Source organism: Lepidochelys kempii, chromosome 10 (genome assembly GCF_965140265.1).
Source record: "Lepidochelys kempii isolate rLepKem1 chromosome 10, rLepKem1.hap2, whole genome shotgun sequence".
NCBI lineage: Eukaryota > Metazoa > Chordata > Testudines > Cheloniidae > Lepidochelys > Lepidochelys kempii.
The window spans coordinates 63,043,628-63,115,716 of record NC_133265.1 but is presented as its reverse complement, the minus strand read 5'-3'; the positions used below and the strand labels follow the sequence as shown (position 1 = coordinate 63,115,716).

General features: G+C 41.1%; 2 protein-coding genes and 1 long non-coding RNA gene across 7 annotated transcripts in view; 2 read left to right on the top strand and 1 right to left on the bottom strand.

The window, feature by feature from the left end:
- Positions 1 to 20,788, bottom strand: part of AP4E1 (adaptor related protein complex 4 subunit epsilon 1) — a 33,437-nt gene extending 12,649 nt beyond the window's left edge. The window contains exons 1-14 of one of the 3 annotated variants that reach the window (XM_073303871.1): positions 20,575 to 20,788; positions 17,550 to 17,621; positions 16,230 to 16,353; positions 9,128 to 9,201; positions 8,598 to 8,719; positions 7,570 to 7,729; positions 6,828 to 6,994; positions 6,047 to 6,120; positions 3,164 to 3,286; positions 2,960 to 3,069; positions 2,404 to 2,543; positions 1,477 to 1,589; positions 1,210 to 1,328; positions 1 to 195 (exon numbers count right to left, since the gene is read on the bottom strand). The exon at positions 1 to 195 is cut by the window's left edge and continues 108 nt beyond it. In XM_073303871.1, coding sequence (XP_073159972.1) covers positions 1 to 195; positions 1,210 to 1,328; positions 1,477 to 1,589; positions 2,404 to 2,543; positions 2,960 to 3,069; positions 3,164 to 3,286; positions 6,047 to 6,120; positions 6,828 to 6,994; positions 7,570 to 7,729; positions 8,598 to 8,719; positions 9,128 to 9,201; positions 16,230 to 16,353; positions 17,550 to 17,621; positions 20,575 to 20,730 — 1,749 coding nt within the window. In that variant the 5' untranslated portion in view covers positions 20,731 to 20,788. The remainder of the gene's footprint in view (positions 196 to 1,209; positions 1,329 to 1,476; positions 1,590 to 2,403; positions 2,544 to 2,959; positions 3,070 to 3,163; positions 3,287 to 6,046; positions 6,121 to 6,827; positions 6,995 to 7,569; positions 7,730 to 8,597; positions 8,720 to 9,127; positions 9,202 to 16,229; positions 16,354 to 17,549; positions 17,622 to 20,574) is intronic. The other 2 variants (XM_073303874.1, XM_073303873.1) reach the window with 2 other exon arrangements.
- A 54-nt stretch (positions 20,789 to 20,842) lies between these two features.
- On the top strand, positions 20,843 to 22,222 carry LOC140894938 (uncharacterized). Its single transcript, XR_012153999.1, has 2 exons — positions 20,843 to 21,719; positions 22,021 to 22,222. It is a non-coding gene; the product is annotated as an uncharacterized lncRNA (long non-coding RNA).
- A 9,629-nt stretch (positions 22,223 to 31,851) lies between these two features.
- SCG3 (secretogranin III) lies at positions 31,852 to 70,954 on the top strand. 3 transcript variants are annotated; one of them, XM_073303868.1, is made up of 12 exons: positions 31,852 to 32,750; positions 33,419 to 33,471; positions 34,083 to 34,128; positions 34,221 to 34,430; positions 35,696 to 35,838; positions 36,906 to 37,067; positions 37,405 to 37,591; positions 43,447 to 43,560; positions 59,141 to 59,224; positions 59,955 to 60,083; positions 64,140 to 64,220; positions 70,346 to 70,954. In XM_073303868.1, exons 1-12 carry the CDS (start codon positions 32,663 to 32,665, stop codon positions 70,462 to 70,464), a joined length of 1,416 nt encoding a protein of 471 aa, XP_073159969.1. In that variant the 5' UTR covers positions 31,852 to 32,662; the 3' UTR covers positions 70,465 to 70,954. The 3 variants fall into 3 exon arrangements, with proteins under 3 accessions (XP_073159969.1, XP_073159970.1, XP_073159971.1); XM_073303869.1 differs by having other exon boundaries at positions 32,133 to 32,750; positions 37,414 to 37,591; XM_073303870.1 differs by lacking the exon at positions 59,955 to 60,083 and having other exon boundaries at positions 32,133 to 32,750.
- The last annotated feature ends 1,135 nt before the right edge of the window (positions 70,955 to 72,089 follow it).

The window sequence follows — 72,089 nt, the reverse complement described above, 5'->3', positions numbered from 1 at the left end:
AGAAGTGCTGAATTCCTGGATTAGTTTATCAACTGTTTTAGAACAAGGCATACGGGATGATATTTTAGTGATTGCAGTCATAATCCAGGCTTTAGTTTCAGAAGTAACAAAGGTCTGCTTCAGCAACCTGTGCAGTTTTGTTATAATGACTTCTGGATCACCATCATTTACAAGGTAGGAATACTCCCCCAAAACCTATGAGCAAGACACAGATATAACAGACATTCAGTTACACAGGAATCAGTGCTTTTATCTTGGAAATTAATATGTAATGGTAATACTCTAACATAAAATCTACCTCACATTGAACAAACCATTATAAGATAAGGAAATCCTTTAAATTCTGGACTTTTAAAAAATTCCTTCTAATTATATATCCACCTAAAATAAAAACAAGGAATATACTGTGGAAAGAGCCATAGTGTCTGCTGGTTTTCGAGTATTGCTGGCCGGTCCTCAGTTTAAGATCATCTCACTGTAGTTCTACCTACTCTACAAAACTGACCACCACTCAGAACAGTGGTCAGCAACCAATCCTCTCTAACCCTGAAAACAATTCAATTACTAGTGCAGAGCAGATCAAATTAATTTATTTAAAAAAATCAATCTCAACTTAAGGTTTCTGTTTGCAAATCAACAGTGTTTTCTATAACGATGCCTGTCATGTCTACCCTAGCAATTAAACTGTTTTCAGCACTGGTTCGAGGGGACCCAGTTGTGACAATCAGAGTCAGCAAAGTGCAGATTTTCTAGTGCAGATAGGGTTTTCCAAGCTATATTTCAATTTTAAATGGAAAATGTCTGAGATTACATTTTACTGTGTTTGTGAAAATGCAAGTGAAATACATCAGTGGGATGCCAATTTTTGATTCATTAAATCAAGCAGCTGCCTAGTCCAATACCTATACAAGCACAGTTAACCATCGGCTCAGTTTCCAGTTCAAGTGGAATCTGCTTGTTTTCACAGGTGCACAGAATACAAGTTCAGCAGCTGGGCAGGTCATCATAAGGTTACGAATGCTTTTCACAAACACATACAGCCTTACTATGGAAAAGACAGAATCTCACAGCCACTGAAACAGGTGCTTATAGAATAAGTTTCAGTGTAATAAGTTTTTGTTTTTTAAAGAGAATATAAAGTTTAAAAAGCCATCACTTATGACAGGCAGTTTTCACAGCTATCATATTTTCATACTGCATCAACCTTACCCAACTCATAACTTGAAGAAATTTCTGTGGATAAAAAGTATCTTCCTCCTCCAGCAAAGAAAGATAAGACTGGACAGCATAAAGCCGTAGCTGCTCATCTTCCTTTTCATCATCAAATCCTAAAAAGAAAATTACACCTTATTAAATCTTTGCTTAAAAACTTATGCTACATGTGTCATGGAATTCAAGACAGATTTAGAAAAATAAAACCAAGACATTAGCTAACAAAGCATGGCTTCTCTTTACAGAATTCAGTAAGTTACCCACCTTCAGCCAGCAGCCTCAAGAAGTTGTTTGGGATGTCAGAGTGCATTACATCTCCTCCTACCGAAAATACTGCATTCATAGTCTGGATGAACCACTCATTGTCAGGGGCATATGTATCCAGAACATTAAGGAAAGATAAACATAATACACTAGTGTATATTTTATCTATTTTTACTTACAATCTGGAAGAAAAAAAAAAAAGGAAAGAAAGAAAGACGTAAAAAGTTTTGAGGGCACATACACATATGGAATATCTGGACAGACAAGTGTTTGCTATTTAAATGTTTTCCAAGCTAAGGAAGGAGAAAAAGGACGAATAGGGCAGTTTTCCCAGAGCCTGTGGTTCCAAAAGTGTTACCATATGGAACTGTGAATCTTTTTTCTTCTAAGTGTTTTGCAATCCCAAAGCATGCACCATTGCTGTCCTGCAATGTTCTCATTTAATGAGGATGCTTTTCGGACTACTGGGGATTTATTTATTTATTTTAAACAAAGCCATATCGTGCTCCACAACTACCTATTTCACTGGAAGAGCTGCACTCTACTAGGAAAACCACACTCACAATTAGGAAGTGCTGAAGTCTAATTCAATAAGGCAATAAACTCCTTCTCTCCTTTAGATTACAGTGCATGTTTTCTAAAGTTTTCTTTTAAGAGAAGGTTATTAATATTGACTTAAAAGGTGAACTCCAAAGCAAAGCCCAAATGCTTCAGTGCCCTTTACTTTGTGATGAAATTTAAAAAAATACTGAGATCATTATTTCTTCTGTTTATTTTTTTAAATTTGAAATAAAGAATTATAGTATCCTGGCTTCCCTCTTTTTCCTGGAAGACCACAAAATGATCTTTGGAGGGTGTGATTAGTGATGTCACATGAAACTGTAACAGAAGCTTTGGCTCTAAATCTTCAATAAAAGAAAAGGATATTTCTCAGCTAATTCTGCTATTTTGCCAGTTAAGTTGATGATGGTATATTCTTCCTTGCTTTGTCTTAAGTAGTCCAGCATCTTTTGAACTATGACGGTTACATTCTGCCCATTGGTAATTCTGTAGAGAAGCTCCAATGTCTGAAGGGGAAAACAAAAGAAACAACATTTAAGTAACTCTAATCACACAACACAGGAGTGACACACAGACAGGAACTTAGTACATAGTGCCAAATTGGACAAAAATCTTAAACACAATATATTGTTTTATTCTCCAATCATACTGGCATTTATCTTCTTAAGAAATGTTTTTAGACTGTTTTTAGAATGAAATATAAGATTTGTAGAAAAGGAAAGGAGAAAACAAAGAGTATAAAGAGGACCAAATTTTCTATAGAATTCTTTTCACATAGTTACGAGAGCCGAACAATATAAACATGCCTTTGTTTGATGACACCACTATTGTAATATTAAGGGCATTTACTCTAAAATGACATTAATATAGCATGGACCTTAAACATTAAGCCCTCTTTGTGCGTGTTCAAAAATCAACTTACCTCCCTTTTGATGATAGGATCAGGATGGTCCAGACACTCAATTATTGTCATTTGGTGCTGAAGTGCCAGATTTGGATCCTGCTGGATAACATAGGTCAGAGCCTTTAATCCTAGAAAATAAATTATTGCACAGAGATATGACAAGAGATCACATACACATGATCAGATTAAAATCTTCTTGCTGAGATGATCAGGTATCCTTACCTAAATACTTCAAATTAATTTTAGGTGATAGAACAAATTTCCCAATGCATTTGGCAGCCTTCTCAAGCAGATCAGATTTGGGGCAAATGGTATAAATTGTTTGTACACATTCAAATAAGATAGCTGGTGGGAAAACAACAAATGGTAAACGGCAGTAATTTAAGAATATACATTTCTATAACAATGCATTTTCATCAAAAAGCTAGCACATACAAGTAAAAAATCTTCATGTCAAATGACGACTTTCTCTGGAAAGGGGTTGGGCTTAATATTTTAAAGCAATCTGATATGTGTGCTGCATGTAGATTTCTGGGATCTAAAATATTATCCCATGAAATATTTTAAAACAAGTGTTACTGTTTAGATGTGAATAAATTTCCTTCTTTCAGGCAAGCAATAGCCCTATTGCATCTCCCATGAATGTGATTCACCCAACTAGAGGAGATATCAAGATTGTCCTGTTTAGAAGAGGCCAAATAATGTAGCTGGACAATGGCTAGGTTGGGTACATAGCCACCATTGCAGAGTGGGATTTCAATTACTTTGCACAAGTGACTGGAAGTATTTTCTCTGTTTTATCATCCACATACCAGGAAGATGACATCAGAGGAAGATGATGTTTGCGTCTTAATGTAGAAAAATTTAACAAGCAGCTATTGTTAGTAACATGAAAGCGAACAGAGGGCATCTGGTAGGGAGCCTAATACAGTTTATGTAGTAGGATGGTTAGATGAACTGCAGAAAGGGTGGGCAGAAGCTCAGTAGTTTAACTTAAAAAAACACAACACCACAAAAATATACTTCTCTGTCAACAACAGACAGGACTTTGGGGTCCAACAATGGATTATTAAGTCTTTAGGGAGAGAAATTTATCTAAAACTAGTTTGCCATTTACGTTTAGTGTATGGAAAAGTTTGAATTGATTTTGTTGAACAGAAGTTTCCACCATCCTGTATTCTGACTGACTTTCAGGAAAGGCACATTCATATGGACTTGGGGACTATCACAGCAGCAATTACAAAGTCATTACAAACAACCAAGATCAACAAACCTTATGACATAGACAAAAGGGACAAGAGCTCAGAGGCATAATTCCTCTTGAGGGAAAAAAAATATTTCTGCTGGGAAAAGCTAAATGGGAAAACTAGTGAAGTGAAGGAAAGGAGATACAAATCAATCTTTTAGGGCACCAATAAAGGTGAGTCAATAGCAAAATTCAATATCCAAGTTAGATTGCCAATTGGTATTTAGGACCATAACAGCAATTCACATGTTTTTTCCACATCTCATATTAGGTTAGCAACCAGATGAAAAGACCAGAATCCATCAATTGTTAGCAATTAAACTAAATATGAGAAAGGTATGTGCACTAACTGTGCAGCTACATGCAACAAGCTAGGAATGTCTTCAAGGTACGGCTTTTAATATTAGAGAATTGGCTATATTGCAACAAAGAAATCAGAGATTTTAACATTTTCACATTGGCTTGGATCATAGATTTTTTAGCACTTTATCAACAATTAACATATGGTGAGCAAAGGAACGCACATGTAAATTCTGTTCTCTGTGTACATTTCACTTGATAAGTGCCAAAATAAGGCTTTTCACATATGGTTGTCTACTCTGATCCCTAAAGTATTTAACACTCAGTCTTGGGAATCCAATTTCCTCTCACTGTGCAGAGAATTTATGCACATTAACTCTCTTGAGAGTTGCATGTTTAAATCCATCATACACTAACAAACCCCTCAATGTCGATGTTGCTGTTTGTGCATAAAAGCACACCTCTGATATACAAGCAAAGCGAAACACAGTGAATGGATGGTTGTAAGATTTGACAGATGTTTCATCAGCGTATCATTTGCCAAAAAAATAAAATAAAGAGGGGGGGTATTCAGCATTTCACGTGCACCTCACTTTCATTAATGCTTAGTCAAGAAAATAGACTCCTAGAGCTTTGGGGCATATGTTCCACTGTTATTCAGCCACTTACAACACCACATCTTAATTGTCCATCGATCGCTGGCAACATTTATGGCTTCGTTTTAAAACCATGAACTACTACATTTTTTAAGGGTAAAAGAACAGTTGTTAATTTCGTGTTCTAGAACCTTAGATATTTGTTCTTGAAAGATAGCAAAAAGCCAACCTACCCACACATCCTTAAAACTCTCCATAGTTTGCAAAATGCCCCTATGAGTTGGAAAGTATTATTTCTTGTTGATTCTGCTCTATTGTCAAATATTTTTAGAGAGTAAATTAATATGGCCGTTTGCAATAATTATAAGATTAACGGTAGTGCCTTATGTCAAAACACACTTTCATAGGCATCAGTGTCAATGAGCTCTGGAACTAATTTTAACAGGAGGTTCTAGAGTGCAACTCAAGAGCTCACAAATGTGTTTGTGAAAGGAAGGATAGCGTACGCGCGTGCGCACACACACACTTACTTTTTGTTAAGTTTCTTAACTACTAATCATGTGGAGGATTATTATTATTTTTTTTTTTTAAAGAAACCTGAAGTCCAGTCCTTCCTTCTGACACACAAGGCAGTATCACTTTTTTTTTTTTTAAAGTTAGCTACTAACTATAAATTTGGATCTACAAATATTTAGCTGTTTCCCATTAAATAAATATTCTTCACTTCAAAAACATTTCAAAACTACATTATACAGGAATATGTAATTTCTGTTCATGTGTTAACATTACTAACATTATGTTTCCTTGCTTTATAATTCACCAGTCACAATACCCAAATTCATGACCTCACCAGATTACTAAACAAAAGAATACATAGTTACTCATGTCAACAGCACAATAACTAAACACTTACATTTTCATTCTTTGCAAATATTTGTACTTATACAATATATTCTCACCCACCATATGTAATATTATGATTTATTTCTGCTCTTCTTAAAGACTCATCCAGAACATCATACATTAATTCACTTGTCCTGTTACAAAATAAAAATTGTAAAAAAGTTCTCACTTTATTTGAAGCCCAGTAAATTAATCGAAAAAAACAAACAAAACCCCCCCACTTGTATATACCTGTTTAGTAAAAAAACAACATCCTAATCCTACAAGCTGCTCCACATGATTTCAATGAGACTATTCATATTAATTAATTCTCATTAGCGCGAGTAAGGGCTCTACAATCTGGCTCTAAATGGCATCTCACAAGATGTTTGCTACTTTCAAATAAGCCATCTATTGCATCAAAATAGACTAAAAATACATTCCTTGCTGATCAGTAAATAAGACAGACTTTTTGGTTAAGAGGAATAAAGAACACAAACAACTAAACCCTTACAAAGGACAGCATTCTTTTTACACGGTCTTGTCTTGGATTTTCACTGTGATCATATTATCAACCAAATTAATGGAAATTCTGATCTCAAGTCCACAAGCGTCTCTCACCACATATCCCATAATCAGCTGCCTGACCCACATAGGAGCTGAGAAACAAGTCAAGTATAACAACTTTCAATAAATCACTTTTTACAGTATTTGTTAATGAAGAGCAAATAGGATGTATTAATCCTTTATTTTCCTTTGTGTTGCGAAAGCACAGTAAAAGTTATGCATTACCACAAAATAATGACTCACTGTGTATTCTTTCTATTTGCAAAGAATTTATTACATAGAAGAAACTGGTTACCTTGGATCATCTCTTCCTAACAGCCCCAGTATTCTTAAGAGCTGAATTTGTAGCCATGGTGCTGGCACGCTGTGGTAATTGAAGTCTATAGGAAGCTTTCCTCCCACTACCTGCTTTAGAATGGTTACAAAGCTCTCTGTCAAGTCCTTGTATCCAGATGCATTTTTCTAGACAAGGAAAAGAGAAATACAATTCAAATATTTTAAGTACAGTGCCTCAGAAATACACCATAAAGCCATGACAGGAATATAGTCTTATTAGCTATTATTCAATTAATAATTTCCTATCCTATTCCATTTCCTAATCCATCACTTCTTCCTCTCAAACCCCAACATCAACTCTTTTTTGCTTTAAGCTTTAAGCGTTTTCTCTGTATTTTTAACAAGACAGTGAATATGACTGAAAGCATTTCCCTTGCAATGGTACACTGAATTCACAGGCAATCCTCAGCATAATCTATAACACACTGAAAAAAAACCTAAACTTTGGACTTAAAAACAGAGCCATTATGCCAAAGGTGCTGATCACCAGGGTCAGACTCCAAAATGGTCAGCTGGGGCTTTTGTCAAGGGTTGGAATGCTAATGAATATAGTACAGTTATGAAGGTGAATCGTGGTAATCTGAAGACAAGTTGACAGACTATCTTTCCAGAGTGATTTTCCTACAGAACAATTTTACAGTTGTTTGTACATTTTAAAAAACAGCCTATATGTTCAATTAGACTTCTAATTCTCAGCCTACCTTAATCATTTGAAGGTAAATGTGTAAAGAAGCAGCCATGACTCCAACATCCCTGTCACACAGGGCTTTCCGGAACTTGTCATGGATGTGCTGGACTTGGTTGGGAGCAATGAGATAGAATTTATACAACGCCTGAACTGCTTTTCTTCGGATAATTTCCCTAAAGAGAAACATTTTTCTTTAAAAGATCAAGCAACTTGACCCTAAATAGAAGCTTTACTTAACCTAAATTGTTTCTCTATATTATGAAATAGAGACTTTATTTTTAAGAAAACTACTGACTTTGTAACATTTCCCACTTTTATAGCTAGTTAGTTAAAATATAAACTAATCATCACATCAGGATGCCTCTGAAATAGTTAAATATTATCATTCAAGTTTTACAAATGAGGATACCGAGACAAGAGAGAGGATAAGTAATCTGGCAAAGGTCACATGATGAGTCAGTGGCACAGAAAGCGTAGCGTTTAGTAGTTCCTGGAGTTAGATCATGCTTCTGCTACCTTTTAGTTTAGCATGTACACTGTGCTAGCTCTGTATGTAATGTTATTAACTACAAGGCCTGACAATCAAAGGGCTGAGCACCTGCACCTCACCAGTCTTCAGTGGGGTTTACGCATGCTCAACTTCTCCAAAAATCAGGCATAGATCTTTCTGTGATGTATTGAATTCCAAGGGTACAATTTGTTACTCCATTTATACTACAAACACTTCTTAACCCACATACACTGTATAACAGTATCTCCACATGTATAAAGTTACATGACATTTATCCATCAACAATGCTTAAGCAAAACAAAAGACATTCATTATGCAATCAAGAATGCACAAACTAAAGCGGGTAGGGCAGGGAGAGACAAAAAAGGAAAATTTGGAAAGGAACACAAAGTTGTGAATAATGACTAAGGAAGGATTCAGAGCAAAAACAGTATTTAAGAGAAATATTTATGTACTGAAATAAAATATCTAAATTTTAGGACATCCCAAGTTCATAACAATGCTTGAAATCCTTCTTAGTGAATACGTACTTAGAATGCTGAAGTTTGTCTTCTATGAGGGGAAGTACAGCTGGAATCATTTCCCGTGGAAAGATCTGGCTGACAACAGTAAGTGCCATACACACCTCAACCAGGTTAGTGCTCTGCAAGTCCTGTCAGTCATTAAGACAACAAAATGGTCATTTCTAATTTAAACTATGGGAAACTTTTCATTTCTAAGGCCAAATGTGGGAAAGCTTCCACTTTTTATGCTATACTGTGAAGCACTGCTCTCTAATGCTCTGCTAATTAAGGGATTGTTCAATTTTTCTATGACATTTTCATTATATTTGTTTAATACTGCTACAGAACTTGAAACTATAACCACAGCAAAAGGATACATTAGAATCCCATAAGAAACTCGGGTGAATAGTCATTTTTCTTATTTCAGTGTTAACTGATAAACAAGTAGATTTTATTAATGAATACACAGTTTAGAATTAATTGGCATTATACTTGGAAAAGCACTGGCCTAAAAAGTTAGTGTAATGTTTTTCTCCAAACCTCCCATAAAGCTGTACCTTCACAACTGTGTTCACAAGCAGAAGCAACAGTTCATGATTTTCATGGAGGAATAAAGAAACAGCCAAGTAACCTACAAAAGAAAAAAAAAACAAAAAACCTCCATCAGCTTTTCCAGTTATAAACTGTTTCCAAATGTTAACAGGAAAACGAAAGACATCCAGAGCACAAGAGTTGACGGCTCAAATCATCGGTGAAAATACCGGCAGATTATAGGATCTCTGTGGGTAAGTCGAGAAAAGGGGGGAAAACCCTGCAGCAGTGGGTTTCAGAGCCCAAGTAACTGACTCAGATTCGCTGCTGTGCGGGATGGGCGGTTTGCTGTGTAGATGCACCCTATTTTTTTAACGTCAGAGTTTTAAATTAACTGGTTTTTTATCATCTGGTTGCTTGGAGATATTTAGCTGGTCGTACTGTTCAGTAAGGATGGACTTGAAACCCACAAGCTGTGTCCAAAATTAAGAAGCCTCTGTAACGCTGTCAGATCTAAAGCGCTGAGGATGACATCATACAAGAGACAATTCATTAGAAAATGAATGCTTTTTTCCCCACACTAAAAAAATTATATTCTCCGTAGACCAGACAACTACCCATAAGCAGCCTGCACTTCATTTTTAAGGACGGAGACACCATATAGCAAATATTAGTTTTAAGTGAATTATTGTGTCCCAGTTTATTTACTACATTAAATAATTCAACACTATATATTTTCCAGTGTTACTCAATTAAGTTATTCTTCTATTTATTTGGATTGGTAATTATAAAACAGACCTATTCAAAGGAGCTCTAGGTACTGTGACATCATTAAAATAACACAATCAAACACAAAAAATTGGTTAAAACTGGTCATTCCAATCAAATAGCACAAATCAACCCACATAATTATAGCAGAGCAAACAAATCCTCTATCACAGCTCAAACCCCATTCATGCCCACACCCTCCTCAGATACCCAGGAAATCAGATGGGGCTTGGGGCATGGCCTGAAGGTCACAGACTTCAACCATGTGGAACTAAGGAGGGAACTAAATTCCAGAATCAAGGACCCTGATGGAATAAGCACCTCTTCTGATCCCATGTGATTATCCAGAAAAGGTGGAACTGTTTGTGGGTCTCAGACAGGCAGGGCTCAGGCCTTTTAAGGTTTTACTATTTAGATTCCACAAAGGAACCAATAGATAGGTCTTGAGCCACTGGTGAAATGTCTTCTGGCATGATAAACCTCTAAACAATCAGATCACTGCATTCTGGATTACCTTCAGTGTCTGAATTAATTTCAGGTGTAGCCTACAATGAATACATGGCAGTAGTCTAGTATCAGTAAGTGATAAAGACATGGACTATGGTAGCAAATTCCATATTGCAAAGAAGAAACCACAGCTTTCTGGCCAGACATTGATTTTTAAAAAGCAGTCTTCATGGTAACTAACAGGTGCTACCTTATTGTCCAACAGCAGTTGTTTTCTAACTGAACTCTCAAGTGGCAAACTTCAACGAAATAGGAGGTTACAATGTGATGGGCACAACCCTGCAGTCAAGAAAGCCGATATAATCCCTGCCAGCCACTTCAGAGGTTTTTCCCAACCTACCAACATTGCCTGTGTCATATCTGGACTTGGCCTCAACTAATTTGTTCTCATTTGTGCCTAGATTGCCACCTAACATTCAACCACAATGGCAAGATCAACTGAGAGGAGATGAACGTACTGAAGACATGAGAGCCCATGCCATCTCACTAACTCTCCTAGAAGCCTCAAATATATATCCCAGGGGGTTGCATTATGGAATTGTTCATCTGCCTCTCTTCTGGTTCAGGGTATGTGTGTGTGTGTATATGTATATGAATAAGAACATACGAATGGCCCTACTGGCTCAGACCAAAGGTCCATCTAGCCCAGTATCCTGTCTTTCAACAGTGACCAGTGCCAGGTGCCCCAGAGGGAATGAAAGGAACAGGTAATCATCAAGTGATCCATCCCCTGTTGCTCATTCCCAGCTTCTGGCAAACAGAGGCTATGGACAACATTGCTGCCCATCCTGGCTAATAACCATTAATGGACCTATCCTCCATGAATTTATCTAGGTCTTTTTTGAACCCTGTTATGGTCTTGGTCTTCACAACATCCACCGGCAAGGAGTTCCACAGGTTGACTGTGCACGGTGTGAAGAAATACTTTCTTTTATTTGTTTTAAACCTGCTGCCTATTAATTTCATTTGGTGACCCCTAGTTCTTGTGTTCTGAGAAGTGGTAAACACTTCCTTATCTACTTTCTCTATACCAGTCATGATTTTATAGACATCAATCATATCCCTCATTAGCCATCTCTTTTCCAAACTGAAAAATCCCAGTCTTATTACTCTCTCCTCATACGGAAGCCATTCCATACCCCTAATAATTTTTGTTGCTCTTTTCTGAACCTTTTCCAATTCCAATATATCTTTTTTGAGATGGGGCAACCACATCTGCATGCAGTATTCGAAATGTGGGAGTACCATGGATTTATGTAGAGGCAACATGATATTTTCTGTCCTATTATCTATCCCTTTCTTAATTATTCCCAGCATTCTGTTCACTTTTTTGACTGCCACTGCACATTGAGTGGATGTTTTCAGAGAACTATCCACAATGACTCCAAGATCTCTTTCTTGAGCGGTAACAGCTAATTTAGACCCCATGATTTTATACGTATAGTTGGGATTATGCTTTTCAATGTGCATCACTTTGCATTTATCGTCAAATTTCATCTGCCATTTTGTTGCCCAGTCAGCCAGTTCTGAGATCCTTTTGTAGCTCTTTGCAGTCTGCCTGGGTCTTAACTATCTTTAGTCATTTTGGATCATCTGCAAATTTTGCCACCTCACTGTTTACCCCTTTTTCCAGATCATTTATGAATATGTTGAATAGGACTAGTCCCAGAACAGACCTCTGGGGGACACCACTATTTACCTCTCTCCATTCTGAAAACTGACCATTTATTCTTACCCTTTGTTTCCTATCTTTTAACCAGTTACCAATCCATGAGAGCACCTTCCTTCTTATCCTGTGGCAGCTTACTTTGCAAAAGAGCCTTTGGTGAGGGACCTTGTCAAAGGCTTTCTGAAAATCTAAGTATACTATATCCACTGGACCCTGTTGGTCCACATGCTTGTTGACCCCTTCAAAGATTTCTAGTAGATTGATGAGGCATGATTTCCCTTTACTAAAACCATGTTGACTCTTCCTCAACAAATTATGTTCATCTATACGTCTGACAATATTGTTCTTTATTATAGTTTCAACCAGTTTGCCCAGTACTGAAGTCAGGCTTAAAAACCTGTAACTGCCGGGATCACTTCTGGAGCCCTTTTTAAAAACTGTCATCACATTAGCTATCCTCCAGTCATCTGGTACAGAAGCGGATTTAAATGATAGGTTACAGACTATAGTTAGTAGTTCTGCAATTTCACATTTGAGTTCCTTCAGAACTCTTGGGTGAATACCATCTGGTCCTGGTGACTTACAACTGTTTATCAATTTGTTCCAAAACCTCCTCTAATGATATCTCAATTTGGGACAGTTCCTCAGATCTGTCACCTAAAAAGAATGGCTGTTTGGGAATCTCCCTCACATCCTCAGCCTGGAAGACTGATACAAAGAATTCATTTAGTTTTTCCACCCTATCGTCCTTGAGTGCTCCTTTAGCACCTTGATCGTCCAGGGGCCTCACTGGCTGTTTAGCAGGCTTCCTGCTTCTGAAGTACTTAAAAAAAAATTGCTATTACTTTTTGAGTCTTTGGCTAACTGTTCCTCAAATTCTTTTTTGGGTTTCCTAATTGTATTTTTACATTTCATTTGCCAGCGTTTATGCTCCTTTCTATTTTCCTCACTAGGATTTAACTTCCACTTTTTAAAGGATGCCTTTTTGCCTCTCATTGCTTCTTTTACTTTGTTGTTTAGCCACGGTGGCTCTTTTTTGGTTCTCTTACTATGTTTTTTAATTTGGGGTATACATTTAAGTTGAGCCTCTATTATGGTGTCTTTTAAAAGTTTCATGCAGCTTGCAGAGATTTCACTTTTGGCACTGTACCCTTTAATTTCTGTTTAACTAACCTCCTCATTTTTGTGTAGTTCCCCTTTCTGAAATTAAATGCTACAGTGTTGGGCCGCTGTGGTGTTTTTCCTGCCACAGGGATATGAAATTCAATTATATTATGGTCACTATTACCAAGCAGCCCAGCTATATTCACCTCTTGGACCAGATCCTGTGCTCAACTTAGGACTAAATCACTACACAATCAATACACACACACACACCCCAAACAAAGGGAGTGACAAGATGGAGGATGACTCCACAAGAGAACCCTTGAGGCAGATGAACAATTCCCTAATGCAACCCCCTGGGACCGCTCACCCAGGAAAGAATGGAGACACTCAAGATCCCTGTCCACCATTGCATACAACAGTATGTAGAGTCAGCAGTACCAAAGACAACTGAACAACTTTAAAATATCAACATAGACACCTACTCATTCTCCATTACTAGTAGATCCTCAAACCAAAGCAACAAGTGCTGTTTTTTTGTCCAGGATATCTGAGGCATCTAGATACTAAAAGATTGGTCTCACACAACCTTCTCAATAATATTACCTACAAGGGAAGATATGAAACTGGTTGACAGTTAGCCAGTTTGTCAATGTCAAGAAATAATCTCTTGATCAGAGACCATATACAAGTAGTCTTCAAAAGAGATTGCACCCTGCCTTCCACAAGGTGTTAACAATTCCTACGAACATCACACTGAGCACCTTTTCACTGGTGTTCAATAGTGAGGAAGGACATGGGTCTAAAATTACAGTTTCTGATACAAGGTTTATCCAACTCCAGTGCTTGTGAATTATACCAGCTGAAATTCAAACACAGAAAACCTAACAGTTATTTTACCCAATATATTGCCTTGCTATTGTGGATGCAGATAATTTGGCCCACATCTGAACTATTTTCTCTGCAACACAAGAAATGTCTTCACTAAAAAAAATGGGTCCTTGTGGCACCTTAGAAACTAACAAATTTATCTGGGCATAAGCTTTTGTGGGGTAAAACCAACTTCATCAGATGCATGGAGTGGAAAATACAGAGGCAGGTATAAATACACACCACATGAAAAGATGGGAGTTGCCTTACCAAGTGGGGGATCAGTGCTAACGAGCCAATTCAATTGAGGTGGAAGTGGGCTATTTTCAACAGTTGACAAGAAGGGGTGAATACCAACGGAGGAAAAATCACAATAGCCCACTTCCACCTTAATTGAATTGGCTCGTTAGCACTAACCCCCCATTTGGTAAGGCAACTCCCATCTTTTCATGTGGTATGTATTTATACCTGCCTCTGTATTTTCCACTCCATGCATCTGATGAAGGGGGTTTTAGCCCACAAAAGCTTATGCCCAAATAAATTTGTTAGTCTCCAAGGGCTTGGCTACACTTGCAGATGTAGAGCACTGGGAGTTAAACCATCCTTCGGAGAACGCAGCAGAGAAAATGCTGCTATGTGTTTACACTATCAGCTGCAAGCACACAGGCATGGCCATATTAGCAGCTCTTGCAATGCCACAAAGAGCAGTGAATTGTGGTAGCTATGCCAGTGTGCAAGTGGCTGCAATGTGCTTTTCAAATGGGGATGGGGGGAGAGAGTGTGACAGGGAGTGTGTTGTGTGTATGTGGGGGGAGAGACAGTGTATTTTGGGGGGCTGAAAGCGTGTCAGCATGCTGTCTCGTAAATTCAGATAGCAGCAGACCCACACCCTCTCACACACGCTCACAACAGCAGCATTCCATACTAATTGTTTGCTTTGTTCCAGAGCAGATAAGCATGCTGGCGGTCAGAAACGGAGCTTTGAAAGGGGATAGCCACATGCCTGCAGCCAATTTCAAAACAACGAGAAGAGTGGCCACTTGACTTCAGGGGATTATGGGACGTTTCCGGAGGCCAATCACAGCGCAGTAATGCAACACTTCGCCCACACTGACGCCTGGGCGTTTCAGCCAGGGCGCAGCAAGCTTTAGGCTTCTCGTGGAGGTGGATTATCAGGAGCACTCCAGCTGCAGAGTCCAGGTGCTCTACATGCCTTGCCAGTGTGGACACCTCAGGAGTTAGGGCGCCAGGGGTTGCTTTAATGCGCTCTAACTTGCAAGTGTAGCCGAGCCCTAAGGTGCCACAAGGACTCTTCATCGTTTTTGCTGATACAGACTAACACTGCTACCACTCTGAAACCTGTCTTCACTAAGACACTTGAATCAGCAACCTCTTGGAGATACCCCAGATTAATCAGAATGTCAACTCCTTGAAACAAATCTACTGATAAGACTTTGTAGATAAAGAAGAGTTTCATATCTCTGTTTTGTTACCCATACAATATGTGGTGTAAAATTTCAAAAATTCTTTTACACCATCAGTCAGATTTCTCCATAGACTTCTGCACTGGCGCTCTCGTTATCTTCCCTCTCGCCTCATTTGTCACAAGCCACCTCTAAGCCGCGGTGACCGATGTGTACAAAGACAGGGAATAATATGCTTAAAGGGAACTGCACTAATATTGAAAAGAAAAGATTATAAAACCCTATAAAAACATAAATACAGTTGAATGTTGGAGAACCAGCACTCTTACTCCACTAAATATTGTCTCTTTAATATTCCACTTACATTATTTTAAGAGGTTATTTATGACAACTATATATAAAGTTTCCACATGGAAATTGACCTTCAAGCCAATGTGTCTCTTTGAAATATCCTTTAAATGAAAATGCTTATATGTGTCTCCTGTTTACTAGAGCGGATATTTAAAATTATTAAATAATACAAAGGTGGTGGGTTGTTGTTTTTTTTATGGTTTCCCCTCTGCACCCATTTTTCAACCAGGTACTTAAAACTCCTTAAAACTAAAATAATCTTGTATTTTCAAATTTTGAAATATTAAGTTGAATTTTTTTCCCCCAAAAAGAAAACATATTGAAAATAAACTTTCAACCAGTTCTTGTATTTACTATGACTTCCAACCCAATTTCAGGGGACATTTGTGGCAATTTCGAGCACAATATTAAGATATACCAGTCTTATACACATACCAACTCTTTTTTCTAAAAGGTTTCCCTGTTGTGCTAGCTTAATAGCATGGATGTATCCGAAGGAGGACTCATATCCCAGCATTTCACAATAGATTAGTCTCACCATACATTCTTTCATCAGTCTCTGAAATACCAAGAATGAAATATTACGAAATTTAGAATAGTTATAAGTGCTCTGTTCCTTTTTACAGCTCTAACATATTGAGGTTTGAGACTTTGACAAGTATATATTATAAACAAAAAGCACTACTTTTTCTAAACACAGAATTTAACATTTCTAAAATGAAAGTTTATCAATATTTGATGTGATACTAATCTTTCAAAACAAATTTAAGTTAAACTACAACTGAACTTCATCAAATTCCATGCATAAATATGTTATCTGGTTATGAGTGGCATCCTTACAATCAAAACAAAATTATGACCATCATGGGTATTAAAATGAATAGTCACAAGGCACTGTACTACCGTACGTACAATACCACAAATTACTCCACATCCCACTGTTGTTGTATCACCAATGGGAGGAAAGTGGTCAGTGCAGTCACAAATGGAAGAGGAATGGTTCCACTAAATACTTTCTCTATTAAAAAACATTTTTGTAGTGCGGACCACAACTTTATAAAGCCAATAATGATTGACAGATTAAACATGATCTTGCGGTGTGACAATGTCGCAAAAAGACAGATATCATACTAAGGGTCTGTATACACATCGAATTATTCGGGAATAATTATTCCTGAATAACGTCATGTGTGGACAGACCTATTCCGGAATAAGAGCATCCACACATGGAGTTATTCTGGAACCACTTTTACTCTCTAAATTCACATGCTACCTTAATCCAAATTAATTTTCAAGTACAGCTAATCCCTAGATTGCATATACAATGGAACTGCATGCTAGGTTAGAAAGGTAATTGTTATGAACACAGAAGCATGCTTGTCTGAAATCTGTAATGATTGGTCTCCATTAGAGAATTCCTTGACTAATCTCAAGCAACCAGTGGGTGGTAACTTGACAGATGGTAGAACCAGTGTTCTGAGACAGCACAAACAGATGGGCAGGAGAACTCTAAGGGTACGTCTTCACTACCCGCTGGATCGGTGGGTAGTGATCGATCAATCGGGGATAGATTTATCGCGTTTCGTCTAGATGCGACAAATCGATCCCTGAATCGATGCCTGTACTCCACCTCGGCAGGAGGAGTAAGCGGAGTCGACAGGGGAACCACTGCGGTCAACTCACCACCGTGAGGACAGCCAGGTACTAAGATACTTCAACTTCAGCTATGCAAATAGCGTAGTAACTAAAACTTACAACTGTTGTAGTGGGAGCAGAAACTGTTGCTTTCAAATTAGTTTGTTCCTGTTGTATTAATTTTTCTTCCTCCTATAAAAGAATAATTTAAACATTTTTAAGATCTTGCATAATTTTGGAGGGGTTAAAAAAAAGAAACAGATGATGGCAAGGAAAGCATGAACTATTAGAATTCTATCAAAAATAATTTATATAATCTTACGTTCTTCATTTGTTTTTTGTATAAATAATATTACAAAGCTATTACACTTCCAATTTCACTAGATTTACAGCTTCAAAGGGTTTCACTAGATTTCCATATACTGTTTTTTTTAAAGTACAAAAAATGGTACTTTCCATATCTACACTTTCATCTGCTCACTCTTCCATTGGCCTGTATTACAGTATACATAAGTTTATTGATTTAAAAGGGTCTAACAGTACTTCATTTATATTCTTGGACTTGGAAAATATTTTAAAGTGCACAGTTTTAATACATGCCATTCAAAACAAAAACTGCATTCTGCAGCCATTTTGCAAGCTCAGCAAACTTGGCCCTAGTTAGGACTTAGGCCTGGTCTACACTAGCGGGGTGGGATCAATCTAAGTTACGCAATTTCAGCTCCATGAATAGCATAGCTGAAGTTGACGTACTTAGATCTATTTAGCGCGATGTCTTCACTGCAGTAAGTCGACTGCTGACGCTCCCCCGTCGACTCCACCTGCATCCCTTGCCCTGGTGGAGTACCGGAGTAGACGGGAGAGCACTCGGCGGTCAACTTATCACGTCTTCACTAATGCGATAAATTGACCGCTGCTGGATCAATCGCTCTGGAGGTAAGCGTAGACATGCCCTTTGATGAGACCTCTAGTGCCTAGACAATTACACTGGTAATTCAGCCAGTAACACCCTTTCTTCTAAATCAGTATTTGAAATAATACACAGCATGGTGTCAGGGAATGATACAATGCATTATTTTGGACGACAGATAACACTAAGGTCCTGCCCACTTGTACAGCACGCACTCTTAGAAATATAAAGGGATTTATCTCTGTATCCTGGCCAAGTTACATCATCTTATTTACACCTACTCTAACAAAAACTGATCACTGTGTATTGCATTCATATTTACTCCCTGTACTAAACTGGAAAGATGGTCCAATGGGTAGGGCTCTAAACTCTGGCTTTGAGATCCTGCTCTGTCACTGCCTTCCTGTGTGACTATGGACAAACCATTTAACCTCTTGGTGCCTCAGCTCCCAGTCTGTAAAATAGGGATTTACAGCACTTTTCTACCAGAGGTGAAGTAAGCATACTAAGTATAAATATATTAAAGGTAGGGTCACTAATTTTGGTTGGACGTATTCCTGGACATTTCATCACATGACAATCTTTAATTCCAAAATCTTTAATTCCTAGAGATTCCAGGACAATCCTGAAGGGTTGGCACTCTAATTAAAGCCTATGAGGCACCCAGATTCTATTGTAACTGGGGCCATATCAATAGGCAGGGTGGGTAGAAAGAAAAGTATGTTACTGAGCAGGGCTGAACAGGTGTGTTTCACCCCAGAGGCAGCTGCCAACACCTGCTGACCTTCCACATTCAGGCTTTTCTACCCCACCCACGGCAGGGGCGGGCGGAGCTGCTTGGCCGAAAACCCGTCTGCTCTAATACCTGGCGACAAGGACCCCCGTGGCTTCACGCCTGTCCAGAACATGAGACACACGCGGCACGGGAAGCCAGGGACATGGGTGAGAAGGGAAACCGCGGACCCAGCCTCCCCGCTCGCTTTCAGCCTGGGGTGGGGGGTGCAAGGCCATGACTACAATCAGTGTTGAGATGGAGCCGGTTCGCACCGGTTCGCTAGAACGGGTTGTTAAATTTAGAAGCCCTTTTAGAACCGGTTGTTCCAGGAGGGCAACCAGTTCTAAAAGGGCTTCTAAATTTAACTGGCCAAAAGTGGCGCCTTAGGCTCCAACTCCATGGGTGCTCCAGCCCTAGAGCACCCAAGGGGAAAATTTGGTGGGTGCAGTGCACCCACCGGCAGCTCCCCGCCCCACCCCCGGCCCCAACTCACCTCCGCTCTGTCTCCGCCTCCTCCCCTGAACGTGCCACCCCGCTCTGCTTCTCCGTCCCCCCCCAGGCTTCCAGTGAATCAGCTGTTCGCGAAGGAAGCCGGGGCAGGCTGAGAAGCAGACAGCGGCTTTGCACTCAGGCCCAGGGAGGCGGAGGTACAGGGGGGCAGGGAGGCGCGAGAAGGGCCGGCCGTGCTGCAGCAGGTAACCTGGGGGAGGCCCGCAGGAGAACCACTCCCCACCCCAGCTCACCTCTGCCACCCTTGACCTGAGCAAAAAGCTGCCGCCTGCTTCTCAGCCCTCCCAGGCTTCCCACCAAAAAGCTGATTTGCGGGAAGCCGGGGGGGGGAAGAGAAGCAGAGCGGGTCAGCGCGTTCAGCAGAGAAGGCGTAGTGGAGGCGAAGTGAGCTGGGGCCGGGCGCGGGGCAGGGAGCTGCCGGTGGGTGCTCTCCACTCACCAAATTTTCCCTGTGGGTGCTCCAGCCCTGGAGCACCCAGAGAGTCCGTGCCTAAAGCAAAACTTTTGATGTGATCAGTAGGGGAATGGCCACTCCCCCTGCTCCCCCCCAAGCTACGCTCCCCCACCCCTAGGAGCCAGAAGGACCTGCCAGATGCTTCCTGGGAGCAGCCCCAGATAAGCACCTCTGGGACTCCCCACCTCGCCCCCCAGCAGGTGCCTCTGGCTCTTAGGGGTGGGCACCCACTACAATGGCCCATGAGACCCTCCTGCCCGGTTCTGGGGGCAGTCAGGGGACAGGGGTGGATGGCATAGAGGTCCTGGGGGGGGGGGGTTGGATGGGGCAGGAGTGCCAGGGGGTGGGGGTGGACAACGACCCCCTCGTGGGCTAAGGAGGGAACCTGCTGTTAAGATTTTGGCAGCTCATCACTGGCTACAATTGACAGGGGAGAAGGTCCGGCCGGCCAGGGCCCAGCCCCGCTGAGCCACCCCGCTCCCCCACCAGCCCGTACATGTTTGGAGGAGAGCGCAGTGATGCTCCGGATCAAGCCGCCCAGCCGCGAGGTGGCCGAGAACCGACCCGGGCCCCCGCCAGGCCCGGCCCCCGGGTCGTGCTGCCCCAGCAGGCCGGGCAGCGCGCTCAGCGTCCGCTCCACCACGTCGCTCATACCCGGCCCAGCCCCGCCGCCGGCGGCGGCCCCCCACTCGCAGGCTGCCGCCTCCCGGAAGGGCAGGGCCTGCTCCCGCCCCCGCCGCCCCGCACTTCCGGTTTCCCGGACTGAAAAAACTTTATTGAGGCGCCTGGCGCGGCCAGCGGACACTGGGGCGCTGCTGGCGCGGGGAGAGAGGCGCCTAGAGCCGCGGGCTCCTGGCCTCCAGGCAGCCCGAGTCCCCGCCAGGTGATGTGGGACCTCAGGGAGCCCTGGGGAAAGCAGCGACCCCCGCCTGAGCACCAGGCCTGGTCCCGCAGACCTGAAGGGCTGGGGCCCGAGGCGCTGCCTAGGAGCCCCTGCGGGCGGCAGCTTATACAGTTCTCCCGCACAGGCCGTATGGATCCACCCCAGCGGGCTGAGCATGTGGGCCGAGGCCCCGGCCCAGAGTAGGAGTCCGCCCCTTTAGCACTGTGGGCTGCTCTTGTCAACTCTGGTTTTCCCCCTAGGACCCTTGTCTGGGCTTGGGGGGCATGGAGACTTGGCATTCCCTCCGGCACGGAGAGGGGAGAGTGCCCTGCTCATCAGCTTCACCTCGGCACAGCAAGTGGGCTGCATATGGACACGGCTCAGTTGTGTGAGGGAGCAGAGCTGGCCATCTGCTGTGCGGCTCCCTGCTTTCGCCACTGATCACCATTGGTGAGTGGCAACGCCCAATTCTTTGAGAGGTTTCCTGGCCTCCCTTAACTCCCAACACCCTGCCACACACAGCTTGCTAAACCTAAAGGTGGAGCTGAAACACCGCTTTCTAAACTGGAGCGCACAGCTAGGGGATTCAGTCTTTACAGAAGGATCCTGGAATCAGACAGGACTGCTCGCACAAGGTTTTGAAACTTGGCAAGATTTGCTTTAGGTAACCTCTCTTCATAAGTCCTTTCACAAAATCTCAAAACCCTAGGATGGTCACTCATCCTGCCAACCCGAGAGGGACGCAGTGGTTGGGATAGGTTAGTAAAATACTTATTTTGATGTGCAAAAGCTGTGACAAATCAGTTACATGCTTTTAGGTCTTTATTCATCTGTGAAAGTCTGAAAAGAATGAGTTTAAAGTTAAGTAGCAGAATTAACTGAATTTTCAGATCCTTTATTCCAATGGAAAATATCAATAAGAGATTTTTCTCTTTTTCTTCAGTAGCAAAAACAACAAAATAAACCCCAAAGAAATAAATTAAAATGCCCCAGGGGGCTAATTTGTTAAAGTTTTTCTCAGTAGTTTTTCATTTAGAGATGAAAAATTTGTTTTTACAGCATCCGCTCTTGAAAGTGAAGAAATGTGTGTATACCGTGGGACATGAGCTTGATCTTTCAACAATGAAGTCAGTGGGAGTTTTGTGATTGTCTTCAATGGGAACAGCATGGATAAGGCTGAAAAACAAAATGTACAATCACACGCTGATTCAGATTTCATAATTAAATTGAGAGATCGTAGCAATGGACGATCATTTTCTCAGTTGTGATTGTTTTCTTTTGTACTGTGAAATTATTCTCTCCAGACACATTACACATAATATTCAGTAAGCATCTACTTTGTAAATAACGATTAATTTAAGAAGAGTTTCTTTTTGTTGTATATTAAGGTTGTTCTTTTCCTCCATCTTGTTTTAAATTCTGATTGACAGTTTTCTGTCAGTGTAAATGCAGACCGAGTAAGTAAGGAGTGAAACATCCTACCCAATACCTGATCTTTTTTGTTTTTAAGAAGCCCCTTTTAACCTTTAAATTATTAAATCTGAATCAGTTTCTGTTAAAGTTCAGTTTCTGTTTTGTAACCTGAAGAGTGTAATTATCAAAAGCTAAAGCTTGCTTCTTTTTTTTTTTTTTTTTTTAAACTTGGTTCAGCAATAAACATTGGGCTGGATCCTATGGTATAGTGTCATAGAATCATAGAAATGTAGGATTGTAAGGGACCTCGATAGTTCAACTAGTCCAGTCCCCTGCAGTGAGGCAGAGCTAAGTATTTTCTAGACTGTCCCTGACAAGTGTTTGTCTAACCTGTTCTTAAAAACCTCCAATTTTGGAGATTCCACAACCTCCTTAGGTAACTTGTTCTAGTGGTGTGATGCAGCTGCTGTACCAAACAGCTAATGGAATGTGGTTGGAGAGACCATATAGTCAGCCCTGGTACAATCACATCAATGTAAAATGGATTATCCAGTGGCATGAAGCTCCCGAAAGGCTTAGCCACCTCCATTCTGCTGGCATAGCGGGTGTGGCTGGAAGAAAGCATGTGCCAATCTCTGGTTGTGGTTTTAGCTCCTTAGAACAACTGGCATCAGTGAAAGCAGCCCTCAGCCTGCTCTAGCTCTTATGCTGGGCAATTGGGCCTGTTCACAGTGGCCCTAGGATCACAGGAGCGGAAAGGTGCCACCACAGCACCACACCGTCCCTACATGCATTCTGTACACTTCAGACAGACCCAGGATCTGACACAATGTTATGGCTTGCTTGTTTGTTTCAGTACTGTCTCTTTAACTAGCATGTGGTTTTGATACTGCAAACACTAACATTATTATTATTTATATTACCGTAGGAGCCCTGTTTATGCACTAGCACCCCATTATGCTAGTTGCTGTACAAATACAGAACAAAAAGACAGTCCCTACCCCAAAGAGCTTACGATCTAAGTATGGGACAAGAACAACAGCTGAATACAGGTATCTGGGGGAGTATAAGGAAACAAAGAGACCGCATTGGCCAGCATGACAGGCTGTGGGTCTCAGTATACCAGCAGCTTAATCATTTTCAGGTAGTTGGAGGCATCATGGCAAAGAAGAGCCTTGAGGAGGATTAATGAGGTAGTTTTGTTGATGTTTGTGGGGAGCTCCTTCCAAGCATGAAGGGCAGCATGAAAGAAAACACGAAGGTGCTTGATTGAAATTTTAACAAGTGGGTGATGGAAGTTGTCTTCATAGGCTGGTCAGAGGCAGGATTTGACATCTAAATAGTGAATCAGACAGAATAGGTATGGTGGTGATAGGCCATGAAAGGCCTTGAAAATGAAGACAAGTAGCTTATGTTTGTTGTGATAGAGAAGGGGGAGCCAGTGGAGGGATACAAAGAGAGGGGTGACCTCATCAAAGCGACTGGCTAGGAATATGATCTTTACAGCAGCATTCTGAATGGATCTGAGCAGGGCAAGATTGTGTTTGTCAAGCCCAGAGAGAAGGGTGGTACAGTAATCACTATGCAAGACGATGAGAAGAACCTTGATGAGAATTTTGGTGGGTGGATAGGAAAGACCATATCTTAGAAAAGTTATGCGGAAAGAATTAGCAAGATTTATAGAGCCCAAATCCACAGGTATCTACAGACCATTTTTGCGGATCGCAGTGTGGATGCTGATACAAATTCTGTATCCACACAGGGCTATACAGCATACGCTGACCTGAACAGAATTGCTGGCGCCCAGCCTGTAGGCTCCAGTTCAGCTCTCTGAATCACACAGCAGTGTGCTGGGCATTCTGGGAGTTGTAGTCCCCTGATTACTTGGAGGGAGGAGGTAAACTACAACTCCCAGAAGGGACTGAGCCAAGCACCATAAGGTGGGGTTGCTCTTTAAATAAGCAGGCGGTAAACTGCATGCATTAGAGACCCTGCAACTGGGTTGGGGTGTCCAAGCTCCCCACAGGGAGGGCGGCATTGCATAGAAGGACCCAGAATTATAGCCTCCCTGCCTGAAGCGGGGAAGGAGGTACGGCAGGGTCAGAGCAGGTGGCAGGGCAGGAGGTCTCTGGGGGGAAGTGGGGCTGGGAATTGGGTGCTTGACACAGCCCTGTGTCACTACTGCGCAGTGACCTGTGGAGCTGTTTAGAGCCCTGCAAATATGCAGATATCCACAGACTATTTTTGTGGATCGCAGCTCCAATGCTGATACACTTTTTGTATCTGCGCAGGGGTCTAAAGATTTAGGGATAGCCTGGATGTGAGAACGTAGAGAGAAGTCCAAGTCCAGGATGATGCCCAGGAGTTGGTCTGATTCATATGATTTTGTTGCTCTCAATAGTAGTACTCATACAAGCAAGAGCCTTAGTAAGTAAGCCTTCACATCAGTAAGGGTTTGCAGAATGCAGCCCTTGAGTGTCACTTATGATTTTTGTTCCACTTTTAAACTAAACCTAAGATTTCTTAGCTGTGAAAAATAATATTTGTGGTGAGAAAGTGAAAACCTTGAAAGTCATGAGTCTGACTGTCTTCAGATACCATTTTTTTCCCCCATGCAATACTCCATCTTTTCCAAATAGGATTCATTTTATATGATCGCATTTAGGTCTAGTTTCACAGATATTATATTACAACAGGTTCTAAAGGCAAAAGTCTTGTTGTCCTCAGCAGTTTGACACTGAAGGAGCTTAATCCTCATTTCAGTGGCCCCTATCTCTTGCTTTCTTTGTCAGTCACATACCTCAGGCTTTGGCCATGACTCAGAACTGCCCTGAAACACAACAGTGTAACTTCCCATGCTTCTATATGGAAGGAGAATCTCACAGATGATGCTAAGAGTGGAACAGAACACGCATCAAGACAGCAATGGCATAAATATGTGGAGGAGGGGACCACTGTGGCTAACTTACAACCTCAGTCTAGATTTCAACCCCTAAAGGCAAATGCACTGTTTGTCTATTCATTTCTCTCTGATCTCTGAGATCAGGCATTTCTAGGCCTGGTATACTGGGATTTTCCACCAGTTGCTACAAGCTATGCTCACATAATCGTTGATATATTTTTGAATACAGGTGTGAAAGCTTTTTTCCATTGCTGAATAGTAAATAGGGGAAAATCCTAGTCCCACTGAAATCAGTGAGAGTCAGTCAGCTTGCTCATGATAGCAGAATAGCAGGCTCTCCATTTTGCTAAGGTTGAATGCTCACTTCCATTTAAAATACAGACATGCACCTTTTTTTTTTTAGTTTTGCATGATTTTCTCAAATTCTTTTTGGATTGAAATATCCCATATTTAATTTCAACCCAAGGATTAATTGTTTTAGAGAGTGAGCAAACTGTGTCAACCATTTTTAAGTTATATGATTGCAAGGGAAAAAAATTTTTCCTTATATGTCTGATCATAACATTTGACTTGAAGATAAAAGCTTTAAATTGGTTGGCTTGTTTTTGTACCTCTCTGATATTAACAAAACAACTAGGAGGAAATTCAGGTCTATAGTTTAGAAAATTAAAATATTTAAAGTTGGCAATTTCATGAAGATGTATTAAAAGCTTTCTGTTTGTGTTCTTAGATATTTTTAAGGACTAAATTTGTTAAGGACAACACAGTTTAGAATATCCCTTTTGAAGACATCCTACTGTGTGACTGAAGCTGGCAAAACTGAGCTTTGCACACTGCATGTCTTCAGTTAAATGAAGATAATTATTCTCTTAGTGAAGATGATAGAATTTGCATAAGCTCTGGAGGATGATTAGCTCAATTTTATTATTTATTATTTTTATTGTGGTAGCACCTAGAGGTCCTAGCCCCATTATAAAAATAGAACAAAGACAATCACTGCCATGAAGAATATGTAATCTAAGGCCTCAATTCTGCAAAGAGTTACATACTTGACTAATTTGATGTGCAGTGAGTAGTTCCAACAGGACTACTTGCCATGCATAAAGTTATCCACATATATAAGTATTTGTAGTACCAGGGGCCAAGTCGCATGTTATGTGACTTACAAGCACTGTTAAGGATGACCAGTTTTGGGTATTTCTATTATGGATGATTCAGGTTGGCTAATAACTCTTTTCCTAACAATTTCTTTCTTTCCCTTTAAATAACAAGGATGCTTAATGTGGAGATTTAGCATTAATGCAACATTAAGGTAGAGAAATAAAGAACACAAAATAAAACTGCTCCCTTCGCGTAAGGATGCAATGTTGCATTCCTGTAATATATTCAATTCCTGCTTTTCTTGTTAATCATAACCTGAAGAGTGGTTATATCCCAAAATGTGACTGTAAAATAATGTTGATGGGATCAAAATTTATTCCCAGTGTCTGCATGTCAAATGTACTCAATTTACCAATAAAGAGTTTGGATTTTTTAGTTGCTATTCCTTTAAATTCGTCCTGGCATTTGACTGTCCAATTGTCTGCTTTCTGGCTCATGCGTCATCACCAGTAACAAACAATTCTACAATAGGAGCTTATTTGATAGTGCATGAGCCAAAATAGAATACCACACGTGCTTTTTGCCGTCTGTGTCTGCAGTATGAAGAGAAGTAGGAAAGAGTAAAAACTTATTTTTGTCTGTAAAAAAAAAAAAAAAAAAGTAGATGATTCCAAATAAAGCCACAGATTTATTGAGAAAAAAGGTGGATATTTTTTACCAAGTTACTTTTCTGACAGTGATATTCCTTCAGTATAGTGTGATGATTAAAGGAGAATGTGAAAGGAAGATATTGATATAATAGGCATCACAGAAACCTGGTGGAGTGAGGACAATCAGTGGAACACAGTCCTTCCAGGGTACAAAATTGGAAGGACAGAACAGGTCGTGCGGGGTGGGGAGTGGTACTATATGTTAAAGAAAATGTAGAATCAAATGAAATAAAAATTTTAAATGAATCCACATGTTCCATAGAATCTCTATGGATAGTAATTCCATGCTCTAATAAGATTATAACAGTAGGGATCTATTATTGACCACCTGACCAGGACGGTGATAGTGATGATGAAATGCTAAGGGAGATTAGAGAGGCTATCAAAATAAAAAGCTTAATAATAGTGGGGGACTTCAATTATCCCCATATTGACTGGGTACATGTCACCTCAGGATGAAATGCAGAGACAAAATTTCTCAATACTTTAAATGACTGCTTCTTGGAGCAGCTGCTACAGGAACCCACAAGGGGAGAGGCAACTCTCAATCTAGTCCTGAGTGGAGCGCATGATCTGGTCCAAGAGGTATCTATAACAGGACCGCTTGGAAATAGTGACCATAATATAATAACATTTAACATTCCTGTGGTGGGAAGAACAGCTCAACAGCCCAACACTGTGGCATTTAATTTCAGAAAGGGAAACTATGCAAAAATGAGGAGGTTAGTTAAACAGAAATTAAAAGGTACAGTGACAAGTGAAATCCCTGCAAGCTGCATGGACACTTTTCAAAAACACCATAATAGAGGCTCAACTTAAATGTATATCCCAAATTAAAAAACACAGTAAAAGAACTAAAAAAGAGCCACCGTGGCTTAACAACCATATAAAAGAAACAGTGAGAGATAAAAAGGCATCTTTTAAAAAGTGGAAGTCAAATCCTAGTGAGGTAAATAGAAAGGAGCGTAAACACTGCCAAAGTAAATGTAAAAATGTAATAAGAAAAGCCAAAAAGGAGTTTGAAGAACAGCTAGCCAAAAACTCAAAAGGTAATAAAATGTTTTTTAAGTACATCAGAAGCAGGAAGCCTGCTAAACAACCAGTGGGGACCCTGGACGATCGAGATACAAAAGGAGCACTTAAAGACGATAAAGTCATCACAGAGAAACTAAATTCATTCTTTGCTTCAGCCTTCACAGCTGAGGATGTTAGGGAGATTCCCAAACCTGAGCCGTCTTTTGTAGGTGACAAATATGAGGAATTGTCACAGATTGAAGTGACACTAGAGGAGGTTTTGGAATTAATTGAGAAACTTAACAGTGACAAATCACTGGGACCAGATGGCATTCACCCAAGAGTTCTGAAAGAACTCAAATGTGAAATTACGGAACTATTAACTATGGTTTGTAACCTGTCCTTTAAATCAGCTACTGTATCCAATGACTGGAAGATAGCTAATGTAACGCCAATATTTAAAAAGGGCTCTAGAGGTGATCCTGGCAATTACAGACCAGTAAGTCTAATGTCAGTACCCGGAAAATTAGTTGAAACAATAGTAAAGAATAAAATTGTCAGACACATAGAAGAACATAAATTGTTGCGCAAAAGTCAACATGGTTTCTGTAAAGCGAGATCATGTCTTTCTAATCTATTAGAGGGGGTCAACAAACATGTGGACAAGGGGGATCCAGTGGACATAGTGTACTTAAATTTCCAGAAAGCCTTTGACAAGGTCCATTACCAAAGGCTCTTACGTAAATTAAGTTGTCATGGGATAAGAGGGAAGATCCTTTCATGGATTGAGAACTGGTTAAAAGACAGGGAACAGAGGGTAGGAATAAATGGTAGATTTTCAGAATGGAGAGGGGTAACTAGTGGTGTTCCTCAAGGGTCAGTCCTAGGATCAATCCTATTCAACCTATTCATAAATGATTTGGAGAAAGGGGTAAACAGTGAGGTGGCAAAGTTTGCAGATGACACTAAACTGCTCAAGATTGTTAAGACCAAAGCAGACTGTGAAGAACTTCAAAAAGCTTTCACAAAACTAAGTGATTGGGCAACAAAATGGCAAATGAAATTTAATGTGGATAAATATAAAGTAATGCACATTGGAAAAAATAACCCCAACTATACATACAATATGATGGGGGCTAATTTAGCTACATCTAATCAAGAGAAAGATCTTGGAGTCATCGTGGATAGTTCTCTGAAGATGTCCATGCAGTGTGCAGCGGCAGTCAAAAAAGCAAACGGGATGTTAGGAATCATTAAAAAAGGAATAGAGAATAAGACGGAGAATCTCTTATTGCCCTTACATAAATCCATGATACGCCCACATCTTGAATACTGCGCACAAATGTGGTCCCCTCATCTCAAAAAAGATATACTGGCATTAGAAAAGGTTCAGAAAAGGGCAACTAAAATGATTAGGGGTTTGGAACAGGTCCCATATGAGGAGAGATTAAAGAGGCTAGGACTTTTCAGCTTGGAAAAGAGGGGATATGAGAGAGGTATATAAAATCATGAGTGGTGTGGAGAAAGTGAATAAGGAAAAGTTATTTACTTGTTCCCATAATATAAGAACTAGGAGCACCAAATGAAATTAATGGGAAATTAATAGAAGGTTTAAAATAAATAAAAGGAAGTTCTTCTTCACTCAGCACACAGTCAACCTGTGAAAGTCCTTGCCTGAAGAGGTTGTGAAGGCTAGGACTATAATAGGGTTTAAAAGAGAACTGGATAAATTAATGGAGGTTAAGTTCATTAATGGCTATTAGCCAGGATGGGTAAGGAATGGTGTCCCTAGCCTCTGTTTGTCAGAGGGTGGAGATGGATGGCAGGAGAGAGATCACTAGATCATTACCTGTTAGGTTCACTCCCTCTGGGGCACCTGGCATTGGCCACTGTCAGTAGACGGGATGCTGGGCTGGATGGAGCTTTGGTCTGCAGCATGGCCATTCTTATGTTCTTATGATTATTAGTGGATATTGTGGTGTTATATGTTGTAGTGCAGGGGTTCTGAAACTGTGGTCGGGACCCCAAAGTGGGTCGGGACCCTGTTTTAATGGGGTCGCTAGACCTGGCTTAGACTTGCTAGGGTCTGGGCCTAAAGCCGAAGCCTGAGCCCCACCGCCTGGGACTGAAGCCTAAGCCCTGGGTATCAGGGCTCAGGTTGTAGGCCCCCTGCCTGGGGCTGAAGCCTTTGGGCTTCGGCTTTGCCCCCCACTCCCACCAGAGGAGGTGAGGCTTGGGCTTTGGCTTTGCCCCCCCTACCCCACCCCGGGTGGCAGGGCTTGGGTGGGCTCAGACTTCGGTCCCCCCTCCTGGGGTCATGTAGTAATTTTTGTTGTCAGAAGGGGGTCACGGTGCCATGAAGCTTGAGAACCCCTGTTGTCGTTCATGCCTGTAATTAGTGTATTATAATGCATACTTGCCAAATGTTCAAAACCCGTCTGTAGCGTCGTGGGTGTACTTTGTACTTGCAAGTAAAAACTGGTTCAATTATATGTGCCCAAACTGCACCCAGTTAGAAATCTGATTTCTGATTGCAGTTGTAAATTAAATGGAAAGAAATGCTGTATATTTTCTTTTGGAAACTACCAGCGATAGTCAATTGCTTATCCCATGTGGTCTTAAATTGCGGGGCAGCTTCTGTTTAACGTAACTATGTTTTCCTGCATCATTGCTAACCCTAATGCAGCTCCAACAGTGGTAGTAACAGTGAGAGCCATAATGCAGATAGGTCTCCTGTGATTGCCATTGTGTTTAACTGAATGTCATTTGACTTGCTCTGAGCAGGGTGCAGGGAATCTTATGTACATAAGAGCTTCCATCATTGCTACCACTATTCTATTAAAAACTGTATGGAGGAAGGATGACAATCCATTGTGGCTTTTATACAAATATAGATAGATTGATATATGGCTAAATGGACAGATAGGAAACTGAGACATTACTATAACTTATGGCATTATTTGCATTTCTGTGGTTCTACACATTTTCCCAAGTATTTCTATAATAATAGGTGTAAGGAACTAGCTGGAGTTTGAACCACTCCACTGCAGTCTCTGTTCTCAGATTTCAGAGTCGCAGAACCATGCTCCAGGTTGGTAAATTTACCTCCAGTGCTTTTCTAAATTGGGGTTCTTTAGACAGAAATTCTGTCAGCTATTGCCACTCTAACTATTGAGATGCAATCAGTTAGTTAATACTGAAATTTTTCAATTACACTTTCAGTTTTTCCATCCACAGTTAACTGTGGGTGCAAAATTAGAAGACTTTTTTGAAAATGTGACCATAATTAATCTCCCATTTTTCAAGCAGGCCAATAGTCTTATTTAAGATTCCCACTAGCCCTGAAATAGAACTGCTGCAGACACTGGCCATGACCCTTTTTCCTAACATAAAACTGAGATGAGGAAATATATTCCTCAGATTGCAGGGGAATCACAAGAGGGTATTTGCTGTGGTTACATTTTAATTTACATATATAATCACGTGTCTGGTTATTCATAATTAAGCCTCTAGATCTATTTTCTCTTTTCAGTTGTTCTCCTGTTCCTTTATTCTTTATTCATAGGCAAGATGTGCTGCGGCTAAACTTTTGATGGTGCCCTGCCCATGAAATAAAAAGAATAATTTATGAATATGCCTGGACGGTGAAATTAAGTCGTGCATGGGCTGGCCTGCTGCAGAGGGGCGAATTTCACCTTTAAAGAGTATAAAGCTGGTAACATGCTGCTTTTCTGTGTTGACTCCAAACCAAATCTTTCTGTGCTACCGGGCTTTGAATAGCATGATCTGATTCTCCCTTGGGCTTTCTCCGGAAGATTGCCTTACAATTAAACCGTGCTATTCAGTCCCATCTCAATGCAATTAGGAAAGAAAGCTGGCCCACGCTGCCCATGAATCATATGTCATGTGCATCAGTTTGATGGATATCATAAAAACGCCTCAGTCAGATTTGACCTTCTCCTGTGGGGTGGGGACGCTGACATTGGCGCCTCCCCGGAAACGAGCTAGGCGGTGATCTTGTTTTCCTGCAGATCAGAAGGGGAATGGGAAGCCTCTGTCTTTGCATTGGAAAGGGAGCTCATTAGTGCGGCGGCGGCAGCGCCGCCCCAGCCCTGGCCCGGAGAGCTCCAGCCAGCGGGGTTAGCCAGTGCGGTGGAGCCAGGTGGTGCACGCATGCTCCTCCATCTGCAATCCCCCCTCCTGCCGCCTCGTCTCCTCCCACTCCTGTCCCGAGCCATCAAGAGGGACCGGCTCATCCATTTCTGCCAGGGAAGGGAACAAGGGGCTGAACAATACGGCACCACGCCCTAGCCCTCAATCCAGCCGGCGGCTTCTAGCCGCGGCAGCTCCTGGGCCTTCAGCACCACGAGGCTCGGACAGCTCCCTGTGCCTCCGCCGCAGGCTGGTGCGGGGCTCGGCGCTGCGGGTTGGCGCTCAGGTTACACACAAAGCCGGCTTGTGCAAAGCAGGGCGCCTCCTCATTCCTCAGTCCAGCGAGCCCACCTCCCTGCGAGCTCTGCAGCCAGCCTCGCCTCTAGCAGCTACCCCGAAGGCCACAAGGATGGTTTTCAACTGGGCGACGCTGGTTCAGGTCCTGGCTCTGATCGTGAGCCAGGTTCACGGCTTCCCTAAGCCCGAGAGCAGCAGAGGTAAGTCATGACCTCATTATCCCTTTGCACCGAGATGGGGAAACTTTTCCATGGAATCAATGAGGAAGAGTTACAACTTTGCTCTCCCTTGGCTAAACACGAGTAGATCCCAAGGAATCAACACACTGAACTGGAGGGGTGGGAGGGAGCATTTTAAACTGAAAATAGATTTTAAAAAATAGGTAGAGGAGTGGGGATCTGTTCTTAATTCACATTTTGTTCTTTTCCAAGGGCTGTTTTCTCTGTCCTGCAGTAGCTTTCAAGTCTTTGTCTCTTTCTCTGGTGGTGTTCTGGATGTCATAGATCTTTTAATCTCTTGATTATGCCAATCCCATTATGCTATTACTATTTTAGTCAAGCTCTTACACAAGTTTTTTTAATGTGTTTATTATTTTTATGATCAGAGAGCATAAGGTTAGTCCAGTATGTAGAGCCTTCTCTTATAGGAGGAAGAAACAACAATTTCTTTTTTCCCCTAATTTAAATGTTTGGCGTATTCCCCCTTATTTCCAGATGTATTGATTTTATTTCACAAGGATTTATATTTGACATCAATTTTCAATGCATGTGTTCTTAGGAAAAAAACTACAATTCATTTTTTAAATATTATGCTGCCTCTGTGTGCATAACACATACCATAACTGAATATATGTATTTATTTATTCTAGATAAAGGTATATACAACAGAGAATTAAGTGAAGAGAGACCACTGGAGGAACAGGTAGGTAAAATGAAAAATTATCCGAATGCTCTTTGACATTTTAACTGTAGCAAATATAAGTTTGTGAGCTTTCAGTTGTGAGACTGATGAGACTCTCAACAGCTGAACAGAAACTCTAAGAGTAAAATTAACATTGGAAGCCTTTGGTGAAATGTCTTAGAGTTGCAGTAATTCATAAGTATTAATAATGAGCTAAAAGAAAGTTTTACTGGCCTAGATGCTAAAGCTGTGCCATTAGCTCCAACAGCACAACAAATCCTTTTGCTCCCAAACTCTCACTGAAGTCAATGGGAGCTTGGGGTGAACAAGGAAAGCAGGATCAGCATCCATCTACGAATCTGCAGTATATTACAAGTTTCCACCAAGAGGCTCTTTAACCCAAAGATACAGTGTTACAAAAAACAAAAACCGCCACAACCCACCAACAACCCTAAGAGCTTGATCATACTTAGGCAAACTTCCTAACTCCTGAATAAAGAGTGCAGGTCAGGCCCTATGGCTTTTCCAGAATAAAGTCTGATAAAATAAATTGTATTGTGTATAACTGAATAAAGAATGTATGATTACAATGTACTCATTGTTCCCATCTCGGATTTGTTCTCACACACCAGATTGCTGAAGCTGGGGCAGGCAAGATCAGGAAAACACTCCCTACAGGTAAAACATGTCCCCTATTAATTATATTAATCTACATATTAAAATATTGTGAGGGTTAGACTATATGACATGTGTGTTCATAAATTTTCCAGAAAATAAGCCAGAGTTCAGAAATTATTCCTTTACTGATGACTTGAACCTGCTAAAGTCAGTAACAGGAAAAGAGAGGAATGAAAAGGAGAGGGAATCAATCCTACATGATCGTCAACAACCAGCCCCTGATGATGCAGACTCCACCAAGAACCGCAGGCTGGTAGATGACTATGACTCCACTAAAAGTGGACTGGATTATAAATTTCAAGGTATTTCATAATCTTTTCAGTAACATCTAGCTTTGATTTTTCATGCAAGTTACTGCAGTTATGGATCATACAAAATTACCTACCTAAAAATGCACAATACTCATCAGTGACCTATAAATTTAAGTTATTGTCAATTTTTTTAGAAACCTACCGCTTGACACAAAAGCACAAAGAATTTCACAATTATTGGCAAAAAAGAAAAGGAAGGACTTGTGGCACCTTAGAGACTAACAAATTTATTTGAGCATAAGCTTCTGTGAGCTATGGCTTAAATTTGTTAGTCTCTAAGGTGCCACAAGTCATCCTTTTCTTTTTGCAGATACAGACTAACAGGGCTGCTACTCTGAAACCTACAATTATTGGCAATTTTCACAGACAACTTGCATAGATTTGCTCCAAATGTGTAATCTGCATAGTTTTAGAGCTTTCATATTCAGTGGCAGGGGTATCCTGATGGTGTTATACCTCAAAACCACTTTAAAAATAAAAACATAAATTTAAATTAGTAAAAAGAAAGTATGTATTAATGATATAGAACTACCTACTTTGCATACCTGTTTATTTCAGATTTTAAGTCTATTGTTTAGCACATTAGTTATTTTTCACACAGTGGAGAAGGAAAAATGATTTAGGACCAGATTATGCCTGCTTTACTTGAAGGAGTAAATTGACTTCAGTGAGTTAAGTAAGTCCTATGAGTAAGGTAAGCAGTATTTGGCTCAAGGTGATTTATATTTATACCAAAACCGACTGGTCATGGGTCAAAGCCTGCTCATCATATTCACTGTCGCATTGGCTTAGAATGGCATTATTTGCATAAGTAAGGATTGCAGGATTGAACCTTTGATTTACTGAAATCCCAACAGGAAAAAACAACATGACCTGTTTTGTTGTACAAAGCCATATGATTAAAATAAAATACCAACAACGCAAGCATATACGGGAGCAATGGTATATCATTTTAAAGTACTTTTCTACAAACATCAATTGAATATATTTCCCTGTGCTTATTAGAAAGCTTCAGCCAGAGAAAGGCATTTTTCAGAAGAGGGTAAGCACTTGTGTGTTAAGATCATTGTATTGTTATTGATATAATGCTTTACAAAACACTGTGGCAAAGCATAACTGTAACCCTACTTCAACATTTGGAGAAAAGTGGATGTTTGTGTTGAAAGGAGAAAGCAACATACAGATATTTTTTAAATGATATCTAAATCAAATGAAAAAGAGATGTTCAGTAAATAGTTAAATTGTAATTCTTTTAGATGATCCAGATGGTCTTCATCAGTTAGATGGCACTCCCTTAACTGCTGAAGACATTGTCCAGAAGATTGCCACGAGAATTTATGAGGAAAATGATAGAGGAGTATTTGACAAAATTGTCTCAAAGCTTCTAAATCTGGGTCTAGTAAGTTTCCTGTTGTCATTTCATCTAGCTATTTTGTCAGTTTATTTTCCCTTACTTCTTTTTTTAATAGTTGGGCTGAATGCGGTGTCTGTGCAACTGAAAAGTTAATGACACTGGCTTGAATCAGGAAGCGTGTGAGTCAGGCTATAAGCAAGCTTCTCAATTCAATTGTGCCATTGCACATCAATCTTATCCTGCAATAACCCTGCTATTCCAGTCCTGAGCTTTGCTATGAAAGATGCCAAGTTGTAAAATGGTTTTATGGTGTGTAAATAAAAGTCCACTGAGGACAAGAAGGAAAGCAGCATATTCATTTTTACTTCCATTTCACTTTTTGTTTTCACTGAATTCTTTTGTATTGTCAAGTGCCTTGTGATTTTTGTAAACGATGCTCCAAATGGTGTAAATCAGCATAGCTCCATTGACTTCAGTGACACTACAGTGATTTACACCAGCTGAGAATCTGGCGCAATAAGTACTGCTGGTTATTGTTGATTTATGGCATAAAATGGATTTGATTCTAGATCTCCAGAGATGACGGGCTGGTGTTTTAACCTACTGCTCTACCCAGTCCTTATGTTTTAATCTAATAGTACTATTATCTGTCCTATTAAACCTCCAGTTGCTGCATACTGAACTCCCACCAATTTGAATGGGAGATCTGTGTGGAACAGTTGCAGGACTGAGTCCAGGCTCAAAAAATAGTTGTTAAGAAGTAACATAAAAGAGCAAATGCATTTTAGTGGAGCTGTGGACAATTGACTTTATTTTCCATCTTTATGTAACTGTACTCTATCAAATATGTATGCTTTCTTAGTAGCATCTACATGCTACAATCAGCTCAGTGACCCATTGTGCTTGGCACTGTACTGATATATAGCAAAAGCCAGTCCTCTATTTCATGAGGGAAAATGTCTGTGTAGGTTTTTAACTTAATTTGGCTACATTCAGTCTTGAAGCAAGCTAGCTAAGTAACTAACTAACATAAGATCAGTTTATAAAGTTCAATTCTCAAATTACATATTAAATTTAAGAAAAAACAAATCCTATTATTAAATTATTAACAGATCACAGAGAGCCAGGCCTATACATTAGAGGATGAAGTGGCTGAGGTTTTACAGCAGTTAATTGCTAATGAAGCGAAAGATCGTGAGAAGGAGTCAGAAGATCTTGATTACCCTCCAAGCAGAACAGACAGTGATACAAAAGAAAAGCAGGAGGAAAAAATGGTAATTATTGTTAGCTAATTGTTTTGACTCACTTACCAAATAGTCTGAGAAGACCAATGCACTGTTCTGTGCTTCAGGGAATAATTAGTTCAATTTGGAAACGATAGAAAGATTTTTAAAGAAATGCCAGCAACTAGAAAATATGAGCAATGCATTACATAAAAGTTTATAACAAGATCCAAAATTGGAATAACCGAGTAACTCATTGACCTCCTTCTAATTACAGAAATGCTGGCTCTACTTGAGACCCAGCATAAGAAAATTATGCTGTTTGTTGGTCTTCTAATGACATCATCCATATCCATGTACTTATATATTTTTTTATTTTTCAATGTTGTTTGTGGAGACACCAAACATTGCTGATCAAGTTGGTGTTATGAATGGAGAAATTGATGATACTTTGGATAATACCTGGCCCTCCTCCAGTGTCTTGGAAAGAAGAAACGAGCTGCCTTCTGAGGATAATTTTGAGGACCTCCAGTATTTCCCAAACTTTTATGGACTACTAAAAAGTCTTAACTCAGGTAATCTCTATATTTTCTCTGTCATGTGTTTATAGAAATATTTAGTAAAAAAAATCTGTAAAATTTAGTAAAAAAGATTCCCCCATTTTCTTCCTCTCAGCTTGAAATCCCCTTCCCTCTAAATTCAAAGCCCCATATCTTAAGGACTTTCCTTAAGATGAGAAGGCTGAATGCAACTCCCTTTGGATCCCATCACCCTCACTTCTAGATCAGCTAGAGAGACTGATGTGATGAACTTCATTCACCAAGTGCAAAGTATGCTACCTCTGCAGCCCCACCAGGCATGTGTTATGAGACCCAGGAGCCTTGAATTCGTATTCTGTACATCTCCTCCCGCTAAGATGTAAGCTGAAAGAGATGGCAAGTTGTTTTACCCAGAGATATTTCCAGTAACACACTTGTCTCCTAAGCTAAGGGAGATACAAAAAGTGAATCAGGCTACATTATCATCAACACAATGATCGTGCCGGTAAATTGGCCTTAACCTCCCCACCCTATTCACAAAACCACAGACTTTGTTAGACATTGCAGTGAAAGCCCTGAATCACTTCTTGCTATTCTGGAGTTAGGCATTATTCTGTCCCAGTTTATTATGAGCTAGATTGTGGCACCTAGCCACAGACACTGTCAGCACACACTCGGTCTCACGCCCACTCTTATTCCCCCCCAGCCAGCAACATTCTCTCTCTCTCCCCATCGTAGCCAGCAACCACTTACTCTGCAGATTCCTCTTTCTGCTGGAGTCTGGATCCTCTCCCAACCCATCTCCACAGGCAATGAGTGGGAAGCAGGAACCAGAGGGGATTTTTCCCCTGGTCCATTCCAGAAGGCTTGGGTTCTTCTTTTTGTTCTCTTCCTCTGGGTAGCCTGAGGTGGTGGTTCTTCCTATTTCCTCTCTCTGCCTACAGAGCAGAGGGGGACCTGTGTGCCTCAGTAGATTGTCAAGAACAAGGAACTGGGCACCAGCCCTCGCATATGTCTCTATATCTTCTTGTATCCCACCTTCCTCCCCACCAGCCTGTATCAAACCACGAGAGAGAAGATGCAATCACATCCTGCAGCTGTGTGTTGACTTACAGGCAGCAGTGTAAAAACCTGCTCAGGCAGGGAAAGTGTTTCCACCTAGCCCTGCCTGACAGTGGACCTGATTCCTCATTGTGTACATTAGTGACAATCTGGCATGTGGAAGGCCATGCACATAACTGTGTGGGGGTGGATGAGTTTCATGCTGCTGAGGCAGAAATAGCAATGACTTGTTTGGTATGTAACTGTGATAGAATGGAGCAGAGAAGAATGAGGAGCAAAAGTAATGAGGAAAGTCATTTAGGGGGTACATATGGGCAAGAAAGTAGGATATATGGACACTGTTAAATTTAGCTCTAACTTTAGCTGCCATTTATCATGAAAATCGCTGGCTAAGAAGCAGGCTCTGAGATGGTCAGGATCCACCCCAACGCTGAATGTGCAGATACATCTTTCCAATATGTGAGTCATACCCTTGTGGCAATCCATAAACTTCTCTTGAGACACTTTGTCTCCCTTTGTGAGCCCATGGATCTGATATGAGTTTCCCATATACAAAGTGGCATTGCCATGTTCATATCTTTTTCTAAGACGTGCCTTTAAAGAATTATATTTTCTTCCAGTATTCTTCATTGGACAGTCCTGAGACACATGCTGCTTTGTCCCTGCACCTTACAAGCATTGACAGAAAAGATTAGAATCCTTGAGTCCAAGCCTGTGAAGTTCTCCAGGGGTCCAGTAATTTTTTTGCCAGAGTATTAAAATTTATTAATTTCATGGCAACCCCTGGCTACTCTATAGCATAAGGAACAGATGTTATTCCAAGCCTTTTTTAAAAAGTCATTAATTCTTGCTCCCCCAAAATAATTTCCCATCACAAGGAGTTTTGACCTCAAGGTCTGCTATCCAGTTGTAGGTATAAGATGTTCATTATGATTGCTGGAGGATAAGACCACTTGTAAATTAGATTCTTGAACATTTCAGACAATGTACAATTAACCCTGGGTGCAGCTTTCAGCTGATTGTACCTGGACAACTCTCTGGCCTCCAGATTGGTTTTTATCTTGTAGTTCTTGGAAGGATATACATTTCTGGTGCAAGAATAAATTTTCTACTACAATTTCTGTACATATCTGGATGTTATTTTTATCCTGGATAAATTTTCTTGTTAAGCATTTCGGGGATTTCAAAGGCTAGTTTTTTTGGTTTTAAATCTCTCACATTGTATCAAGTGTCAGGATCTCATGTTTTTCTCACATCCCAACTTTACTCACAATGGAAAATCTTCATCCAACTACCTGTGCTTGATGGACTAAAATTTGGGGTCTGCTTCAAAGCCTGGGTGTCTTTCTATTAGCTTCAATCAACTTTGCATCAGACCTTTAATCCCTGATCTCCTAGTCTTGTCTTGAGAAAAAAATGAGGCTTTTTTTATCCTGAGCCTTTATTACTCAAAGGAAGATTGAGAAAGATGCTTCTAATTGCTGGAAACATGAAGCTGGGATATCTAAGGCAGCGTTTGGAACAGATACTGTAGTTTTGCAGATATAATTATTTACTAGTGCTTGTTCTACTACAAAAACAGAGGGCTAACAGAACATGGGATTTAAGGTCTTTCCTTATGTTCTAGATTACTGAGTCAAAATTGCTCCTGTCTATGTTAGGAAAAGTCCTGATGACTTCTGAATAACTATATCTTACGCTGTACAACACAAGAGGACTAGCAACAAGCCAATGCAACAACAGATAGGGGAGTACTTCAGTTAACTCTCCACCTAATTGCACGATATGATAATTCAAATAAAGGAAACTCCTTCTGTATCCCCTTTACCTCCTGCAGTCACATCAGGCTTTGAGAACAGTGGAACCGATGCAGTTTTGCTGCACAGTGGTAGTGTTTGCACCCTCTCCATATAGGGAAGCATGACTCAGCGGGATCTCCTGCACCTCAGTGCACAAAAGGGTTCTGGGAGCTAGTCCACCAGCCTAACTTCCACTGAGTGGGGGATGGCACAACAGCAGTGTAGACTGCTGAAGTCCACAGGCTGCAATAATAACCTCATAATAACCTCAGAATGATTCCACTGCCACTCTCTAGCTGGGGGATGATTCCTCTTGTCATCCGTCCTCCCCCTCCCCACCCCACCCCGCCTGCCCCAGTATCCCACACTGGGAATAGGATTTGCCCCGGAGATATTAAACAGGGAATTTGGGGCGGGGGGTGTGTGAGAGAGCGCTCTACAACAAAGCCTGCCCTTACTTCCATTAGGCTAACCCTGTTAGGTGGACTCCCTCTCACCCTCTCGAGCCTTTTCTCTTCCAGCCACTATTTCCAGTCTCATGTTTTGGTTAACACTTGGATGAAGAGCCAGTAGTGTAGATCCACACCTCCACGGCCAGGCAGCTTCAATTTACAGCCATATTTCTGTGAGTTTATCCCCTTAGAAACATGCAGAAATTACTCATTAGAGCAAGAAGCTTACTGCTTTTGTTTCTTTTTTTGGCTTCAATTCTCTTTGGAGTATAATTAGGGCTGGGAAGTTAATGGACATGAGACCTGTAAAAGAACACCCCAGGACTGTGGAATATGCATTATTGAAACATCAAGCTCATTTTATGTATAAATTGAGACTTTATAGTGTAAGACTTGTTCAGCCCTCAGTTATCAGGACCTTCAGATTGTTTTTTAAATGGTATTATTGAGTTGTAGCATTGAGGGCACTGTAAATTAGGGTCCTAATCCTGCCAGTACAGGATTTCCTCTCCCATTAAAGCTGAAGTGTTTTAAATGATGCAGATCGCTTAAGACCCATGTATCCATGCTAAATCCAGATAAGAAAAATTCACTGGATGACATTTCCCTCTCAGCTGCCAAGTCAGTGCGTTAAGTTCCATCCAATCATTCACCATCAATCGTAAATGGAAGTGGAGTAGGCTATGTGGATTGTAATATTTATTTTAACGATATGTTTTTAATTCAAGTGAAGGATCCAGATGCTACTGCAATTATTGCCATGTATAAATGAATAAATAAACTCCATGCATCCTAGATCTTGGGCTTTTTTAAGGTCTGTTTAGTTAAAGAAAAAAGCCCTGTAGTGTAGGTACGAAGACTAGTGATTCAAGTTCTAAATAATAAGCAGCCAGTTGATTTTACTGTGTTTGCTTGAGGGGAGAATGCAGCCATCACATTCTGTAGGAGTTTCAAGTAAAAGTACCAGTAAGTGAAAACATATTTATATCTACATTGACATCAGCTTTCAGAGCTACGCACTGAGGGTGAAATACAGAGGAGCATCCCTGTTTTGAGGACTTACATGGTATGTAAGTGCTTATGCTACCCCTCTGCACAGGAGTGAATGTCACTATGAGAAAATAATGTAATTGTCATTGAAGACCAATCTTCTTGATGTGACTAAGTAAATAGACTTTAAAGTGGTAAAATATAGTTTTGTTTTCATGTAACCCACTCTGTGTCAGGCTGACAATTTAGGGCTCACTCTTCTGAGTCATATGTTTGGGGAGAGCAGAGGAGTAGCGCCCAAGCAGAGAGTCTCTGAGCTATCTTGCTAGTGCAGGGTAGGATATAATGCCAGTACTGTGATAGGTTCTTCGCAGCTAAATAAGAAGATGGGGAGAGGTATGTGGTCTGGTGGCTAGGGAAGTGGACTGGCAGTCAGAAAACCTGGGTTCTAGTCCCACCTCTGTCCCTGGCCCGCTGGGTGACCATTGTCACTTTACCTCAGGGTACGTCTGCACTGAAGCTGAGAGTAAGCCTCCAAGGGCAGGTAGGTAGGTAGACTCAAGCTAGTACATTAAAGATAGCAGTGTGGACATGGCAGTTCTATCAGAGACCCAGGCTAGCCACCCAAGATCACACGTGAGGGGGGTCAGGTGGGCTTGAGAGCCTGAGCTGCTGCCAAAGTCACATCCATACTTTCTATTTTTCGTGTGCTAGCTTGAGCCCTGCTAGCATGAGTCAGTCACTTCTTGCTGCAGTGTAAACATGCCCTTAGTTTCCTCATCTGTAAAATAGAGATAATGATACTTGCCCTCCTTTGTAAAGTGCTTTGAGAAACACAGACAAAAAGCTCTATAGAAAAGCTAAGGCCAAGATTTTTAAAGGGACTGATGCACTGCTGCACTCAGCATCACCATGCCTAATTGATTGTCCCTAGGATTAGATTTCTAAGTGCCTAAATCCCTTTTGAAAGTTATATTTAGGTTCCTAAATCTGTTTGGCTTTGTGATGCTGAGCACAGCAACACCTAAATACATTTAAAAATCTAGGCCTAAGTGACAATCATTATTCTGAAGGTTGCAGCCAGGGACATACGCTCTGGGCTGCGGAGTCCATTGTGATTCCTGGTGAGAAGAGCCCATCCTTCCATATCAGATATTGGGGAGGCTCCCCTGCTGACAACCCCAAATGAAGTCATGGACTGTGCCCTACAGAACGAGTGAAATTGGGTAACAGAGCAACTGGCAGCTTCTGAGGGTGAATAACTCCTCAGAATAAGATGCAGTCCCTACAGCTTTGTAACTCAGGGGCTTTGTAAAGTTGTTCTGGGTCAGCTACTGGGAAATAGATTTGGGCCTGACTAGATCTCTACAGTACTTTTTTCCGCAGCAGGCCATAACAGCTTTGAAGGAGCAGTTTTAGTTCATTACATAAGACATGGGACACCTCTCCTCTTCACTAAGCCATCTCAGCCTTTTCTTTTCATGACCAGGACATGTTTTTTATCCGTGAACTTGACAAAAAGTTTTCAGGACTGAATCTCTTGGCCATAGTTCTGACTCCTTATGGTTTGCTTTGTCCCTTAAAACAGAGGAGGCAAAAGAAAAAGAAACCCTGATAACTATCATGAAGACACTGATTGATTTTGTGAAGATGATGGTTAAATATGGAACAATCACACCAGAAGAAGGTGTTTCGTATCTGGGTAAGAGCACATACTTTACTCTTTATAATAACGTTATTCATCCTAAATTCTTATACCACTAACAGTGATAATTATATTGTCATCCCACTTGATGCCAGTCTTATTTCAGGCATGATCACTCAGAATATTGAGGCATCACTTTTATGATCATTCTTCACAACAGTATTGAATTTCATATGTTTCACTGTTTTCATCTTATGAAATGAAAGGTTATCAATCAAATGTAAATTTAGAGGCTAATTCACTGCAGTGTTACTCCATTTTGACACTGGTGTAACTCCACTGATTTCAGTGGCATTACACTGGTGATGAATCAGGCCCTTATATTTTCCCAAAGGAAATACTACATATTGGGACCTTTATTCTGCCATCCAGAAACACCTATAGAAGAGTGGGCCTAACTCTGGGGACCTGGATCACGTAAATATCCCACCATCTGTCAAGTTTGCTGCACTGAAACTTTGGGTCACAGCTCAGCCATAGGCTATGAGCCTGCTGGCTCCCAGAACCCCTTCATATCACTCTTGGCTATGCAAACTCCCTTTTCTGTGAGAGATCTTGGAATGATACAAACTCTCCCTCATAAACCTCCTCTTTTGGCATCACATACTCTTGTACATTAAGCATTCATAGCCATTCAAACTGAGCAGCCAGGGATGCAGGAGGAGGGCTCATCTACATGAGCTCTCCTCGATCCGTCACTTTCTCAACTATTCCTGGTCTGGTTTTGCATAATAAGTTTTTGACCTCTCAGCTAAATAAATCAGCCTGTCACAGAGCCAGGATCAGCAGTGACCTTTCATGGAGACCATAGCCTTGTATGACGTGGACAGTTGCAGATATCTGATTACTGGATCCTACTTTAATTGCATGGATTTGTTATCAATAACCTGGTCACAGACAGTACTGTAGCTCATAATGAAAATACACTGCATGATTATTTTTGTACTCTAAATAATGTAGTAAATCCCTGGACAAGTCTTGCACTCCATTCTAGTGGGCTGCTAAAAGCATCATATGTTCAGACAACATCTGTCAGTATTTGGTCCTTTACTGCAGTCTCTGTATGTGTATTCAAGGTGCCACATACAATAAAGTGGTTGATATAAGTACTGTGGAGGTTTCACTATCGTCGTTGCAAATGGAGATAGTGTGGCTTGTATGCTTTTCACCATAGTGTCATGTCAAAACATAATTGGGTCATTTTATCTCTAATCTAACTCTACTGAAGTCAATGGAGTTACACTGGGGACACATTTAGCCTATTAATATTTAGGACATTTGTTCAAATTGGCTTTTCTTTGGGTATATAAATACTTCAATCCTGGAAACAAATTGCCAGGATGACACAGTGGGGAAGAGGACAGGGATTAGGTTAAGAGTTTTTGGTGACAAAACATATTCTAGCAACTGATGTAGTCAGGTTATGCCTCGCAAACCTGTGATTTGTAGAGAGACAGAGAGAGAGAGATTTTTTTGTGCTCCATCAAAGCAATTTACTGTAATGGAAAAAGCTCTTTCATAGGTCTCAAGTTGCTTCTGTGGTAATCTTTTTTTAGATTTACTGTTGACTGACTTGAGAAATGAGTTTAAATTTGACCTTCATTGATTGAGCAAATATTTTCAAGAGTTCAAGGATAGAAAACATATGAGAATATTAGCTTGGTATAGTGGCATAGTCAATGTTATACATCTAAACATTACAAAATGATTTAATATACATGTAAATTCTGCCATATGTACAAGGGCTATTTAGTGACGTCTAGGTGCTACTGATATGGGCTCAATGTATAACACATACACAGTAAAAAATACAATTATTATAAATGTGTCAGAAGAAAAAATTGCCTTTATTAAAAAAAAACACAGCTATTTAATTTCTCCCTCTGACCAGAATTAGGTGGCAGCATCAAATCCCATGTTGCTTGACAAAGGAGGAAATACTTAGAGTATCTAAGCAGATGGAACTATATTCTCACCCTGTTTTACTACACCATTAAGCTGCATAAATTACTTTTGCCTGTCTTATGACTGAAGCCATGTGGAAACTACATCCCTGAATTATATATTAAAAATAATAAATCATTTATTAAATCAAGTCATAAGCTTTTGTGTCTTCCATGGACATAGAGGCAGTGAGTTTAAATGCATCTACCAGTAACCACTGGTTTGGGATTTGAAACCACAGCATTATGTCATCATCACTATATCCCACTCTGGGGGAAAATTTCTTGCTGCAACAGTGAATGATGCTATTAGGTTTAGCCCTAAGTTGCACAGGATCTAGCTGAAGAATGGTGCTGGGGAAACACACACACGGAGAGAAAAACAAAATTGATAATTAAATATATAAAACCAATACATATTGAAAGTCTTGTAATGTAACTAATCCATAATGCAGAAGCCAGACATCAAGAAACACTATATATGTAAAACCAGTGATGCACTTTAGCAGAAAGCACAAGTCTGGAAGCATTAAAGAGAAGCTAGAACAAACTGAGGTAAAATGTGCATTCATCCAAAACACATCATACTAGGCAACGTCCTGCGGTTGGCAGAATGCCAGCTATCCTCCCAACACACTCCATTTTTTAACTACTGATGCCACAATTTGTGGGGAAATTCTTCAGCAATGTGAAAGCCCTGCAGTATGTTTCCAGGGAGACTCTTCCCCTTTACAAATTCTTTCTGGGGAGTACCCCTGCCCTGTGAAGGTTGGATGCTATTTTAGTAAAAATGTTTGCAGCCAAAAAAAGAGTATAAAGGGTGTCAGGGTAAAAGGGACAACATGGATATAGGGTACAGTTTTATTGCCTGGGCTTAGAAAAATTCCAGAAAGCTTGCATACATTTCAAATATTAAACTCTGGTGTATGAGAGATCTATTTTCATTGGCTTGGGGAGTGGAGAGGAGCAGCAAAATTTCTGGAGCAGGGAGATCTAGGAATGTTAGTGACTTGGGGTGAAAATTCATGCAAGTGATGCACAGATGAAAGGGCAGACAGCTGTTCTCTACACTTCATGCCCCATAGCAACTAATAAATAATAAAGCAAATAGGCAGATGGTCTACATCCCTCTAACACACATTCCTCAAAATCCAATATTTAAAATGGCAGGTTGAGATTTTCAGTGCCGTCTATGAAATTTAGACATGTTGTCGGCCATTAAAGCTAATTGTAGATGTGTGTCTACTGTCCTCCAGACTGCTTTGAAAAATGTATCGGAGAGACTGAATCCAGGCAGTTTCTGAACAATGCAAAGGAACATTCAAGCCCTTCAGAGTGGGGAAGTTGGGTTATTGTATGCCGAAGAGGACACATAGTTCATTATATTTATACTTTGAAGATAAGGCTTCTACTTTTTTAACAACTAGCTGATTCTGGATGTTCTACAAACAGTTTGAGACTGATCACTAAAGGCCCAAATCCTGGAAGGTGCCAAGTGCCTCCTTAGAGGTGCTGACAGGCCTCATCTCCTGTTCAAGTTAATGGCAAAACTACCATTGACTTCAGCAGGACAGGATCAAGGCCACATTGTACAGATCCTTGTGCAATGCACCATTTTAATATTGGAGTATGAACAACATATCACTTTCCTTCTGTAGCTTTCGTTCACTGTGCTGAGTAGAAGCATGATGGAGTTTCCCTTTGATTGCTTGTCTCTCCTATCTGAGGCATGTGTCTATAACGATGAGATAAATATATACAGGCTGAACAGCACAAAGAAAGGGATTTCTCTGTGTGCTGCGAGAGTCTTCTCTCCAGTGTGTTGCATGTGGGTTCCCCACCACCATATTATCACCCCTGCTGGTGATAATATGGTGGAAAGGTATCTCCATGTAGGTGAATCTTTTTTTTTTTTAGGTGTTGAATTGTTCTTAATTTATCTGGAGCTAATCCAGAACTGCACTATGGTGCTTTATAACTGGTTGTGAGGCTAGGATTTCCTTCCTTCTGGTTGGGCAGATGAAGATGGGTGAAGGTTAATCTATCATCCCACTCTTATATTGATGCGAAATCCATAAAGAAAATCATCTAGTTTTAATAAATATTTAGTGTGAAAGCCTCCCAGGATCCCAAACAAATAGCATGGCTCCCAAAAGAGCTCCAGTTCATATAAATATGGTAATGAATTACTTAACACTTAACCTATACTCTTTAGAGAATAGGGGGTTACATTTTACCTCTTGGCATTGCATTTATGGGGGTAATATGGTAGCAATCTTATCCTTTGCCATCCCAATTCAATAAAATCTGCACTAGCACATGAACTTCTAACCCCATGTATCCCATGTTGTGTAACATGCTGCCTTAATGTATCATATCCCTTCTAGTGCAGGGGTTCTCGAACTGGGGGTCATGACCCCCATGGGGTCATGGGGTTATTTTGTGGGGGGGTTGCAAGCTGTCATCCTCCACCCCAAACCCCACTTCACCTCCAACATGTATAATAGTGTTAAATATTAAAAATGAGTTTTAATTTATATGGGGGGGTCACACTCATAGGCTTGCTGTGTGAAATGGGTCACCAGTACAAAAGTTTGAGAACCACTGCTCTAGTGGCTAGTGTACAGAAGATAATAGCCTACTATTGCAATCAGCTAATGGAGTTACTCCTTTAGCTCCAGTGAGAGAAACTTATGCTTTGGTGCTAGACGTCTTGTATTGTATCTTCAATGATGACCTGGGTGGGTCAGTTTATTTTCAGTATCCATATTAAGGTCTACATGCCCTGCTTTTGTACAGCATGGAAGGGAGCAAATTTGTAGAGAATCCACATAAAGTGGAATTTGGGGGCACGGTCTGCATGATGATAAGAAAAGGCATCTACATGGTATAGAATCATAGAATATCAGGGTTGGAAGGGACCTCAGGAGGTCATCTAGTCCAACCCCCTGCTCAAGAGCAGGACCAATCCCCAATTAAATCATCCCAGCCAGGCTTTGTCAAGCCTGACCTTAAAAACTTCTAAGGAAGGAGATTCCACCATCTCCCTAGGCAACGCATTCCAGTGTTTCACCACCCTCCTAGTGAAAAAGTTTTTCCTAATATCCAACCTAAGCCTCCCCCACTGCAACTTGAGACCATTACTTCTTGTCCTGTCCTCTTCCACCACTGAGAATAGTCTAGAACCATCCTCTCTGGATCCACCTCTCAGGTAGTTGAAAGCAGCTATCAAATCCCCCCTCATTCTTCTCTTCTGCAGACTAAACAATCCCAGTTCCCTCAGCCTCTCCTCATAAGTCATGTGTTCCAGACCCCTAATCATTTTTGTTGCCCTTCTCTGGACTCTTTCCAATTTATCCACATCCTTCTTGTAGTGTGGGGCCCAAAACTGGACACAGCACTCCAGATGAGGCCTCACCAATGTCGAATAGAGGGGGACGATCACGTCCCTCGATCTGCTCGCTATGCCCCTACTTATACATCCCAAAATGCCATTGGCCTTCTTGGCAACAAGGGCACACTGCTGACTCATATCCAGCTTCTCGTCCACTGTCACCCCTAGGTCCTTTTCCGCAGAACTGCTGCCTAGCCATTCGGTCCCTAGTCTGTAGCTGTGCATTGGGTTCTTCCGTCCTAAGTGCAGGACCCTGCACTTATCCTTATTGAACCTCATCAGATTTCTTTTGGCCCAATCTTTCAATTTGTCTAGGTCCCTCTGTATCCTATCCCTGCCCTCCAGCGTATCTACCACTCCTCCCAGTTTAGTATCATCCGCAAATTTGCTGAGAGTGCAATCCACACCATCCTCCAGATCATTTATGAAGATATTGAACAAAACCGGCCCCAGGACCGACCCCTGGGGCACTCCACTTGACACCGGCTGCCAACTAGACATGGAGCCATTGATCACTACCCGTTGAGCCCAACAATCTAGCCAACTTTCTACCCACCTTATAGTGCATTCATCCAGCCCATACTTCTTAACTTGCTGACAAGAATACTGTGGGATGTATGTTTCCTCCCTCCATATAGCCACTTGTGGCAACTTTGCACCAGGAATATAGATTGACCATGATTAAAGGAGCCAGGTGGAGAGGGGAGGAGTCAGGGAACATGTTGCTCTGTGCAACAGTACCCTGAGCAGAAGTAACTCATGTTATGTTTTCCCAATCTAGACAGGGCCTTGGTGGGTGGGAAATATCAGGCTGCTCCAAGTAGCATGGATAAAAGCTTGGAGACAGAGGAGGGAAAGGGGACAAAGGCAGAATCAGAGAGAGAGACTGGGCAGAGCGTGGGGCACAAAGGGGAGAATAGGAGGAAACGAGGATTCATGTGTAGGCAGATTGCCCCGTCTGTAATTCCGTAGGTATATAAATGGGAGGATTTGGCTGTTATTACCCAGGATGACTGGTTGGGTTTTGAGCAAGTGCCGTCTCATCGGCATCCTAAGTAGCTACTGAAGTATGAAGGGGAAAAGCGAAACATGACAAGGAGGAGAGATGAAAGCAGAGCAGTGAGAAGGAAAACACGTTTAAGTGTTCTGTGGATTTGCTGTCTCTGATGGATTCCCTCTTAACCTGCTCTGAGTAAAGCAATTAGCATGTTGTGGTTAGAGGTGATGCAGCAGCACATATAGAGAGCTGTAACATGCTGGACACAGAACCACAAGCAGACCAGTTCTGAGGAAAAGTAGACATGGCTTCATCTCTTCAATATTTATAGTATTTGAGTCAGAACCACCTCCTTACTTCAAATCTGAGCCAGAACCACCTCTTTCACACCTCCTTCCTTCAGCTCTGAATCACTGTCAGATTCTCTCGCCCCTTCCACAACTGAGTAGGAGATTATTTTGGTTGGAACTGGACATGAACAGATGTCTCTGTGCATGTCCTCTTCGCCTTGTCATTTGTTTCTCATGGGCTATTCAGAGAAGGATTCTAAATGACATGACATACCAGCAGTGGGTGGGTGGTTCATAGGTAGGCACACACCCTCCGTATGAGGGTGGACATACCTGGAGTTTTTAAAACTAGTTTGTCCTTTCTCTAAAGATATTACTTATAATACAATTTTACTGTAACACTATATTGGAGCCAAATTGTACCTCTGAAGAAAATCCCACCAGGAGGGGAAAGAAGACCCAGGAATCTCCATGTGGTTCAGCTGCAAAGATTTTCTCTGGTGGAAAGTTTTGAGGACACAGGGAGTGCAGACCCCAAACCCTTCAGACCCTGGGGAAATGCACCTCTGATCCCCTGGGGGCACTGACTTGCTGTGCTGCTCTCATGCTCTCTCTGCTACCATTTGGGATGCTAAAGTGGTGTTCTTTCCTTGGCCCTCCTGCACAGTGCCCCTCAGAGCTCCACCACAACACAGACCAGTGCCCAGGAGACATAACCTGGACTATAATTGGGAGACACAAGAACACAGCTGAGTACACTGCCAAGCTTGTGCAGTACTCCTCAATACAGCCACTCCAGACACTGAGCCTGAACATGTTCCCATTGAAACCAATGGCAAAATTTCCAGCTACTTAGGTTGGATCAGGACTGGGCCAATAGCGTAATGCAGAGAGCAGAAAAGTGTCCAGCAGTCTGTTCCTCTTTCAACCACTGTTACTGCATCTGAATTGCCAGGTGAAAGCCTCCCTGTCAATGTAGGATACACACATGTTGGTGAGTGTAACTTACATGATGAGTGGAAGGAAGGATGGGGGCTGTGGCAGGAGTGTATAAGCAGGTGTGACATAAGGAGGGCACCCCATGAATATAATTAAGCCTTATCAAACCCCTCATTACACAGTGCCAGTTGCTGTTCTTGCTACAACCTTCTGGCCCCATCAACGAATAAATTACATCTACTTATATGCACACACTCACCAATGTTTAACTTTCACCACCATGTAGGTCACCTCTCAGTTTGGCCCTAAGCCTTCCATCTCAAAAAAGGGATGTGTTGGTCAGCCAGCCCTCCTGGGTCGTGAGGGCCAAATCCACTCCTTCGCACCATAAAGAGGCACCAAAGGGATGGTCTGGATCCATCCACTCTTATCTAGAAGGACATTGGGGGTCAGTCTCCCTTGGCCAATCTATGGGACGGCATTGAATTCACCAGCAAAACAAGTCAAATGGTTTTCCTGCTTTCCCCAGAGACGGTGTGGCACTTGTGTGGGTTGTCCCAGAACAAAAATTCCAATAATGACCTGACCCTACATTTCTTTCCCACCCAAATCCCCAGAGGCTTCAAGTGGGAGTTCTTCGGTCTGGTGAGAGTGCCAGATCTGACTCCAGAAAGAGCCAATGGCAGCCCCAGATTGAAAAGCATGTGACTGCCGGCCTAGGACATGGCATCGAGATTCTGAAAGGATTTGCCCCATATTGCAGTGTATAGATATGGACATCTTGGGCTAAGAGAGAAATCTGAGTGACATGTGAGATCATAGCATATCCATAGGCTCATCAGCTGAATTACTATAGGGAGGTTTCAGTTGTTTCAGTATTACTAGCCCCCCCCCTCATTGAACCACTCCTCCCTCATTGACTCTCCAAACCCCACGAAACACCCTTTCAACTAAAAAGCGGATATTACATTTCATTCCTCTGTTCTTGCAAATACCATGGCTCTTCTTCTATGTCCCTTTGCTGACTTCTTCCCACTCTCCCTGCTGGATCTCCTAATATCTTCTCTGTTGATGTTTAGTTTCTCTGATTCTTGAAAGCCCAGTGCTTTGCACCCTGTCACTTTTTTTTTTTTTGATTGTGGTGAAAAGATCATTTTCCTTCCCCTTTGTAGTTATTTAACAGCTCAGCGTAAGGACTGCCTTCTGGAGTCAGTGTCTCTGTAAGCACATCTGAGCATTGAAACCGTACATGTGGGATTAGGACTAGGATGTTGGCGGGGGAGGGTGCCATTTATCTGAATTTCCCAAATTATGTTTCTCTCCTTGAGTTACAGCTGGGTTTACATGACCCCTGTCCCACTCCAGTGCCCTTCGCAAGATGCATGCTATCAAACTGTTACTTAATGGGCTGCCCAGGCAGCATGAGCAGCCCCACAGAGGGAGAGGTTTGGATAGGAGGAGGAATTGCATCATATGGCTCTTGAGAGATTTCCCATCTGGCTAACCTCAGAGTGATGTTGTTGAAATCCTCTGGAGCAGGTTTCAGAGTAGCAGCTCTGTTAGTCTGTGTTCGCAAGAAGAAAAGGAGTACTAGTGGCACCTTAGAGACTAACCAATGTGGTTCTCAACCTGCGGCCCAATCAGCACACAGCTGTGGCCATAGGCACTGGTTTGTAATGGCACTGGTGGGTGCTCGACCCCCCCTTTACCCCCATCCCCACCGGACTCCACCCCTGCCCTGCCCCCTCCTGCCCCCATTCCACCCTCTTCCTCAAAGTCCCTGCCCCAACTCCGCCCCCTCCCTGCCCCTATTCGACTCCTTCCCCAAATCCACTCCCCGGCCCTGGCTCTTCTCTGCCTCCTCCCCTGAGCATGCCATGTTCCCACTCCTCCCTGCTCCCTCCTGGAGCTTGCTGTGAGGGAGGTGGAGGAGGTGGAGTGGAGGTGAGGTGGGGTGGGGTGGGGAGCTTGGCTGCCGTTGGGTGCAGAGTACCCACTAATTTTTCCCCGTGGGTGCTCCAGCCCCGGAGCACCCACGGAGTCGGCACTTATGGCTACGGCCCCCTGTGACATCTTCAGGACCATACAGGTAGTATATATATTGTGTGGAGGTGGCCCACACAACACAGAGAGAGCTGCATATGCAGCCCACAATGGTAAATAGGTTGAGAACCACTGCTCTGGAGGGCGCCGCATCTAGCTATCCCGAGCCGCAGAAAGGAGTTAGCCTGATGCCAAGCCTTTGTGGTAGGGGATTAAACAGGAATAACAAAGGAAATCCTGACACTGCTTCCGCCTCAAACAAACAAACTAACTAACTCTTAATTGTGATGTCCCCCTCAGAGTGTCCTCTCCTTCTCATTGCTGATTACCAAGAGAGCAGTGTGTGAGGCTGCATCTGTCTCCTTTCAGACCAGCCTGCCCCTCTTGGCTGATTCATTCCATGATGCCCCCACCCGGGATATGTGACCTGACACGACACTCTCATGAGTGGTAATGGTGAAGCTGCAAACACTTGGTTGTGACACCACGCAGGCAGATTCTAAAGGAGACATGTTCACATGTAAAAATATTCTGGTGATAAGTGTGTTGGGAAGAAGTACCAGAAACATGCATGACAAATTCACACGGCTTAAGTAAGAATTGGACATTTACTCTGCCAGAATTTCCCAGTGATCCTTGTGTTCTGACAGATGATCAACAGTAAGAAGGAGCCGCACCCCAGCCTCGGGGGGCAGTTTTGCTGGCCACGTGGTGTACATACATGACATATAGTCATTACTTTTTTTAGGAAGCCCTGTCTCCTGCTCTCCCACACTTCACCCTTGAGAGTGAGAGTTCCATGTTTCTTGCAGAATGTAGCGGTCAGGGGAGGTTATCATCATGGAAAGAGCAGGGTTCTCTTAGGTAGCTGGGGCGAGTTCTGTGGATGTTTGTGTGTTTATGCCTATGTATGTCCTGGATGTCACAAAAGCATGGAGCAGCACAGCTAGAGCTTCACAACAAACAGTAGAGGCCTCAGCCTCCTAGCCAGTGCAGACTGTCAGCATTCTGGTCCTGCACCGGTGCCCCCTGAGGGTGTTGATGGGTTTTACACTAACTCCAGATCTGGTCACTTAAGTGGCTGTAGCACTCTGAAGGGGATGGAGTCTCAGCTCTCTGGCCGAGTCCCTCTGGATGCTTACCCCTTTCGGGACCTGGGGAACAAACAAACCGCATAGCAATGGGGAGTCTAGAAGGACCTAAAAGCTGTGGTCTGAGCTGATGATATGGAGGCAGACTCCCTTGGTAGAAAATGATGTGACAATAGTTGCTAGATGTTCAAAGTATCTCCCTCTTCCCACCATCACCTCTGTCTTGTGTTGGTTCAGCTTCAGCCAGCTTGCTTACATCCAGGTGCTGGTTATGGCTGGCCAATGGGACAGTTGGAAATGGTGCTCCTTGTGTCAGAAGTAATGAAGATGTAGGGCTGGGTGTTGTCTGAATGTTGCTGCCATTTGAGACCATGGTGCCTTAGGATTGCTCTTTTAACCTGGTGTGGATGTTAAATAGGATGGAGGAGAGACTCGACACTCCAGAGGTGCGTTCTCTGGAGGCAAAGGGGCAGTTACCTATCACTATCACATCTCTCTGCAGTATCCCTAGAGGAAGGATGTGGGCCATTTCAGTGCTTCCCTCTGAGGAAGGACAATAGTATGCCACGATCAGTGATGATAAATGCCACAGACAGATCCAGATGTCCATAGATGTGTCACTGTGGACATCTTTCTCCTGTCTATGGGCAAGAGTGAATCATCCATCAGCAAAACCCGTGCTGCCTCCATTCCATGACTGCAACCCACCTCTAGTTCGGTGCTGGAGGCCCATCTCTAGCTACTAGTAGTTCATATAACTCCTTTTTGATGGGGTGAGATATGTGAAGCTGATTAAGGGCCAAACACTGCATTCAGTTTCACTGGTGACAAGCCATGGAAGTCAACAGAATTACTTGTGTTTACATCAATGTAACAGAGAGCAGAATTTGGCCCAAATTATTGAGCCAGCCTGACATTCCATGCAGGAAGGAGCAGTGAATCATATATACTCAAGTCAATACATAAACAATTACTGAGCAGACTTGCATCTTGTGAGAGATGGAAAGAGAGCTTGCAAGATCTCTCAGATCACCCATTGCAAGAAGCAGGAAAGCCTGGTTGAGCTCTGCTTTTCTTGGTGACTGAAACATACATCAACGTACTGGCAACTATCTGCACAAACTCTTATGCTGAAGCCTGCTACAGCATGTTAAACTGATTTCTTTACCTGTAGTTAAGATTGCTATCAGGAGCTATGATTATCACATTCTGTTTAAAAACCCAGCATTTCTATGCTGCATGGGAACAACACAACAGAACAAGTCTTTTGCAGAAGTGTTGTTTAATGCCATAAATTTTTGTCATCAGTCAACTTTCAAATTAAGTTGACAAGTGAACAAGTTTAGAATGTGAAAATGCCTCCTAGGCACAGGTTGATTATGCAAAGAAATTATGTCTTTCCAGGAAATGTTACAAAACCCCGGAAACCCTCATGAAAAGATCTGTACACAGGGACAGAAGTATCAGCGTTGGATTTCATTATTCATTCAGCTAAACTTTAGCATGGGCAGATTACTCACTGCCCACTAACAAGCCCATAGTCATTTAAGTAATAATAATTGACTCTCACAACAATAATTGGCTCTTACACAACAATTTCAAAGGGGTTTATGACAATATATTAGTATTACTATCCCATTTTACAAATGGGAAACTGAGGCAGAGAGGTGTAAGGCTAATCATTTTTAAGGGGGCCTCTGATTTTAGGTGCCTTCGTTTTTTGGGTGCCCAATTAGAGAAACTTTGGGCCTGATTTTCAGAAGAGCTGAGTTCTCATATTTCTAGCTGAAGTCAGAGGGAAATACAGTACTCTGGACCTCTGTACATTTGTCTCTTGATGTCTCAAATTGCATACCCAAAATAAGAGGCCACTTTGCAAAATGGCCCCAGTGACTCACCCAAGATCAAAGAGTAAGCTAGTGGTAGAGCTGGGAGTAGAAACCAGATCTGCTTGATGTCTGGATCTAACCATTAGGCAACAGTGCCGTCATGATAGTTAATAACATTCTCAAAGCCTATTGCCCTTGGGATAGCTGTTTTACTAACCTGAGTCACATCCATTAGCTCCTTATCTCTTGTTTTGTTGTCTTGATTAGTACCATTACAAAGAGGTAGCCAGGCTGACAAAAGGTCAACACCTTTATGAATTCTCTCTCTATAACAAATAAGTTGCTAGGGTAACCAGACTAGAAAAGTCATCAGATCTTGTTAGACCACCAAATAGGACGTTCAGTTGCTTAGCTACTGGCCCTGCACATGTCATTTCTGAGATGACTCACACCATTAATGTAACTCAAAGCAAACATCATTCAACCGTGGTCCATCCACATCTGATGGAAACACCAGTGCTTTGAAAAAATGAAAACTGCTGGCGGGGGAGGGGAAATTAATTTGGAAAAAAAGGAAGCAACCAATCCTCTTTAATAAGAATCTGGCCTCTTGGGTAATCGTATCACTGTTGTGTGTGAGAATGTGTCATTGCAATCCCCATTAATGGCTTGCACAGCTAACTCCCAATATATGAAACTGAAAATACAGTAGTTCGCTAAATGTTTATATTAATGTTAACGTGCCATGCAGCTAACTAGGCAGCTTCAAAGTTTTGCTTGTAAAAAGCACTCCCTATTGAAAGGGCTTCTATAAGTAATTGTCCACATCTACTTGTGAGGACTAGAGTTTTATACATCAGCTTTTGAAGATTAAACTTTTTTCTATCTTCATGTTTTGTTCTATGTTGATTTCAGTGACAAACCCCAATTTACTAGTGGTAAACAATGCTAATTTTATATATATATATATATACTTGCATTGCTGGTGAACAACAGACATTATTGTCTTGTGCACAGAGTACTCAACAAGACGATAACGTGTATTGTTTACCAGCAATAAATTGAGTTGAAATTGGACTGCACTGATAATATAGAAAAATACAAAGAAATGTTAGGCATGTGGGTGGGAATTGCAGAAGCAGAAGCAGTGACTGAGGAGTACAAATCCCATTGGGTCTTGTAGATTATCATGTAATTAGTTATGCTTTTTCATTTATATTGTGGCGTTAGTCTAGAATTTACTTGTTCTTTCAGCAACCTTTTAAAAGTACAGTTGAACATCAATCCACAATTCTATACTTAAGAACATAAGAATGGCCCTACTGGCCCAGACCAAAGGTCCATCTAGCCCAGTATCCTCTCTTCTGACAGTGGACCATGCCAGGTGCCCCAGAGGGAATGTACAGAACAGATAATCATCAAGTGATCCATCCCTTGTAGCTCATTCCCAGCTTCTGGCAAACAGAGGCTAGGGACACCATTCCTGCCCATCCTGGCTAATAGCCATTGATGGACCTATCATCCATGAATTGATCTAATTCTTTTTTGAACCCTGTTATGGTCTTGGTCTTCACAACATCCTCTGGCAAGGAGTTCCACAGGTTGACTCTGCGTTGTGTGAAGAAATACTTCCTTTTATTTGTTTTAAACCTGCTGCCTATTAATTTCATTTGGTGACCCCTAGTTCTTGTGTTATGAGAAGTGGTAAACACTTTCTTATCTACTTTCTCTACACCAGTCATGATTTTATAGACCTCAATCGTATCTCCCCTTAGCCATCTCTTTTCCAAGCTGAAAAGACCCAGTTTTATTAATCTCTCCTCATACGGAAGCCGTTCCATCCCCTAATCATTTTTGTTGCCCTTTTTTGAACCCTTTCCAATTCCAATATATATTTTTGCAGATGAGGCAACCACATCTGCACACAGTATTCAAGATGTGGGTGTACCAGGGATTTATATAGAGGCAACATGATATTTTCTGTCCTATTATCTATCCCTTTCTTAATTATTCCCAGCATTCCGTTTGCTTTTTTGACTGTTGCTGCACATTGAGTGGATGTTTTCAGAGAACTATCCACAATGACTCCAAGATCTCTTTCTTGAGTGGTAACAGCTAATTTAACTTCTAAACCAGCAGCTGCTCTGTGAAATTTTTGAGTGGTTTAATTCTGGATTGCTAATTATGTGTGTAATTAAATACAATATCTAAAGGGTTTCGTTTTCCTTGTACTAGTATGCACTGATTGTATCTGAGGTGTTAATGTTTTTCCTTCTAAGAGCCAAATTCTTCTTTGACTTTTGTAGGATACAAGAGTTAGCCCTAAAGATTTATAAAGTACTAGAAAGTATTGTTCTACAGGCTCCTAGGGCCACATAAAGTCTCCATAGTCTGCTAAAAGTTTTTAATAAATGTTTGTTTTCTGCGGCACTTATACAAATGCTGTTTTAATCTAGTGAACTTTCTAAAAGTTGATTCCAGTTTAAATATCACACAAAACCTTTTTACTGGACTAATTTCCCAACTAGACTATAAAAGCACTTGTCAGAGAAACTGTTCAGGGGAATATGCTCCTTCCAGGAAAAAAAAAACATGCTGTTTGCAGCTTTGATTGAGATAATGTCTGTAATTGCACAGATCCATTCCTTACACCAAAAGCAGTTGGTAGGCACAATGTGGTCTGTATTTTTTGTCAGCTCATTCACTGAATCAAAATGGAAGAAGAGTCTGGATGATTTAAATACTCTAATTTGAATAGATCTACATTCTCTTGCTGTCTTTTATGCATATTGATATTATTTATTGCCCATATTATCATGCTGCAGCATATTTTCTAACTTAAAAATATTCAAAGTTCTCTGTAGCCAAATAGCTATTCTGTTACTTGGTAATCAATTGCCTTTACATTATGTCTTCAGTGACAAGAATTATTAATTCTTTGTTTAACCCTTTTGTTTTCTACAGGCAATTTAACCATGTTCTTGCACAGGTGGGTAATCTGGGCACTGTCATTTTCAGTATGAGAGTAACTAGATGTTTTTCATTTTCCAGAAAACTTGGATGCAATGATAGCTCTGCAGACAAAGAGTAAACTTGAAAGCCCCCTGACCAGCACCAAAAACAAGCTACTAGCAGGTATTTACTCTGTTCCTCTATCTCCTTGCAATCATTGTTTAATAGCACATTGTTGTTCAACCTATTTAGTTATAAGTAAATTAATTGCACAAGGTGTCAGACTGGTAATTTAAGGGTCTGAGCCTGCAAAATGCAGGGCTGTAACTATCGTGTCTATGCTGGAAGGAAGGAGTTGTCACATAATGCCAAAACCTCCAAATCTTTATTCACAAGCATCCTTATTCCACTGGGGACTATCCTTACTTCAGTGACCATTACCCATATGCAAGGACAACCCTTGTGTAATGCTTTGGAGGACCTGGCCCTAGATTTCGATGGGTTTGATTTCTTTGTACGCACTGCAATACAAGAAAAAAATAAAGACTGGCCCCATTCTGTGGATTGTATGGCCTGATCTAAAGCCCATTGAAGTCAGTGGAGAAACTCCCATAATCTTCCATGAACTTTGAAACCAGCCCTTAGGGAATATATATGATTATATCTTAATTGACTGACTTGGACTAGTGTTTGCAAGAGAAAATGTAGGCATTTTCAGTGACCAAGGCAGGAGATGACCTTTAGAGATGCACCATTTTCAGGCTTCTATGAGTTTCTTTCTGAATCAACAGTCAAAGTCTTTGAACTTCCCAAAAGAACATGCTAATGCTTAGCAATGAATGATGTGATTTCAAAACACTTATGGTACGTATGGTACAAAAGTAAGGGAATGTTCTGATTGCAACTTCTTTAGATAAGAGCAATGAAGAGGCAGACAGTACAAAGGAAGAAGCAGCTAAAATGGAAAAACAATATGAAACATTGAAGGATTCCACAAAAGTGGAAGAACAAAATACAGCAGGAAACAATGAAGAACCAAAAGGTACTCTTACTATTAGCCTGTGCACCGAAAGATTGGATTTTTTTCCTGGTCAGGCTAGCAGTGGATTACATACACAGCAGAGTGGCACAGGTGTGTGGATACAGCATAATACCACCACTGGAATAATTTTTTAATGAGACAAGCCCATTGGTCCTGTGTTTAGCACTCTTTGCGAGCATTGGACCAATTCCTATTCAACTCTTGGGTCTGAACTCTCACTCTCTGAGCTGACATGCTTGTCGTGTGCATGGTGTTTTGATGAACAATCAACATTTTCCATTGAACACAGACATTTTTCATAAACATTTTCATTTAATCAAAAAACAATTTCCCATTGATGGAAAGTTTTCAGCCAGCCCTAATATTAATACAATTCCGTTCATGCATATGTGACTGCTCTTCCCAAATGCACCCAACACTGCTGGGCGGCAGACCTTCATGAATTTCAACCCAAACTAGTGAATTCCCTAGCTCTCCTCTGCACTGTGAAGTTTTTTCTTTATATATTCTTTGACCCCTAAACTGATTGGAATTGCTCAGGCCTTTCAGATAAGCTGGTACTGAGTAATGACAATTCAAATTTAGCACTTTGGCTTAAATCCAGCAGTCTGTATTCCCTGCCACCAATCCCCAGTCTAAACAGCCTGGAATGATTATTAGTATCCTTAAACTACCCTAGTGATGGAAGTGGAATATCAGCAGCCTCTTTATGCAAGAGCATAATTTTGTGTAATGTAAATGAGATACACATACACATCGAGGGAAGAAGAGATCCCCTAAATGAGAATGCAGTATAGTCACATGTATATTATCATTTAGTACTTGTTTAAGCACTAGACATGGTTGGCTCCATGTAAAGCAGAGGAAGACAGTCTCTCTGCCCTGAGAAGTTTCTCAGTGCAAATTATTTTGTTTAAAACATATTTTAAAGAGCCTGGATAGTGCAGCCGTGTACAGTGGAGTCAATCGGAATTATATTGTTGAGTCTAATGAGAGAGCAGGATCTGTTTTGAATCCCAAAGATGCTCAGAAAAGAACCCAAAATGCTTATTTTTAAATTATGAAAATAAGACAATATGAGTTTAAAATAGTATTTTTTTTTCCTTTTCTAAGATTTTTAACCCTTTGCAACTTAAGGTTTTTAGGAATGAATGAAAGAAATTCATACTGGAATGATTAACAGTCTCCTTATACAGGCTTGCTTGCTGACATCTGTAAGGTCAAAATATCATTAATTTAGTCCATTATCTGCAAAAAAGTATGAATTAATTTATTAAATTGGTTAATTACCATTTTATGAATATTATAGTCCCTTAACATGATTCTTTAGCACTCCCAATGGCTGAGTGAAGATAACTCGTTAGTGTAGTTGTGATTGCAGTGTGTATGCAGCTAGTGTATTATTTAGTAAATATGATCCTACCTCAAAAGATGTCTCTAGCAACAGTACTGTTTTCTCATTTTGTCTCCTAAAATGTATTTTATTTTGTTTCATTCTATTCCTACGCCTCTGCACATAGGCCTTGATTCAGAAATGCACTTAAGCATATGCCTAATTTTAAATACACAGATCCATGTGCCTAGCTGAACTGTGGCCATAATCCTTTATTACAGAATTTATAGCCTACATTAGGAATCAGATCAAATGCCTTTTAATACCCTAGTGCAGTGAGATATTGCTTCTTTGCATCTGTGGCATTTTAGTGACCTAAGATCATCGGTGCATTTAATATTCTGGACTGAACATATTGATTTCTCCAATCTGTGTTATGAGAAGCTGATATTGAAAGGCAGTGAGTTGTCTGTTCTACAGAATGAAGCAATTTGGATGGCCCACTGCTAGACAGTGAGGGTGCTTTTAACAACCATTGTCAGCCTAAGCAATTGCCTTTTCAAAGTGATGCAGAACTTTATGTTCTGGCAGTAAATTAGCAGCTCAAAGAGGAAACAGAGCATTGATACCTGTTACCATGCCAGCTGCCTCAACACAGCATTTAATGTTGCATGCAATGGCAGGTTAGCCTGATCATAAGCTACTCTTGCCACAGAAATCCATAGTAAATGGAAAAAATCCAACTCTGCTGGCATACTACACAGAAAATCCACGGAAAACAGCATGTCTCGCCAGTGTGTATTTCAGACACGGGATGACCCAAAATCCAAAGACAAGCACAAATGTACTTTTAGCTAAATCTCTTGTGTCAAGGCACTTCCATAATGCCCATCACTATCGTGTTTCAGCACCTCTCAAGTACTTAAATAGAACAGTAACACTTTCTCTGTATAATTCTTTCCTTGCAGCTTGTAGGAAAAATACTTTGATTCCTTCATAGGATTTTGTGGTTGGTAGTGGTTTGTGTGTGAGAGAGAGTGGGTGTCATGTGTTTGTGTGTAGGACTTACTGAGGGAAAGCTAAGTTTTGCATGTGTTCTGCATTTAGCTATGAGAGTGGCAAGCTCCAGGGTCATTTGTATCTGTTGCTGGGGTGAGTTCTATAGTCTAGTTACATCTCCCATGGACAGTCTGTCTCTTACACTCACAAGCCTCCTCAATGGTCAACAGTTTCTTGTTCCAGTAGAAGGTAGCTGTCATGGGAGGTCATGGTTGCAGAGATGGGTGATTTGTTCGGTAACTGAGGCCAGTCTTATGGAGGACTTTGAATATCAGAGCAGAATCATTGAAATGGATTCTTTGTTCACTGATGAACCAGTACCAGAGAGTGATGAACTGGGATGATATGTTTATGGCAACCTGGTTGCCAAGCCGGCAGCTGCTGTATTTTGTATTGGTTGGAGCTTTTTCAGCATATGTGGTTTCACTGCTAGATATAACGAGTTGCAATAATCAAGCCTAGAGGTCACAGTTCATGAGTCACCATACCTAGGTTGGCACCCAGTAGGATGGGGTGCACTCTTATAGCCAATCACAGAGAGAAGTGGGTATTTTTGCTGCTGTGGCTATTTGAGCATCCAGTAGCAGTGAGAAGTCCACAACTGCAGACTAATTTAACAATCTGAGGCAAGATACCCTAGCTAGTGGTGGGATGTCTATGGAGGATGTATCCAGTTTGGGCCAAATTTTGCTCTCAGACCTTCACGACCACATTCAACTCAATGGACCTGCACAGGTATAAATTAAATCAGAATTTGACCCTTTGTCTCTTCATCTAACATGCTTTGCTGTTTCACAGATTGACTTCCTTCCACGCTAACTCTGCACTCCTAGCTCAAAGGTTTCAGTATATTTACTATTGTATCCACTTATTGATGGGATCAGACATGCACAGTAGGCAGTAACAGTCTTCCACAAGTTAATCTCACTAGTCTTTTCCTGACAAATATGAGCATGTTACATCAATAAAGCTCTAGCCAAGTTAAGAATTCAGAATCCATTATCTATAACATTCCTTTCAGGGCCTTATCAGGTAATCCTTGAACTAATTTTGACCTGTGTGCTCTTGGGGCTAAAAATAGACACTATTTCAAAATTCAAAATATAAAGGCTATAACGAGATTATATAGTTTTCATGCTTTCCTTTTCTCAGCTAATACTGTGCCTGCATTTCAGGTTGTAGGTTTTTTCTTATGCCTTTCAGAACATCACAATCTTATATTTGATGTGCACTGTTATACCAGTCAACAGAAGAGGTTTCTGATGTTTTTAGTATGTGAGCTGATGCACAAAGCTTTCAGTCTAGTTAAAATCATACCCCAGTGTCTTAACACTTTAATCTTTGTTTAACAGCTGTTGTGCTCTAAACACCACAGACTGACCCTAGTCCATTCATGCAATATCTCTGGATATCAACGGGAGTTACACAAATCAAAGCGAGGAAACGGCCATAAATTCATTTCAGAGCTGACTAATCTCTCACAGACAGGATCTGCTAGCCATGCATGGGAATTTTGCCTGAATAAGGATGACAGGGCTGGTCCCTTAAATGGAAACTAAGAACAGTTTTAATCTGCCTTCACTGTAACCAAATTTTCTCAGTTAAACAAGCTGCATCAATCATTGATGAAGGATGTTTGATTTGTCTCTCATCTGTTCCTCCAGGGAAAGCTGAGGCATATTTGGAAGCCATCAGGAAGAATATAGAATGGCTGAAGAAGCACAACAAGCAGGGAAATAAAGAAGGTATGAAATGAATAATCTTGCACATGTGGGGTGGACGCTACTCAGATTACAATTTAGTTTATAAATTACATCGTATAAATTAGCCTGATGAGATGAGCTGAACCATAGAAATATAAAATGTGAGACTAGGGACATGTCTGGATCACAGCCTCATAATTAGTGATGCTAGAATCACTGTTAAGTAGTCTAGGGTCAAATGTAGGCTATGTGTACAAATTATATAAATAGTCTGTTATAAAGATCCATGATCTTATGGAAATACATTTAATATTGCACTGAACTACTACAAAATATAAAAACTAGCCTGTCCAGACTGGCCCTGAATTCACAAAATTTATGTTGACTAACCTGCTGGAAATAAACTCCTTGAGTCCCCTCATCCCCCCACCTAAGCACCCACTCACCAAACTCCAGAGAATAATAAATTAGCCTTGCAGCATGCATTGAATGTCAGTCCTACACCGTGAGATCAATAGAGGTGTTTTAAGGATTATTTTTTTTAGCATTCATGAAGAGGATCTTTTTAATGTATGCATGCATCTGTGGGAACCCAATGGCATTGTGCTGGTGCTGTGCATCCCTTTCCAAGTAGCAGGAAACTCTAATCCTGTAGATTTTGTTTCATATACTGTCAAGGTGAAAACATCTAGGAATCGCATCTGCAGGATAAGAGCATTATGGTGTTATTAATTGCTCCTAGGATTGGCTCTAAGGGCACTGTGCATCTTTCATATGTAAAGCTCTGTAGAAGAGGAACAGTGACTGAAACAGCTGCCCAACCTTCCGTAGACTGTTTCTCCAACACGTTGCTTCTCCTAGGAGATGGGGCTGGCAACAGTGCGGAAAGGCTGGGGAGGGGTAGAGGGGCAAGGGCAGGATCCACAGGAACAGGACCACTTGGCTTGTCCATACAATCTCCTCCCTCAAGGCATCATACAGAACCAGCATCCCAGCTCTTGTCTCAGCTGTGGTGCTATTGGCTGGATTTCCACCATCGTCCTGTCCATGGTAGGGAGAAACCACAGGCATGGTGGGGGAAAGTGTGTAAAGCATTTGGAAAAGGAGAGAAAGAGCTCCGCCAGCAGCCATGGAGGAGGGGGAGTTGAGACTGAGTCTGCCCCACGTGCTCTCAGCAGCCCCTATGTGTGATGAAGGTTCTGCCCCACGTGCTCTCAGCAGCCCCTATGTGTGATAAAGTGTAAGATGGGCACTATTTAATCAGTGCATGAGTACAGCTTGACACATTCATTTCCTTTGTAGAAGCTCAGTAAAAGATGTTTGGACTGAACAATAATGACCCGATTTTCTCATGTATAACTCCTTCCCTCTTCAAATCCTCTCCACACAACCCACAGCAACAGTTGTAGTTGGTGGCAGGCTTGCATTTTACTGCAGTTTTCATGCCAATTCCAATAAATATTTCCATTTATCAGTGCGTTTGTTACAGCAATTAGTGTTCAATCACATGGGATTGTTTTCTGTTTACCATTTCCTGAGCAGCCCCTCACTCCTCTTCACAGTAACCTTTTCCCCAGCATTACTGCAAATTACTGCAAATGACGGTGACTACGGATATACTGGCATTTTATCTGTCTGGAAAAGCAGTAAGATGTGCTGATGTGAATTCCTTAAATGAATGGATCCACAATGGCAATCTTGAACATCATTATATTTTATACTATTAGGGCCTTAAACTATAAGTAAATGAGAATAAAATCCTTAATCTCCTGATGCTTTACCCCTTAGTTTCTATACTGTGTGTTCTGGCAACTGCTCATTCAAAAATCTAGCAGTGCTTGTAATTGGAGTACAAACTGAGTAAATTTATCCCAGACTGAATCATACAGGATCATAATCCTTCACTTCAAGATTACATGCTCATCAATTCTTTGTCTACTTTCAAACTAGCAAATTGGACATGGTGGAATAATACAAAAAGTGATTCACAAATATATTTGTGCATAAACATGGCACATTTGCTCCACTCATGGGCCTGTATTAGTAATTGCTTGTAAGTATATGGATGAGTCAGCTTACTTGGGAAAATGTTTGCAAGTCCAGAATGTTTTATGAATTTTAACAGAAATGATTATTCATCTGAAAATTCCCTCTGGGACTTCATCAGCCCTTATTTGCTATTTGCCATTTTTCTGTTTAAAAAAAATCAGTCATCCAATCAGGAAACAGAAACAATCCTGTGTGATTTAGGTGACCATTAATAGAAATTGGGGCCTGATTTCTGGCCTTATTCTCTTCTATAACCAAACTTTGCTGAACACGGGAACAGGCAGGTCATCAGGGAGCCAGTTATGGCTCCCTGATTCTGTGGGCCCATCCATGCTGTCTCCAGTGCTGGTGGGAGCTGAAGACCCAGGCAAATTGGTGGAGTTACACTGACATAAAACAAGCAATGCAGTGGTGAATTAGGCTGTTATTTGAATGCTCTATCCACCTTTGAGATCCACGCTCTTAGGGCCAGATTCTCAGCTGATGTAAATTGGCATAGCTCCCAGCCCTGAAGGTTGCCTTCTTTCTGAATAACTCTATATTAATTTTTAGTCCTCGGAAACATGACTGTGAGATACCTAATTACTATATGCAAATCAGCATATTTTGAATTGTTCACAAAATACTTAGGTAATGAGAGAGCCATCAGGTTTCATAACACTCACTCTCACCATTCATAGAGTAGAAAGATTTCGATGATTATTTTTAGGAAATACCACCAATTGACTTCATTTGTATATGTAAATTAGCCTCAGTATAATTTAGTATGGCCATTTCAGAGTTCAGTGTAATGTTTCAGATGTGTGAAAGAAGATTTTTTTTTGTTTACATATTCCAGTTAATGAGGCGTAAAGAAATATTGCAGTTAAAAGGCATGTAACATAGCTGACATATGCTGAGTTCGAAAGGAAACTACAATAATGTTGCCATTTTACATATGCAGATTAGCCAAAATTGGATAAAATCTTCACTGTTGTAATTTCAATTAGCATTTAATTAAACCATCAAATTTCCATGTAATTGATCCAGTAGTTGCAAATATTAATGTAAAACAAGAGTGAATCTGGGGATTTTGTAAATGAAAGCAATAGGAATTTTGCTTGAATAAAGGCTGAAGAATTGGGCATAATTTTCATCATGGAGGCATATAAGACTTAACTCACTAGCATTAATGTATCTGCATATTAAAAACCAGAGTCTTTACCCTGCTCTGGCTATTTTGCCATGCTCTGGTCATGCAAAGCAACTGTAAAACCAGCAGATCTGGTCCCCAGGCATTTCCTTTGAATATAGGAATCCTCAGTTGGCATAGAGCCACCATGAAGGCTCATACACAGCTTTTCCACCCTGCCCCCAGCATAAAGGTGCATGCATGTCCAGGGAAAAGGGAGCATGGCTGGAGCATCCATAAATCCTGCTGACCCCTGGAATTAATCCTATTGAGGCTATATTCAGCTAGGCATTATTTAGAGCAGCCTCAGGGCTGCTCTATCTTATGCTGAAAACTAGATTGGTCTCTGGCAGGCCCTCAGCTCATGGGATCATAAAGACTCAACGCCATCTTTGCCTATCCCATGCAGTCTTGCACCAAGAACAGCTTGGCAACACTGTGGAGTATCTCAGCCAAAGAAAAAGTGCTCTCTTAAAAGCCCAATCCCTCAGCCTTTACACACACATTGCTTCTACTGGGCTCAGTAAGAGTTCTCATGTACAAAGATTGGGTTCATAGACTGTGTGTTTAATATCTTCCATGCTTTGCAAGGACCTAGCATATATATTCTTAAATGCAGGCCTGTCTTGTGTTACCTTTCACTTTCTGCAAATTAATCTGCTCATTCTTGACTTTGCTGTTTTTTGGTAATCTACTTTGGCTCCAGAGCAAGAAGTTATGAACTTAGTATTGAAACCTAATAGAAATGTGAAATTTATGCTAACAGAGCACTGCCTCCTTTTATATGTATGCAGTTAACTGTAGTAACTGTTCCACATAAAGAAGAGAGCATGTCCCATCTCTGGCCTGTTCTGATGTCTGATGTCTATGGACCACAGTCAGCCTCGGTGAAACTCCACCTGTCATGTCACTTTCACAGCAAGGCTGCATTTGGCCCTGTCATTTGAGCAGATGTCTTAAACTAGTGCCTTCAGAATCCTTACCTTGATAGCCTGCTTTATCCCCAGCTCTCACAGAAATTTCCCAGGATCTACAGCCTTTCAGTATTGGCACTTTAACACAAGCCACGATTATGAGGTGTTCAGTCCTTCTAATTTAGGTCCACAAGAAATGTTCCATGTCAGGTCGGTCACAGGTGAAGTGTTACTGATAGCCAGACCTGCAGTATCATGTTAAAAAGGGGAAGGTTTGGAGCAAATTGAAATGGTTAATAATAAATAAATAAGACTATTACAATAAATATTTTTCACTTCCCTTTCATCTGAGAATCTCACAGCACTTTACAAACATTCGTGAAATCTCACAGCTCTGCTATTAGATAGGTAAGCATTATTATAGCTATTATGCAAATGGGTACACTGAGGGAAGGCTGTATTCGGTGATTTACCTGAGGTCAGTAACAGACCATGGAACACAAACCAGGAGTTTTTGCAGTTTTCACGGTATGCATCCGATGAAGTGAGCTGTAGCTCACGAAAGCTCATGCTCAAATAAATTGGTTAGTCTCTAAGGTGCCACAAGTACTCCTTTTCTTTTTGCGAATACAGACTAACACGGCTGTTACTCTGAAACCAGGAGTGAAATCCTGGCCACATTAAAATCAGTGGCAAAACTCCTATTGGATTCAGTGGGACCAAGATTTCATCCCAGGAGTCCTGACTCCCAGCCCCCTGCTCTTGGCACTGTTAACATTGCACTGTTACCACTGCCTCAATATTTAACTCTTTTCATTGCAAAAACTGAATTGCATAAATTAATCTGCTTTTGAAAGTGTCCCTGCACATCGTCCCTCCTTACTCATTCAACCATTACAAGGCAGAGAAAGGTATTATGGTCTGTTATGCAAATAGTGCACAGTTAGAGGAAGAAGTCCTTAAATTCATATTTATATGATAATGCACATTTGAACAAGTCACAACAAATTTTCTATGAGAATTCTGATGCCTCTGTTTATGGACTAAATAATTCATACTGTAAAAATTAAACAGGAATTCTTTTCTAGGAAAGATATTCATTCATTTAAATTAACATAAATCTTTAGAACATTGATATTCTCCAGACTGCCAGCCATTGTTTCCTCCATTGAATCTTGCCTCTGTGTGTGCATTAGTGTATTATATCTAATGTCAGAGTTAAGATGGCCCACTGGCTGCTCAGGGAGAGTTCTTCAGATTTCTTTGCAGAATTGGTGCCTAAAGCTATACTTCTTCCATGGATAACAGTAACATTTTCAATCATAGCAAGGTTTTGTTCAGTGGCATTCAACCTGCATTATGCTGGGTAGATGCAAATTCTTTGGTGTAGGCGCCTGTGTTTATCATTTAGCAGTGCAGCACAACATGGAAAGCGTCTTTCAGTACTTGTAATGTGGACTGGCACATACAGAAAACTCACTGCAATATTTTTCAAATCTGGAAATTATTCTTGGAGCCTGCCAAAGCTGAATAATCATATCCTGTCCACTTAATCCCAGTGACTTGATTTCTTGAATTTCTTACGTCTGTTCTCAGGAAGGGAAGTTTGTCATAAACAAAAAGCTGTCAGAGTTGAAGAACACAGGCTTTATGTTTTTTGATGGGAAACTGTCAGTTTAGTATTTTCTGTGAAGTCCGTGATAACTGGGAACATAATAGGGCCTTAACAACAACTTCTGCACGCACAGGCTTCCAGCACATTGAACCACTGGACTGAAGGATGATCTATGTTAAAAAAAAACAATTACAGAGCAAGAAAGATACATGAATAATACTTACTGCATCTCAGAAATAAGAGGACTTTGCACAAGGGTGTTTTTTATTACTATGCCAAAATTCATTTGTAGTGAATTCCATTCTTTCCTAGGTGACAGAGAATGGACTTGATGGATAATGTTGACAATTACATTGTTTCATTGGTGAAACAGCAAAGCGGGGAAAGCTTATGGTGTTCATGAATTCATGTTTTGCAGATTATGATCTTTCAAAGCTGAGGGATTTCATTGATCAGCAAGCTGATGCTTACGTGGACAAGGGCATCCTTGACAAAGAAGAGGCGGATGTGATTAAGCGCATATACGGCAGCCTGTAAAAACACAGGAAGGATGGTAAAGTCACTTGACTGCCCAATATGTAGGAAACTATAGTATAGCTTCACCCACTCCTAGCTCAGTGACCTCAGATCTGTTACTTTGAGGAAATCATTAGAAAGTGCTCTGTTTGCGTTGTACTGAATCTTTTCTAGGCAAAAATGAAGAGCTCTATTGCTATGTACACAGACTGCATACTGTATTTTCCTACACACAGATATCAACCCCAAAGGCTGAATTATGACATCAAATTTATACTTAACAGGGTAAACAACAAAAAGTTCTCTTTGACATACTGTCTGCATTTGGTGTGCTCTGGTCGAAAGCCATGTGTTTTTGAAGGAAAGTTATTTTGACACTGCATCCTTCTGCTCTCACTCCATTAGCTTTTCAAAGATGCTATTGTATGTATTTGTAAAGGGCATTATTAGAACATGAATGATAGTTACTAGTTCTACAAATAAATATTTGATAATAATTTCCATATTAAAATTGTCATTAGTCTCCTTATTATTTTATGTCTAGAATGTCTTATTTTTAAATCATTGGTGTATCATTGTTTTTCCTGTCAGTGTTTGTGTTTGCACATTCACTATTACAGCTCCTTGAGTACGTGTGCCATGAACTAACTAATGTATCTCTGACACTGCAACTGCCTTTAATACAGGTGGTACAGGAAAGAGCTGAAGTTTCCCCTGCCAACCATGGTAGAGACATTGTCATTAACACCCTTAGCAGTTCTTTAGTGTATCCTTTGATAACTGTCAGTTCTTTGTGCATGTATAAACAACTGCATTCTTGATGTGAGTAGCCTGGTAACAGTGTAAATAGCGTTGAATTGCTAAGTAAAAAATGTAAAGATAATGAAATCATTTTGAGGGGGGCTTGAAATTAGAGATGTGCTCAGGAACATGTGGCCTGATTTTCAGACAGACTTTAATGGGAGTGGAAGGAGTGCAGCATTTCTGAAAATCAGGCCAATGGTCCATTTATTGACCCCTGAACTGTACTGGGTGATATTATTTCCTTTAGCATTATGGGAAAACTCTCTCTCTCTCTCTCTCTCTCTCTCTCTGTTGTATGTAAAAGCGAAGGCAAAGCAATGAGTTTTGAAGTTAGTTCTGGAAGTTGTCAGGCTTAACTTTTGTGGGATTGAGTGAGTTCTCTAGTCTAGCTCCTGGGAAGGTTCTGTCTCCTGCACTCATTGGCCTCCTTCTGGATGATTGAGATTAACTCCCATTTGACATTATTTTAAAATCTGGGATGTTCACTTGACTGCCATGAAGACTATAGGTAAATACTTGTCTGGCTGTGTAGGGACTGTGGATGTACAATTTGCCCTTGATCACCCCAAGGTCTGTGTTAGCGTCACATAGGGAGACTATCTACTTCCTTATTTTCTCAGCACTCTTGAGAATAAGAAGGGAAAAGATCTGAACTACATTTTTCCTGATGGCCAGAATGAACTCTGGCCAATAGCCAGCATAGTGCAAACACCTACAAATTTTACCAGTAGCAAACTTCAGTCGAACGTGATAGCAATGAGCCATAATAATATGTACGTTAGAAGGCTGTTGGTGCATGGATTGATTAGTGCCTTCAAGCATCCAAGAAATGTACCATAACC

Bases quoted from the DNA above. Each gene is read 5' to 3' on its own strand.
- SCG3 (XM_073303868.1), top strand. From the start codon at position 32,663: ATGGTTTTCAACTGGGCGACGCTGGTTCAGGTCCTGGCTCTGATCGTG. The intron at 32,751-33,418 runs GTAAGTCATGAC...TATTTATTCTAG, and splicing joins TAAGCCCGAGAGCAGCAGAG to ATAAAGGTATATACAACAGA. The intron at 37,068-37,404 runs GTAATTATTGTT...TTTTCAATGTTG, and splicing joins AAAAGCAGGAGGAAAAAATG to TTTGTGGAGACACCAAACAT.